The sequence below is a fragment of the Lotus japonicus genome, chromosome 4, assembly GCF_012489685.1.
Source record: "Lotus japonicus ecotype B-129 chromosome 4, LjGifu_v1.2".
In the NCBI taxonomy this organism is placed as follows: Eukaryota; Viridiplantae; Streptophyta; class Magnoliopsida; order Fabales; family Fabaceae; genus Lotus; species Lotus japonicus.
In genome coordinates this window covers 32,714,047-32,783,473 of record NC_080044.1, presented here as the reverse complement: position 1 = coordinate 32,783,473, position 69,427 = coordinate 32,714,047, and the positions used below count along the sequence as shown (strand labels likewise).

Here is a 69,427-nt window from a genome sequence, read left to right as displayed (position 1 = left end):
TAATAAAATATTGATTACAAATATTTCCTTCAATTTGAAAAACATAAGGGTAAACTAATGCTCAACCGCTCCTGAGCCAACACAAAAAGAAGGTCTCTAGGTTAGGTTCGAACCCTACAAGAAAACTCGGCTCAGCCCCCAAGTACTAATCCAAAACCATAATACCATTAAGACACATACATAGTTCTACGCCTGACATCCGCATGTCCCTTGAACACTTCCTCAATCATATAGTACTTTCTCGGTGCGGGCTATCATTCTCTGGCGTTAAGCGCCCATGCAGCACACAGTCAAATAAGCAAGGGTCAACTACCAAACAACACATATAACATGTAACAGGATTTACATAACATCACAGTAATAAGGTCATCAATTCTAATACATCATTTGCAATCTCATGCTCATGTTATATAGGTAAACAACTAGCATATAGAGTAATAAACCCAAAAGCATAAACAAGTCCACCTAGAGTCCAGTTAGACTACATGCTCATACATATGCTAATTTTAACTCCAGCAACGACATCTTTGAAGGCGAGACAAAATACGACTCCACAATTGGGGTTAGTCTACACTAACGCACCGTCGTCGAATCACTCGCACGACTCCACAATTGGGGTTAATCTTAATAACGCACCGTCGCTTTCATTTTGCCACTTCTTCGGATATGTCGTTATGCCATGACAGAATTTTATATCATGGTTCAACCTAACCGGTTCCGAACCACATCAAAACATGCAGAATGCCATGAGGTCAGTCAACACAACATCGGAACCGTCGTCCTCACAGTCCGAACTTATAAAAAAACTCCTTATTGAGTATCCGGTTGCCCACTAGCAAAGGCATCTCTTGCCAACGCTCACATCTCAAATTTGTCATAAATCACAATATTCAATTCACATGCCAAAGCATAATAACATGATTTCAAGTTTAATACATCATATAGCAATACTTGCATCATTAAGTTTTAACCAACAAACATCATATAAACAAGAATCATATAGCACAATCACATGCAGACAAGTCTAGACCGAGTGCCCTTACCTTAGAAAATTAATTGCTTCCGAAAATGCTAAGCTTCAAGATTCTAGCTTCCGCTCCAAAACTCAAGAATCTCATCACACTCAAAATAAACACTCAAGATCTTTTACCAAAACTTAACACATCACAACTAGTGTTATTGTGAGTAATGTATGAGAATGTATTTTTGTGTGTGTTGCATTATACTGCCATTCACATGGCAGCCCATATATATAAAGTCTTCATCCAAAACTTAAGTGTGAAGGAATGGAACAAATGAGGGCCACGTCTAACATGCAACAAGCAGGAGCTGGAAGGATATGAATGAGTCATACGACAAAGCATGAGGTGCAATGTTTAGATAAAGCCTTGCTATCCTTAGTCATAAAGCAGGTGGTGGAAAGCTAAGTTGACGTGTAAATTTAAGAAGAGAAAATTGCATTGTCATGGTTAAAAGGCTTGTGATGAGTCATGCAGCAAGGAGGAGGTGGAATGATAGGAGAAGAAGTTTTCTCCATGGCTGGATACGTGGTGTTGTGTTTTAGCTTCTCTTTTTTTTTTTCTTTTAAAAACAATTCCAACTCCTCGTACGGCCATAAGATACCTTTACTTACATATATCCCCCATCTTCTGTTTTAAAGTGATAATGTTTCCCTTTTAAAGAATGACCATAATATTACCAAGGTGATAGGAATACGATCAGGGAATACAAAATTCAGTATTTACAAAGGGTATAAGTTTATTTAGATAGGGTTGGATTTAACTCATAGATCTATACAAAAATATTAGGAAGATGAATCATTATCCTAAAAATCATGAGCAACTCTATGATACAATTTAAAATCACTTTGAGCAAGTTTAAGTGATCAAGGAAACAAGTGTTAATTTAAATTTTAAATTATAGTCTATATATTATTCCAAATCATATTCATCTCTTAGTGACTATTATTTTCTTTCACATTTCTTTAATTTATTTAAGAAACTAATAATAATGATTATCTTAATAATAATACAATCATTTTATGTAAACATTAAACACGCAAAGTACAATAACCACATCAACTTAAGCTTAACAACCCTTATCGCTCTTAAGCCGATAGATAATTAGTTAGTTAAACGCTTAATTTTTCTGGGTCTTACAGTTGTAACTTTTCATTTAATACATCCTTCCCACTTCCCAAAATCCCACAACTGCAATCATATCATTTCCTGACGTCATGGGGCACGATCCCCCACTTTCCTCCGCATTCCACAACAACCACCCCTAGATTCCCTTCACACGTTTCCTCCCAAACGTCATTTCCCGCTTTCAAAGGTGTTGTCCTACTCATCCCTTTAATCTTTTCACGACTACGATTTTTGCTTCCCGTTCCTTGCGCGAACCTTTTTCCACAGTCCATTGCCTTAGCTCTCGCAACTTCCGTCGCGCCGTCCCTCTTCCGGCGAACCTTCACAACATTAAAGTAACCTTCACTTCCTGTACCCTTCTCGTAATGACGTCGAAACGCCAGACCAGAAACTCCAAGCTTAATGTCACCGTTGCCACCCCTCTGCGGTGCGTTCCTCTTGTTGTCCTGCCCCCTCCGGGGGGTGTTCCACTTGAAGAAAAAGACATCGTTGCCTTTCGGACGAAGACCTGGGAATCCTTGAACACTCCCGCCGTAAGGGCTTTGCCCGCCGGGACGATGCCCAACCAACGGTCTAGTATAGAACAGGAGTCATCCATTTGGGAAATTTCTTCAGAATCCGACGGGTTTTGTCACGAGAAACCTCTTGACAATCTAATGTATTACGGTGTCTGCACAGCCTCCGAACGCCCTTGGCTCCACCCTCAAGACATCTTCGTGGGTGCTCCCCACTTCTTCTACGCGTACGGGTATATGTCACAAGTTTGGGAATCAGATTTCCTTTTTCTCCCTTTATTTGCTCCGTGCTTCATAGTATCAATGTTGCTCCCAGCCAACTTCATCCCAACAGTTGGGCTTTTCTGCGATGCTTCGAGATCCTTTGCGACGCGATTCAGCAAGAGCCTGAACCCTCCCACTTCTTTTATTTCTATCGCGTGTCTTCCCAACCGTCACCACCGCGTAGCTCGGTTTCCCTGGAAGCTAGAGAAGGTCGCCAGCGCTTCAACCCTTTCTGGCCCAACATTACCATTGATTTGGCTCTGAAGTTCTTCAGGGTCGTGGTGTCCCACGAGTATCTCGAGGTTTTCACCCACAGGGACGGCACCGCCCGATTTCCCCTCTACTGGACCCAGGAAGTGCGCCAAGTAATTCACCCGCTCGAGAACTCCCTGACCCCTGAGGACAAAGCTATCATCAGTTTCCTGGCCAGACTCCCGGTTTCAGACTGCGCTCGTGTGATTGGTAAATCCTTCCCCCTTATTTACTTCGTATTCTTCGTTTCCTGCTAGCTCATCCTTGCCCTTCTTTGCCTCAGGACAAATACGCCATGCCAGTGGGGAACTTCTGGCCGTCTTTGAGAAGAAAAGAAATGTCTCCTTTCCCCCTCGAGTGAATTTGAAGGGCGACAAGACGTCCTTGTTGAAAATCCAGGCGAGTGGGAAACGACCTCTTGGCGAGGAGGCCCCTCGCCCTTCCCCAAAGAGACTGCACCCCACGTCTGCTGCATCGCCCTCTGGTAAGGATAATTCTACTCACAAGTCGAACCAACCCGGTGGGCCTTCAAAGGTGATACCGGCCTCATTGCCGAACGTCCAAAGCAATTTTGTTGACAGACCCTTCCCCCATTCAACAGTTGTCCTGTCGTCCCTTGGTCAAAGCTCAGTGCCACCTGCCAGCGTTCCATCGCCGCCGCTGAGTCGTGCCACCGCCCCATCCTCGAGCTCTGCAAGCCAGGGATTGTCGTACTCCTTATCTTTGACGCCCATTCAAGTGGCGAGGATGGATGAGGTAGTTAAGCAGCATGGCTTGGATAAAGTTTTAGAAGGTGCATTGGCGACAGAGCTCCACACCCTTCATTGCTACAACCGGTCTACCCAGGACGCTGATGGGTTGCGATCAGAGGTGGCACGCCTCCGCGCTCTCAACGCCAAATTTACCGAGGAACGTCAAGCACTCCATGCCCAACTGAACGCCAAAGAAGCCTCCTTTTCCAAAGAGCTGGCCGAGCAGTCCAACCGCGCTGCGGTTAGTTTAGAGTTTCGAGATAGGAGAATTTATGACTTGGAAAAGCTCTTGCAGAGCTGCGGCAGGAGGTGCAGCTGGAATCTAACGCGAAGGCGGACATGGTAGCTTCCAGAGATCAAGCCCTTTCTTTGATGGAGGCTGATCTTGAAAACCTTCGTTCTGAACTGGTGCAGAAAAATGAGGCCTTATCTTCAGCGAAGAATCAAGCTCAACTCGACGCGAAGGCCTTAGAGGAAGAAATGAGGTCAGACGCTGCTGCCACTGCTGTTTTCGAGCACGGTCGTGGCTTTTTCCTCGCCAAAGCCCAAGTCAAACATCTCCACCCCCTGATTGTTCTTCGCCAGATGGGGGCGTTCAAAAGGATTACTCCCACGGGGTTGGTTGGGATCGACGATCCCCTAGGCTTCGTCGCCGAGCGTTTCCTGAACGAAGAAGATGTAGAGCAAACCAAAAAATGTTAGCGGGTCTTAGGTCAACTCTGTACCAATGACTTATTTCCCTGTTGTTTTAAATGAGAATTCCAAATTCTTTTTGCGTTCTATGTTTATTTTATTTTTCCCTTGAAGCTCCAATCAAGCTTATGTCCTCCTTCTCCGCCGACGCTGTTCTTGTTACGAGATTTGGGTATAAGCACCCCGCCGAGAAGGCTCCGGGTTGTAAATCATGCGAGTTGTTTTCCCTGGAGAACCCTGACGTTTGCTTAAGTGCTTCTCTCCAAATTCCAACGGTTATCATTGACCACCGACCATGAATACTTAAGCCTTTATTGCGAGTCGCATCCTTTTTCAAGGAAAACTCCTCGAGAAACTGCTTCCACAATAACTTCAAGAGACTGAACTGAGCTTATAAATAGAGATTAAAGCATAACAGTCCTCACATCTCATCTGCTTCTTAAATCAACATTGCAATGACATCCTACATAGCCCTCATCGAAGAACTAAGGACGAAAGCCTTTGATGAAGACCTTTTCACCAATGTTAGGCATCTAGAGGATCCTAGCATCTACGAGCTGATCAATCAGCTACTGGGGATGGATCTGAGTCTAGAGATGGACAACATCCTCAGAGGGTTCCTCAGCTTCGTGGAGGAACTGCATGATCTCTTCCAGCGGGAGCTGGATAATTACGCCGATATTCGAACGGTGGAGGCTTCGCTGGAGCCCATGGCGGAGGGTCCTGAGAAGCAGGAGGTTTGTCGAAGCTTGGCCCGATTGGAATACAGGCAGCACCGCCTGGAGCTTGAGAAAAGAGAGTTTCGTCGTCAATGTAGGCTTATAAGGAGAAATCCTCCGTTTTGATATGTAATGCAATGATATGAATAAAAGTTTTGTTTCCTGAATGATTTAGATATGCGCCATTATGAATGTATAAGTAGACAAGTAACGAGCAGTAAAATGTCAAAGAGTGAACAAATAAATGAATAAATGAATGAGCGAAAAATAGATAAACAGGCGAGGCGGGCGGTCCGCTACTTATCTCGCCTTTCGTTGCTCGCCGTTTAGCATGTGTTTTCAGTGCTTGATTTCAAGTTTTGCGTGAGTAGTTTTTTGAGAGTGTGCTACGTATAACTAGGACTTCCGCTCGGTATTCGACCGAGGCTTTTGTTCACACGCATATTCCCGTAAGAGAAGGTGTGGCCCCGCCAGCCTTATTAGGTGGGGACTTACAGTTGCTCGGGGCCCAATGACCATATGAGTTTACCCGAGACTTTTAGCCTAGTTAAAAATGCTTCCCGCGTTTCAGGAAGACTTGACTCACCCATATTTCGAGGAGGTTCTTTGGATAAAGAGCTTGTTCGCGCACGCCGCCAACGGGTGGCGACGGGAAGCTCATCTGCACACGTCGCCAGCAGGGGCTACGAATAGCGCCGGACTTTCCGGAGCGAGCCCCAGACATCAAGGTCGTGTTGGGATCGCCACTTTCAGGGAATTTTTCCCACCAGGCCGCCGTCTCGGTTTAATAGTTAGGAGTATTGTTGAGAATATCCTTTTGTATTTGATCTGCATAAATTTTTACATCGAGGGATGCCTCGTTAAAAAACTCCCGTGTCGGAGAAAAAGAGTGCATCTTTATTTTTAGTCCTAGCTTTTTGGTTGTTTCCTTGGTCAGAGTATCACACCCAGTATTCCATCCTCGTCGCCCTGCTTGACCTCCTTGTCGTAAAAAGGAATCCATCCCTGTTCATCTTCCCGCTCGGCGTGCCGGGCTGACTTCGTTGGCCTCTTATTCCCATCCACTAGTTGCTCGCATTTCCTCTTGTCCTGACGATTCTGCCACTGGCTATCCTTTCCTTCCGCCCTTCCCCTTCCTTCAGTCTCAGTCCGACGACGAATTTCCCCTTTTTCATCCTTTAATTCCGTCTCTTCTTCCCTCTCTTCAGCCTTCCGAGAGGGCCGGCTAAATGTGGGCAGCCCCCTGGAAGTGGCTCCTTTTTATTCCCAACTAAAGAGGTCAACGTTGTCCTCTACCAGCTCACTTAGGCGTCGTTCCTGCTCAATGGTGAGCCTGGGCTCGATTGCCAGTATGCCTCTACTGGTTGCATTCATGTCCCAGTTCTCGCCATACCACTCACTATCTGTTCGAGTAAAGGATCCGCTCTCCCCTGCCTTTCGGGGTTCCTCGCCTTGACTTCTCCCTTTCTTCGTCCCATTCACCCTTTTGCCGACCCGCCTTTTTCGTTCGCCCGAGTCGCTCTGGCTCTGTGTAGCTAGATGTTCTTGCTCGCCTTCGGCTACCTCAATCTCATGACACCTGTGTCCGTCGCCAGCTCCCCTCCGTACGGTTAAGGCAATGGTTGTAGCATTTCCTCGCCCTCTTTTGGTCTACCGCTATTTTCCCTATCCTTCCGCAGAGCAGTGGATACTTTACCACAAGGTGGGTCGTGGATATCACTGCATGGAGCGATTTAAAGTGTTTCGTACTATGATGACGTTATAAACTGCCACAACCTGTAGGACCAGATATCTTATCCTCAAGAGCTCGGCGTCCTCGCCCACTCCAAAAACTGTGTCCAACTCCACATAGCCGCGTACCTGAACTTGCTTTCCCGAGAAACCTACCAGGTTTCCTGTGTATGGCTTTAAATCCTTGCCCGTCAGCCCCAACTGCCCGAATGCGTCCCCGTAGATTATATCCGCCGAGCTGCCTTGGTCCAAAAGCACCCTCTGCACATTGAAACCTTTAATTCTTACCATTACCACCAACGGGTCATCTGTATGGGCCTTGATTCCCTCAAAATCTGCGGACAATACTACTATGTTTGGGTGTTGGCACCCAAATGGGGCTGGATACACTTGCACCGATGCTGTTACCCCTACTCGCTTTCGTCCTGCGGTCGATACGCAGTCGCCACCCTCGAAACCCCCAACAATCGTGTTAGCTGTTTCAACTGTCCCTTTGCCCTCGCCGCTGTTAGTTTCCTCAGCCTTCTTCCTCCTCGCCGCCCGTGGTTGTCTCGCCTTGATTAGTTGCCTGATTTGACCCTTTAGCGTGAAACAGTCAGTGGTGCTATGACCTTCCAAGTTGTGGTACTCACACTGTTGACCCGGGGATATAAGGGTATTTTTGTGGGTCTTTTATTTTATTTTTAATTTATTTTTTGAGTTTTAATTAGTTTTTATGGAATTTTTAAGTAATTTTTGTATTTTTAATTATTTTAGGATTTTAGGATTTTTTATTATGATTTGGTAGATTTTAGTAGTTTTTATCTTATCATTAATTAGTACTTTTTTTTTTGAGAACTAAAAGATTTTATTGATATATAAAGAAGATCATGAGAACAATCCTCTCATGTGGATTATATAGAGTTCAGAAAAAAGAATATCTCGAAATTATCCAAAGCAGCACAAAGACTTTTGAAACCCCTATGCTGAATTGAAGTTGCTTATGAGAGAGCCTCATTAAAACCCCCATAGGTAAAACCCAGTAGGAAAAAACTTAAGAGGGAAAGAGTACTCAAATACAAGACAACACCAAAACAGCACTAACAATGGTTAGGATTTAAGAACAGAAACTTCAAAGTAAAAGCTAGCAATAGTCAATAGTAAATTGGAGAACGCATAGCCCCCACAACCTCTGAAGCAAACCAGTTACAACTCCTTGCTTAAAAAGAACTCATCATGTGCTGCTATTTCCATGAACTTGCCATGCTGCCACATGCCCAAAGCAAAATCACACAAATTGAGATCAATGACATTGCCAACCCCCACCTCTCCCAAAAGACCCAACGAACCATTGAAGTCACCCCCCAAAAAACATCCAAACCCCAACCTCTGATCTTGAATTACATATGTGACAGAATATAAACAAGGTCCCAGCAAGATAGTGAGCCCCCTACATAGCCTTCCGCCAACACCTCAACGAAAACGAGAATGAAAGATTTGGTAAAAAGAACCCTAGCTCCTCCTTTGCTATCTCCAAGCTTCGTCTCATGAGTCAAGATACCTCAACTTGCCCTTCCACAAGCAACTTTCACAGCTTTACGATTCACAGCACTACCCAACCCCTTAGCATTCCATGAAACCCACCTCCGAGGCCAGCCCAATCAATCTTCTAGTACAGGTTGGTCCTCTTCCAGTTCTTTTGCTAGCCCTTTAATAGCTTCTTCGTCGCTGCCGGGAAAAACTAGTCCAACGGATTTTTCCCAGGAACCAAGCCTTTGTGGCTCTAGTAAAGTGTTTGTCGGAGCCACTCATTGCAGCTGTTGCTTGTAATTCTGCAAAGCCAGGATTAAATGATAGATTTAGTTAGGATTTAAGTTGTTTATTTTTTGATTATTATCTTTTTAGTATTTGATTTTGATTTATCTTGTTATTTTATTTAGGATTTTCATAATAAAAAGAAAAGAGAAAATCAGGAAAAAAGGGAGCTGATCTGGTGCTGATGGTCCACAGGAGCTGCCATGCACCCGCAGGAGGTCAAAAGGCTGCTGCTTTGTTTTCTGACATGTGGCATGATCTGGAGAGAGGTCTACCATAAGACCGTGGGTTGTGTTCCACTGGATTTCACACTTAAATGTTTCACCCAACCACTTGTCGACACGTGGCAGGAGAAAGAGATTTGTGTTTGGCTTTATTTGAGAGAAGGATCACGTGCGAAGCAAAGGAAACAGAATCTAATTTTAGAAAATTAATATTATTATTATTATATTATTTTAGGTTTCCTTTGGGGCTGATGGAGGAAAAAGGGGATATATTAAAGAGAGGATTGGCAGCAGTAGGAGGGGGAGGAGAGGTTGGAGAACGGTGTGAATACGGAAGGAAGAAAGCTTCAATTCACCATTGAATTATTAGTTTCTTCTTTTGCTTTGATTTAATTTTTATGGCCATGATTGGCTAAACCTCTTTTAGGACTTGGATTGTGGATCCTTTTTAGGATTATGTTTTGATTCGAACTTTTGCCTCATATGAATTCTATTTATCAATTTACGTAGTTGTTTCAGTTTATCTTGATTATACTTGAATGCATGCGAGTAATTTACTGATTCTTATGAGAACGGAAGTTGATTAGGAATTAGAGAAACAAGGAAACAATTAGATTAGGCTGCTTGATTCAAGAGTAGAACCTAATTGCGTTGGCTAGTTTAAATATAACTTAATCTTCAATTTCCTGGTCTAGGTGCTCGTAAAACAGACTTAGTAATTGAATTGAAAGTCTAGGGCGTGTGAGTTATCAACATCTTAGAACATAGGCTAAATCGTCGTAGAGAAGTTTATTAAATTCATATGAACATTGTTAGAATGAAGGTATAAGCTGAATAGGTGAAACAAGACCCAAGTACTATTTTTCTAATATGATTTCTTAAACTATTTGATTTTCGCTTTTACTTTTTATGAGTGATTGCTACAATCTTTAAAATCCTTAAAATTGGTTTTTATTTTCATAATCTGAATATTAGAAGTTAAGAGAATTAGTATTGAATCACAATCCTCGAGGGATCGATAATTTATTACTACGGGCAACTTTGTACACTTGCAAAGGAGCTATCAAGTTTTTGGCGCCGTTGCCGGGGATTTTCTTTCCAATACTAGTTTTAATTAATCTCTTTTGTTTAGATTCTTGTCTTTCAATTTTTGTTATTTCATCTTATTGAACGGGTGCTTCTGATTAGTGTGTTCAGTGTATGCGAGTACAGTTGATCCAGAGACATTGCTTTTTGATCCAGAAATCGACCGCACCTTTCATTACCGGTAAGCACAACGAAGAAGAGCCCTTGCATCTGCAATGGCAGCTGAAACAAATGCTAAGTTGGAAGCGCGACTTCGAGCGGAATTCGCAAGGACTCAAGAGGAACAGGTGCAGGAAGCCGTGCGCCGAATCCAGCAAGAAAGAGAACTAGAGGAGGCCAACCGCCCCCTCAGGGATCTGAATGAGCCTGTCATGAGTTATGATTACCCAGGAAGTATAGCCCCTCAGAATGCCGAGACTCAGAACTTTGAACTCAGACCTGCACTCATCAACCTGATCAGTCAACATCAATATGGAGGATCTGCCACTGAAGATGCCCATGGTCACCTAGAGCGGTTCATCAGAAACTGCAGTACTGCACGTCTTCCGAATGCCAATATTGTCCGTTTGCAACTCATTCCTTTTTCGTTAAGGGGCACAGCTGAGAAGTGGCTCAACTCCCAACCTCAAGGCAGCATAACAACTTGGGAAGATTTAGCTAAGAAATTCACTAAAAAGATTTTTCCTCGTACCTTGCTGAGGAAGCTGAAGAACGACATCCTGGTTTTTAAACAGGAAGATACTGAGAATCTCCATGAAGCTCTAGAGTGGTTCAAGAAACTGTTAAGGAAGTGCCCTCAGCACAACCTCACTTTGGGAGTACAGGTGGAGAGGTTTTATGACGGCTTGGCTGATTCTGCCAGATCAAACTTGGAAGCAGCAGCTAGTGGCGAATTTGATGCTCTTTTAGCTCAAGCAGGTTGGGACTTAATCAATAAAATGGCTGAAAGTGCAGTGAACTCTACCAATGACCGCCAAAACAGAAGGGGTGTACTGGAAATAGAAGCATATGATAGGATGGTTGCTTCAAACAAGCAATTATCTCAACAAACTTGGAAGCAGCAGCTAGTGGCGAATTTGATGCTCTTTTAGCTCAAGCAGGTTGGGACTTAATCAATAAAATGGCTGAAAGTGCAGTGAACTCTACCAATGACCGCCAAAACAGAAGGGGTGTACTGGAAATAGAAGCATATGATAGGATGGTTGCTTCAAACAAGCAATTATCTCAACAAATGACAGTTATGCAATGACAGTTCCAGGCAGCCAAGATATCTAATGTGAATAGTATCCATTGTGGAACATGCGGTGGTCCTCATGCCAGTGAAGATTGCGGAGCAGATTTTGACGAGGAAGTCTAGGGCGTATGAGTTATCAACATCCTAGAATAAAGGCTAGATCGCAGAAGAGAAGATTATTGAGTTCATATAAATATTGTTAGAATTAAATCATAAGACAAATAGGTGAAACATACCCGAGTGCTATTTTCCCCAACTGGATTCTCAAATTTGTTTAATTTTCTGTGTTACTTATTGCGTTCAACATCATTACTTCTAAAATCTGAAATTGGTTTTTATTTTTATAAGTTTAAATAAGAGAATTAATAGAAACTATTATTGAATCACAATCCTCGAGGGATCGATAATTTATTACTACGGGAAACTTTGTACACTTGCAAAGGAGCTATCACACACCACTTGGGCTGATCCTTCGCCTCGTACCCAAGATCAATTCCGCACTCGCCTTCCCCGTCCATGTCCTCAATTCCTGCTTCCAGAAGTATTTTTGTCAAATCCTTACTTGAGCGCCCCTTCGGCCTCATTCGCCGGCTCGTTTTAGCTGTTCGCCGAGAGCCCCGGTACTCTACGTTTTTCCTTCCCGAACGGAGTAGCTCTCCCTTGTTTTTCTTAACAAATTGGCCAACTTCCTTAACCCTCTGCTCATGAGTTGCTTCCTCATCCTGTATCCGTTTCCTCGCTAGCGACACCTTCGCTGCCCTCTCGTGCTTCCTCTTGTACGCTTCGTTTTCCTCTTCTAGGATGTAGTCTTGCGCTCGGGCGCGGACTTCTGTCATTGAGCATGCTGGCTCCTTACTCAGTTCGCAGCTAAATTTTCCCCTCGACAAACCGCCTTTGAAAGCGCACACGCACGCGCGTGGCTCCAATTCTTCGAACCTCGCGGACGCGACCCTTTATCGCTTCATATACTGTTTCAAGGTTTCACGCTCCCCCTGCCGAATATCAAACAGATCTTCGATCGTTCTCGCGAAGAAATGGTCAAGGAATTTGGATATGAGGTCGCGGAACCTGGCTATGGATTCCTGAGGCAAAGCCATAAACCAGTCCATTGTCGCACCCTGGAATGTGGACGGAAGCATTCTACACTTTACCGCGTCGGAAACCGCGCTCATCGCCATCTTCGCATTGAAACGAAGCAGATGATCCTTCGGATCGGTTTGTCCGCCGTACGTTTCCAGCACAAGGTTTGTCATGCCGTCCGGTACGATCACCTCTCGTAGTGCCGCCGAGAAAGGTTTGACCTCGGCAGCAGCCTCAGCCTCCTCCTTCTCTTGATTCCACTGCCGAAGGTGATAGTACTTCAATTGCTCCTGCAGACACTCATTTTGCAATCTTAAGTTGCTACTTAGTGCACGGCGTGCCTCTGCACGGCGATGTCTATCTAAGCTCGCGGTGCGCGGGGAAGAAACGTAGCTTTGTTCCGGTTCCTCGCTACGTCGTTGGCGAAACGGCTCCATCAGGCTCCGTTGATGAACCGAGAATTCAACCAAAAGTCTTCGAATCGCGAAAAATATCACAGAAAATCGAACTTCTCAAAACCAAATTGCAATCCACGTAGTCCGGGAATCGAAATCTACCGATCCCCACAGACGACGCCAAATGTTCTATCCAAGAACATAGAGTAGAGGTATAGTACCCAAAGTGTGAGGAACGTGATGTGAATGCTTAGAGAGAATGGAATTATAACCGCTGGAGAGAGAAAAAGTAACTGAATTTCAATCTTGTTATTTCTCAAATGAGCTAAGAGTCCCTTACAATTGGTATCCGTCACCTATTTATATGTGTGGAGTTGGGCTTGGCACCTCTAATTTACCTTAATGGGCCAGTTGGGCCTCGGGGAGGGAGGCCTAAGTCCTTGGTGCGTTCTTCGCCGAAAGCTAGCGCTCCTGGGCGAGGGACCCTGGGGTCTCGCCCAGTCCATGTGTATTTAGCAAATGAGCCAAGATCCCCTACAAATGATAATCGCTCCCTATTTATAGAGTGGGAGCTGGGCCTGGTGTGTGTGTGTAACTACCTCTAATGTGTCGGTTGAGCCTCACTGGAGGAGGCCCAATTCCCAGGCTGGGCGACCGCCGCTTGGTGGGTAACCCCTGGGTGTAGGCCCTCTAGGGGCTCGCCTAGTCCACCAGTCAACAAGACACCGAGCACGAAGCATGAGAGCTAAGTGTGTCTTAAAGATCATAAAAGACTAACACTAGTGTTGTTACATAAAGAACGTAGGTCGCCAATATGGCTTTCAAAAGTACATAGTCAGACTTCTCACGAGTCTGAGTCCACTAGCGGTGATCGTGGTGGGCCTGGTTGCCACATTGAAAGGGCGATTGTGGTGAGTCTGGTCGCCGAGCATGTTGACACGTCAGAGGAAACGGGAGAGTCAGCGTAAGGCTGCTCAATTCCCAGGCTGGGAGACCGCCGCTTGGTGGATAACCCCTGGGTGTAGGCCCTCTAGGGGCTCGCCCAGTCCACAAGACACCGAGAATGAAGCATGAGGGCTAACTGTGTCTTAAAGATCGTAAACGACTAACACTAGTGTTGTTACATAAAGAACGTAGGTCGCCAATTTGGCGTTCAAAAGTACATAGTTAGACTTCTCGCAAGTCTGAGTCCACTAGCGGCGATCGTGGTGGGCCTAGTCGCCACGTTGAAAGGGCAATTGTGGTGAGTCTGGTCGCTGGGCATGTTGACATGATAGAGGAAACAGGAGAGTCAGTGTATCTCCAAGATCTCAACTGCTCCTCTCGAAACGTCACCTCAAATCACAATAAAGAGTCATGAAATTTGAACCAATCATGCGCAATAACTTCCCTCAAAATGCGCTGCCTGCTTTCCACGAGGAACCATTTTTCCCAATGTGACCCCTCTCTCTCATCATCATGGGGCACATTCTCCCATTGACTGCCCGCAGCTTCACTCACGTCCCTTCCTATTTCCCTTCAAGCCTATAAGAACCCCATGACTTCATCATTCATTCTTTTAAAAAACTTTCACTCCCTGGACTGGGCGAACCCCTAGAGGGCATATGTTGGTCAATCTGCAAGTGTACAAAATCTACCCGGTTTTAAATTATCGAACCACAGGGAATTGGTGTGGCAATTCAGTTTAAGCCTCAAGTTCACGGTAGGAAAGCGAGTAAAATTCAGTTTTAAAGGTTGATTGTTTTGGTGATTAATTAACAAGTAATTGAAATATAAGTGTGTGAGGACAATGGTGAGCATGCCTTGGGTTCTTGTTTAACTAATTCAGTTCTAATCAACCTATTCTATCCATAAAACTCTGAGTCTCTCCTTGATGTTCTAGCCTAATCAATCATCTATCGATGCCTCGCATAGACAATCCTCTCAAGCCAAATGATAGGCACAATTCCTTGATAACCTAAACATTTGCTAAAGGCATTAAGCATGCAATTCAGGCCAACAAACCCCAACCCTTCCTCTATTCCTAGTAGCAAGCATAGAAGAGGTAATCCCACAACAAGTCCCTAATCTATAACAAACTTCCGTTCTATTATAGAAAAGTATAAAGCTAGCACATGTTCTAACTTGAAGCCTAAAGCATGGATATGGAATTCAAGGGTTTACTCAGAGGATTCATGAATAGAAATAGGAATTAAGATTAAAACATCATAAGTCTTACAAAGAACCCAAAGCAAAAGGGATTTAGCCAAGCATGGCTATAGAATCCATACAAGAAGATAAAGATGAAACCTGAAACATAGGGCTTAGAGAAAGCTCCTCAAGCTCCATAACTCAAGCCCTCTCTTCTAACTTATGAAAATATGATAAAATGACAAAAGGTTCCAAGAGAAATGTCTAAAAACCAATTTATATGCAAAACAGTCGAGTCTGGGCGCTCAGGCGCCAATTTAGAGCGCCTGAGCGCCAATTCAAGCTGAAAACATGCTCTCTGGAAGGTTCCCAGCGCCTAGGCGCCAATTCCAGAAGGCTCAAAAAATATAACTAGCGCCTAGGCGCCAATTCCCAGCGCCTAGGCGCTCCAAGCTCGCTGGAAAGACTTTTTAGATTCTTTGTAACTCCTCTTAAAGCCTCTTTAACCCCTCCTTCAATTCCATGCTTCTTGGCCTTCCTTCTCCTTCAGTTTCTGATCTGAAAACAAAACCAACAAGCCAAGGAAGATATCCAGAAGCTCAAAGAGCTCATTAGCAAAGAGGACCCTCAAATAACATAAGAAAATCATGCAAGTCCTAAACTTACTTAAAATGCAAGAAAAGTCCCTATAAAAATACAAAATTACCAAAGCTGTAACACCCCGATTTCCGGGTGTCACTTTAGTAACTCAAAAATAAAATAAAGCGGAAAAGCAGGTATATTTTTTTTTTCGATATTTGTTTTAAGTAAATAAAAGACTTGACGAATTAAAGACTCAACCCAATCGCGATTAACAGCGACTAATATACAATATAAGTACAGCCCTCGCTGCAACTAAAAACATCGTCACGATAGTCCTCAAGTGACGGAAAGTAACCTCAAATAACTGAAAGTAGTGCCCGCAGGCAAATAAGTGTGACCCATAGTCAGAGTCATAAGTTGTATAGATAAAGTAATCCAAGAATGTAAGTCAGCCCAGAACGGCTTTCAAAAGACCTCCTATGTCCGACAAACTCCCTGTGATCCTCATGGAAGAGAACCACACAAAAAGCTAATAGTCGGGGACCTACCCTGGCCCAAAATAAGAAATGACAATCAGAGCTATGACAACGACACCCGATGTACTACACCCCTAACATCGACCCTCATCTGATCCTGCATGAAGTCCGGGTCCACGTCGAAGGCTCAGTAGTAGTCATTTCGCTCCGGGTCCTCCCCGAACGACGAACCATCTCGAATCGGCTGTTGAACGTCTGGCAGCAGGCCGACCGCCCAAACACAAACATGAACACAAAGCCAAGGCGCGAGGGTCAACTCACAGAATATAATAGGTAATACAAGCAATATGTGAAGAATAAGGGGGTATATATATATGTTGTATATATACGTATAACTTATGTATTGCCTACCCTAAGGTATATACATAAAATATTTATCAACATCAAATCATCAAGATATATAACGATGTTTATCATCATCAAATCACAAATAACAATTGGATCTCCAACCCATCAACAAATATAGTTAGGTGCATGGCGTGCCAATGCAATGTCATGCTCAAAATATGATCCGGATAAAATGTCACCATCTCGATGGATGGGACGAGCCAAGCATCTCGCTCCGCTAAAGCATCTCGCTTTTATGAAGCATCTCGCTTTTATAAAGCATCTCGCTTTTATGAAGCATCTCGCTCCGATGAAGTCCGATCTGAGATCGTCCTTCGGAAAGCAGCACACTTTCCAAAAAATGTATGCATGAATGCAATATGGTTAGCCAAACAACGAAACGTCCTCACCAAGGTACGCGTGTCTAGCTAGAGTACATTGTCTCTACAATACCCTGAGGTAAACAAAGAAGTGCTAGTCGCACTTGGTAACTTTCCTAGTCACTTTGGCTCACCGTCTCGATGGCCAACCAAACTGCTCCACGAGCAAAAGAATGCATCTCGCACTCAGTGACCTTTCAAGTTACCCTGGCTCACCATCTCGATGGCCAAACAACTCATCAACGATTTAGAGAGAATGCTGCTCGCATTCTGTGACTTCTCGTCACAACAGCTCATCCTCTTGAAGACTGAACCAAATGCTCAAGATGCAAGGAGTGCCATCCGCAATCAGTGACTGTCCCAGTCACAACGCTAGGATCGCCGACACTTCCCGTTTTCCAAACTCATTTCAGATCCTAAGTCTTTTCCAAGAAATTATCATCATTATTTAAAAGTGTTCTATCTTTGATTAGTGTATTATGAATTTCATTTACAAATCAAGTTTTGGTTCCTTTTGTTTCAAAACTCTATAAGTCGAAAGATCCCAATAAACCCAAATAAATCTCGAGAAGAACACCAGATCCACTAGAACAATAAAGGTTCGAACCTTGGTTCGACCTAACAAACCTTCCCAAACCAAACCCGTCATTGTCATGACGAAGATAAGTGTATACTACACTCCAAAAGTGGCATCAAAATGCACGAATATAGTCAGCACAATTTAATCATTAACGCAAATACATCAATCTCTATCGAGCGATGAATCAATAAGGCAGTGCTGTAAACATAACCTTGTCATATCCACTAGAAAGTGATAAGACAGAAGCCAGTAAACGGTCGAAGCTGTAACACCCCGTTTTCGGTGGCGTCACTTTAGTAACCAAAGATGAATTAAAGCGGAAAAGCAGGTATTTTTTTTTCATTAATAAAATTAAAGACTGAAGGAAATAAACTCCCCAACAAAGGATAACCTGACTAATGTACAATATAAGCACAGCCCTCGCTGCAACCAAAAACATCGCCACGAGTGTCCTCAAGTGGCGGAAAGTAACGTCAAGTAATTGAAAGTAGCGCCCGCAGGCAAATAAGTGCAACTCATAGACAGAGTCATAAGTTCTATAATCACAGTCTTCCAAGAAAGTAAGTCAGCCCAAAACGGCCTCCAAAAGACTTCCTACGTCCGACGACTCCCTGTGATCCTCATGGAAGAGAACCACACAAAAGCTAATAGTCGGGGACCAACCCTGCCCCAAAATAAGAAATGAAAAACCAGAGCTATGACAACGACACCCGATATACTACACCCCTAACATCGACCCTCATCCGATCCTGCATGAAGTCCGGGTCCACGTCGAAGGCTCAGTAGTAGTCATTTCGCTCCGGGTCCTCCCGAAACAGCGAAGCATCACGAAACGATCCATCGACGGCATCTGACAAAAAGGGCATACATAGCCCCCCAAACACAGGTAGCACGTGCAAGGGTCAACTTACGGAACATAGTATGGGGAATACAAGACAACAGGTAGAGTATAAGGGGTATATATATATATATATGTTGTCTATATACATATAGGTTCTGCATTGTCTACCCTAAGGTTTAAACATAGCATGTTATCAAATCTCTAGTACAATTCAATCATCAAAGCACGTAACGATATTTATCAACATCTACTCATCAAGACACATAACAATGTTTATCAACATCTACTCATCAAAACACATAACGAATATAATTAGAGTGCATGATATGTCAATGCATCGTCAATCTCGACAGTTCCGGAAGAAGTAGGCTGGGCACGATCGAGTCGGTCCTAACACTCGCATTGTGTCGACCATAATCCCTCGAGTGTCACTTACAACCTTGACATAGCCGGATCAGTCCTAACCCTGCGGGTCGACTTTTCCCTCCGCTATGCCCGACAATCAACATGTCGATCCTAACCTCACGGTCGATCATATCCCCCGTCGATGTCCGAATTACCCGAAGGTATAAACTGTACCCGAAGGTATAAACTGTACCCGAAGGCATAAACTGTACCCGAAGGCATAAACTGTACCCGAAGGCATAAACTGTACCCGAAGGCATAAACTGAACTCATGATGATTTCTCGAATCATCCGACTCATCTCCATCCGATGATCAAAAACTGCTCAGCGAGCAAAGAGTATCGACATACTCGGAAACTATCAATTTCCCGGCTTATCCCTCGGATAGCCCAACGACATAACTGCTCCCACAGCACAAGAGTATCAACATACTCAAAACATCTCAACTTTCTCAACACTTGGATCCGACGACACTTCTCGTTTTCCAAAACTAAGATCTTCATCCTAAGCTTCCTTTCGAGTTTATTATCATTATTTGAAGATTTAGAGGTTGTTTAATGTCTTATGAGTTTTCTTTACAAAATAATATCCTTTTAATCTTATCGCGAATCTTATAAGTTCCCGGGATCTCCAAATCCCAAATGACTCCAGAGAATGTCTCGATCCATGAAAAACCATAACAAGGCCCGAACTCCGTTCGTCCCGTCAAACTTTCTCAAAGACTCTCATAAAAATTCGGCATGACCTGCCCGCTATTTTCACTCCTCAGTACCACAGTATATATGATAAAGCATAGTTAAATCAGCACAATCATCCAACATGTCATATATCAACACATCCTAACATAACCACTTAGCACTTAGCATATGAGCAAGTATCACACATCCTAGATTACCCACATAGCATGTAAGTCAATCTCAAAAACAGTCAGTAGATGAATCATCTACATTGTCAGCCGAAGCCTCAGAAAACATTTTACCAGTCAAACACAAACAAGTGCATAAACAGTAAATCAAGTCGAATGCGTCGACACCTAAAGCATTAACTAGCAAGGTAAGTTTCCCTTACCTCTAGTTATTCCAGCGTTCTCCTCAAACGTTCCTTCACAATGAGCTCCTTGATCTTCAGGAAATTCTTCAAAAGAACCTTTGGAGTAAACCACAGAATTCCATCAAAATCTATCGGAAACTAAGCTATCAATACTCACTAAGGTTACACGAAGTAGTATATACTCCGAGGTACGATAATCTAGCGCGAAAGGACAAGTTTTCGAAAAAGGAATTTTCCTCCTCCTCCCCTAGGGTGCTCGGCCACTATTCACAATTGTGGGATTCGATTTTTCTTCGATCAAACTTGGTTCCTATGCTATCATTGGTCGTAACTAAGGGTATTCTGAACTCGGAAAAATTATCGGATCAAAAACTGTCGCAGGGGTATTTTGGTCACTATTTTTAACTTAGAATTTCAAAACTGAAATCCCAAAAAGCAAATTTGACAGGGACGTCACCAACGACGTTTATGACAACTAATCCTACTAGCACTAAGCTAAGGCGATAGTTTTCAGCCTAAAGGTTGAAGCTTTACTCCAAAAATGGGTATTTAAGGCATAAATTGATTTCGGCGGAATTCCGGCGACATAACGGAAAAACTAATCCGGCAGAAGTGATCTTGGGCACGTAAGGAAGATGTTTAGAATCAAAAATGAAATATTCAGGATAGTTTTGCAAAAACCTCAAAACTATCAGCTCAGAAAAGTCTACAGAAAACATTGGAAAAAGCGATTAGAGGTAAGGATTAGCGACTATACCTCGAAACCTTGAAGTAGCAACTGATTAATCGACGATCAAGAAAGAAATGAAGAAAATCTCTCCTCCTCCTCTCCTATGCAAACTCGCGGCCTCCTTGGGGAAAATGGGTAAGATATTTGTGTTTTTTTCTCATTCTTGGCTATATATAGAGGTTGGAAAAACGCGGTAAAATGAAAGTTTCGCGAATCTGATTTTTCCGGCTTCATTCTCCGTGAATTATAAGATAGGTTTTGGCAAAAGAAATCCAAAACTATAAAAAGGTCTCCTTGTATTTTTGGTGACTAATGCATAATCGGTATTAAACTATTTTACCCGATAAGTTGCTTTTTGCATCGGATGTCGGAATAGAAAACTTCCTTCTGAAGAAAGATTGAAATCATCAAGAGAAATGGGTGTACGCGTGTGGAATCTTCATTTGATGTTCCGAATAGAAAAAATCCTCAAAGTCGGGTGATTCTAGGGTTTTGAAATACCAGGGTTTCGGTTTCGGCAAACTTCCGATGATTGGAATCGGACGTTCGTAGATCCTAGAGTTTCGCCTCGAAACGATTGTGATATATGGAAAAAGAGAAGTTCTAACATTTCTCTGAAGATTTTTGGAATTAACTTCCATCGTGCCTAAAAGTGAAAACTAGTTATATACTAGGGTTTCTGACCTAGGTTTAAGCATATAACGATCGTGCTATAACTTTTATCGACTTTGGTACAATCCTTAGACTTTTCCTGAACTTTCTCCTTCATAGATTTATTTCATTTAGTAAACTCTAGTTCAGGTTTCCCTTCACGATACATCAACCCTAATCGTGAATAGGATTCTATTTACTTGGCATAAGTTTAAAAACTTGGGCCTTACAGAAGCCTCTCAGAAAACGGAGACACACGTCTCATATAAGTTCACTCGGCCGAAGCCTCCAGAAAACATTTTCCAGTTCAAAGCGATAATCAACATTCAATGCAATCTTCAATATCAAGCAATATTCAAGTCGAAGTTATCGACGCCTACAATACAAATAGCTGGTAAGTAAGTTGCCCTCACCTCGAGTTGTTCCAGTCTCGCGGTGCAGGTCTCCCTCACAAGCTTGCTCAGTCAATCCCAAAGTTTCCACAATTGAAACTTTGGGCGAAAACCACAGAATTCAATCTCACTAAGTCAGAAACTCAGCAAACAATACGTACTAGGGTTACACGAAACATTATAAACTCCGAAGTACGACAATCTAACGCGTTAAGACAAGTTTTCGAAAAAACGAAATTTCTTCCCCCTTGATGGAGCTCTCGGCCACTTTCCATAATTAGGTGGGTCGATTTTTCTTCGATCAAACTTGGTTCCTAGGTTATCATTAGCCGTAACTAAGACGGTTCTAAGCTCAAAAAAAATTTCGGATCAAAAACTGTCGCAGGGGTATTTTGGTCATTATTTTCAGCTCAGAATTTCAAAACTAGATTTTCGAAAAACAAATTGGATGGGTACGTCAACAACGACGTTTATGACAACTAATCCTACTAGCACTAAGCTAAGTCGTGAATTTTCAGCTTAAAGAACGGAACTTTACCCAGAAATGGGTTTTTCCAACAGAAATGGATCCCGGCGGCATTTTGGCGACATTCGGCAAAATGTAATCCACTAAACACGCTCAGGAGCATGCAGGGAATAAGTTTAGACACTGAAATCAGCTTATTTGGACAGTTTTACAAAAAGCTCAAAACTTTGAGCACAGAAAGACATAGAAGAAGTCGACAGAAACGACGATCAGAAGTGAGATATGGGATTCCTACCTCGAGGTCTTCGATTAGCAACGAACTGTGCGGCAAACGGGCAAGAAACGACGAAAATCAAATCCTCCCCTTCTCTCCTTGAAGCTCGCGGTTTTGAGAAAGAAAATGGTGGGTTTTTGGAAAAATTTTCATTTTCCCGATATTTATAGGTTTTGGAAAAATGAAAATTTCGCGATTCCGATTTTTCCTGCGTATTCCTTGGAGAATTCTAAGATAGGTTTTGGCGACAGAATTCCAGAACTCAAAACAGGTTTCTTGGAATTTAATCAAACGATCAAAAGTCGGTGTAAATCTGTTTTACCCGAAAACTACTTTTTGCAGTTGACGTCGGATGAGAAAACTTCGTTCTGAAGAAAGATTAGAAATATCGAGAGAAATAGGCATACGCGGGTGGAATCTTCATTTGAAGCTCCGAATAGAAAAAGTCTTCATCGTCCGTAGATTTTAGGGTTTCTGAGCTATCAGGGTTTCGGTTTCGGCAAACTCCCGAGTATTGGAATTTGGCGTTCGTACATTCCCGGGTTTCGCATCGAAACGCTTGTTTGGCGACGAATAAGAGAAGTTCTAACATTTCTCTGAAGATTTTTGGAATTAGTTTCCGTCGTGTCTTAAAATACAAATTAGCTATTTACTGGCGTTCTTGACCTAGGTTTAAGCGAATACTAATCGTGTTATAACTTTTATCGACTTTGATACACTCCTTAGTCTTTTCCTGAACTTTCTCCTTCACAAATTTACTCCATTCAATAAACACTGGTTCAGGTTTTCCTTCACGTTACATCAAATTAATCGTGAAAAGGAAGTTTTTTTCGGTTTATTCCAAACTTTAAAACTTTGGGTCTCACAAAAGCAAAGTAAAAACACAAATAAAGATAAAAATGCATGAGAATGCATGAAACACTACATGAGACTCAAAAAAAGACTCGAAACAAACTAGGAAATGACCCTAAAAACACTACTAAAATAGGGTCATCACACCACTATACTCAACGACAGCTCGCCCTCGAGCGTAAAGAACACTCGCTTGCCCTCAAGTGCAAGAAATGCTCCCAAAACAAGTGCTCAACAAGGAATACTTATCACAAAACCGGGGGATAAAGTAACTACAGCTGGTTCCAAAAGAAAGACACAACAACCTACTTCATGCAACTTTTAGACAAAGAAGAGTGTAGAGTCCATCATGAGAAGCATATAGATCTAAAATCCTAGGATGAGATATATATTTAGTGCACTGAGCACACAAGCAAATTCATAGGTTCTGGGTATCATTCACTCAAGAGCAACAAAGATCAAACATGCACAAATTCGAAGAGACTTCACAAGGGTTGTCATGTTGGCTTGGTGATGTACAAGGTGGTTGGTCCCTAAAGAAAACTAAGGCTTTAAAGCACATTGAGTGTGGTCAAATTGGTAACCCCGGAGCTTCAACATCAAACATCATTAGCACAAGTCTCTTGACCCCTTTTTCAAGTTTCTTTTCTTCTTCTTTTCTCTTTTTTTGACACTCCAACTTTGATCAGAAGTTCTTTTTTCTCTTTCTTTTTCTTTTTCACTTGGGGCAAGAGACAATTTCAACTTTAATTCAGCTCCAAAACATTGCAAGGACCAACACTCCCCAAGATCCAACCTATCATCCATCCCAATCATTTAGCTAACAAAGAAATCTTTAATAGGCATAAAAGGGACAACTAGGGACAAATGTTCAAACCAACAACTCTGAAGCTCAAAAACCTACAAGTCTCAAGAATAGTGCAAGTATCATAGAGCATGCAAAGAGTGAGATCAACACAGAACCAAGAAGTACAAGTGAGTCAGGATCCTCCAGAGAAATTTTATGGTGAAAGGTCAAAGATGGACCCTTATGGACTCACCAATTCTATCCTTAAGAAACACTCGAAAGACCGAAGTCTCCTCCTCTCTTCCCTAAAGCATGCAATCACTCATCCCCAAAAGAAAACCAAGTATTCACAAAAAAATTTTAAAAACTAGCAACATGTTAGTGAGCATAACTACGGGCAAAAACATGTGAGTATAGGGAAGTAACGACCCAAAAATGACTCTAAAAAAACACTGCATGATTAAACTGAAAAATAAATGCTACAAAGGAAAAATATGCAAAAATACATGAGCTTAACTAAGGGAAAGAGTCGACCTCCTTTACAAGTTACCATGGAGGCCTTAGATACACCTCCTTCTCCAGAATTCAGGCTCTCATTCCCTGCAAAATGCAACAAACAAACAAGCAAAATAAAACAAGACTTGTGTTGTCTCCCAAGCAGCCCTAAGTTATAGTCCTAGGTGGACTCTCCTTCCTTTGGTGTTAGGAAAGAAATTCCTTACCATCAATCTTTCTTCCATATGTACAAGGTAGGAACCTTGCACAAAACTTTTGGAACAACTCCTCCCAAGAGAGGGTATCATCTAAACCATTGTACCAAATCCTTGCTCTCCCTTCAAGGAGTGAGAGAAAAGCTTAACCTTGAGCTCATCACTAGTCGCACCTTCCATTTTTACAAGGTGACTAGCTTGAGTGAACCGGGCCATGTGGGCTTGGAAATTCTCATCTTTAGACACCCCATACTTGTTTTCACTAACAAGCTTGATGAGAGCTTAATTAAGCTCAACATCTTTTTCACTTACCTTGGGGGTCTCATTTGAAGACCTGGACAAGCTTTTGATCATATCACAAACAAAACCATCATTAATGTTAGTTTGCAAATTAGGATTGAAAATCGAAAATCTTACCTTGTCCTCACCAACTCTGAGAATGAGCTGACCCTTATCAACATCGATCTTCGCCCTGCCAGTGGCTAAGAAGGGTCGGCCAAGAATGAGAGGAATCTTAGCATCCTCCTCCATGTCTAGCACCACAAAATCAACTGGGAACACGTACTTATCAACCTTAACCATCACATCTTCAATGATCCCATAAGGTGTTTTCAAGGATCTATCCGCCATTTGTAAGGAGAGCATGGTCGGGGTGACCTCACCTAAGTTTAGCCTTCTAAACATGCTAAGCGGCATCAAGTTGATGCTCGCTCCCAAATCACACAAGGCTTCAACAACAGTCAACCCCTCAATCTCCACTGGGATAGTAAAACTCCCAGGATCCCTTCTCGTCTTAGGCATTTTTCTTTGCAAAATGGCACTACACTCCTCGGTCATCATGATAGTTTCATCAACCTCACTCAACTTCCTTCTCTTATTTAAAATGTGCTTCATGAACTTAGCATAGATAGGCATTTGTACTAAAGCATCGGAAAAAGGGATATCAATATGGAGTTTCTTAAAAACATCCATAAATTTTGAAAACTTTTTATCCAAATTCTTTTTAGCCAATGCTTTAGGAAATGGAACTTTGCTAAGCTCAGGAATAGGATCATTCATCAATCTAGTTTTAATAGGAACACTCCTTTCCTTCTCAACTATCTTCTCACTTTTTCCCTCAATTTGCTTTTTTAACTCATGTAACACTCTCCCACTCCTAGTGGTAACAACAGCAGAATTTTCTTGTTCGGGATTGGGGATAGTGTCGGAAGGAAATTTACCTTGAGGCCTTTCGGCAATTTGCTTGGCTAGCTGGCCAAGTTGGTTCTCCAAGTTCTTGATAGCCGCCTCTTGGTTCTTATGGTTGTTGTTCATGCGGTTGATGCAACTCTCCAATAGCTCCTCTAAGCTCTTCTTGCCACCATCATTTTCACCAACTTGCTCTTGGACTTGTTGAGAAAGTCCAGAGCTTTGACCTCGGAAATACTGACTAGTAATGGTGCAAAATTCACTAACATTGGGCCCTCCAATAGCCACACACTCCACTTTGGCTGCTGTAGCACTGACCAAATTGGTCGCCTTTATGTGATTTTGAATCTCAGCAATTCGTTCGGAGAGTTGCTTGTTGGAGGCCAAGAGCTTGTCGTAAGCTTCCACTTCAAGCTTACTCCTTCGGGTTTGGCGATCATTTTCAGAGTTCATGGCTCTCGCTGCCATCTTTTCTATTAAGTCATACCCCGCTTGTGGGGGAAGAACATCGAACTCGCCATTTGAAGCCGCATCTAGGCCAAACCTCCAAGAGTATTGTACACCATCATAAAATGTTGCAACCAATTCAGCTTGGGTGAGATTGTGTTGAGGACATTTTCTCAAGAGCTTCTTGAAGCGCTCCCAAGCTTCATAGAGATTTTCTTCCGTGGGTTGCACAAAATTCATGATGTCTTTTTTCAATCTCCTCAAAAGGGCTCTTGGGAAGAACCTTGTTGTGAACTTTTCCGCTAAGTCTTCCCAAGTAGTGAAGCTCCCTTGAGGTTGAGAATTCAGCCATTCCTCAGTGGTGTCCTTCAAAGAAAATGGAAACAAGCTCAACCGAATTGCATTCGCCGGAACATTGTTCACCCGGTAAGTGTTGCAATTCCGGATGAATCTCTCCGTGTGAGCATGTGGATCTTCCAAAGTACCTCCACCATATTGGTTTTGGCTCACCAAGTTGATGAATGTCGGTCTCAACTTAAAGTTTCCCACTCCCTCGGGAAAGACAATGCTCCCGGGATAGTCATAACTCATGGTAGCCGAAGTGAGTTCCCGAAGAGATCGGTTGGCATTCTCAACTTCTTGTTCACATAATCGGAGGGTGATCCCCTCTTGGATTCTTGCCTCGATATGAGCTTGCATCTCCTCCTCCGTCATATGGCCACCCATGACGGTGTCTCTCTCGAGAGCAACTGAAAGTGTGACACTCAAACAGAGAAAGATTAGTAGCACCAATTCTAGACAAAGATAAAAACAAAAAAATAAAACCACAAACTAAAAGCTTAAACCAAAAACCACAAACAATTCCCCGACAACGGCGCCAAAAACTTGTTAGTCAATCTACAAGTGTACAGAATCTACCCGGTTTTAAATTATCGAACCACAGGGAATTGGTGTGGCAATTCAGTTTAAGCCTCGAGTTCACGGTAGGAAAGCGAGTAAAATTCAGTTTTAAAGGTTGATTGTTTTGGTGATTAATTAACAAGCAATTGAAATATAAGTGTGTGAGGACAATGGTGAGCATGCCTTGGGTTCTTGTTTAACTGATTCAGTTCTAATCAACCTATTCTATCCATAAAACTCTGAGTCTCTCCTTGATGTTCTAGCCTAACCAATCATCTATCGATGCCTCTTATAGACAATCCTCTCAAGCCAAAAGATAGGCACAATTCCTTGATAACCTAAACATTTGCTAAAGGCATTAAGCATGTTATTCAGGCCAACAAACCCCAACCCTTCCTCTATTCCTAGTAGCAAGCATAGAAGAGGTAATCCCACAACAAGTCCCTAATCTATAACAAACTTCCTTTCTATTATAGAAAAGTATAAAGCTAGCACATGTTCTAACTTGAAGCATAAAGCATGGATATGGAATTCAAGGGTTTACTCAGAGGATTCATGAATAGAAATAGGAATTTAGATTAAAACATCATAAGTCTTACAAAGAACCCAAAGCAAAAGGGATTTAGCCAAGGCGCTGGGAACCTTCCAGAGAGCATGATAAAGATGAAACCTGAAACATAGGGCTTAGAGAAAGCTCCTCAAGCTCTAGAACTCAAACCCTCTCTTCTAACTTATGAAAATATGATAAAATGACAAAAGGTTCCAAGAGAAATGTCTAAAAACCAATTTATAGGCAAAACAATCGAGTCTGGGCGCTCAGGCGCCAATTTAGAGCGCCTGAGCGCCAATTCAAGCTGAAAACATGCTCTCTGGAAGGTTCCCAGCGACTAGGCGCCAATTCCCAGCGCCTAGGCGCTAATTCCAGAAGGCTCAAAAAATATAACTGTAAGACCCTGAAATAAATAACTAGATTATTTATTTAATTTCATTATATTAATTAATTGAGTGTTTATAATCTATTATTATTTTTAAAGTTATTTTCCTGACTTGATTTTAATTAAGAATCAAGGAAATCATTTAAATGATAATTAGTTTCAAAATATTTTATTTTCTATAGTTTCATTGAAAATAGAAATAATATCATTAGTCTTCTTATTTTTAATAAGTCATAACTTTTGTTTTATTCGATAAACTCAATTCAACGCTCTGTGAGCTATCTAAAGTTTGTCTGTTCCTCTCAAATGATAATAGTTACTATTGTCATTTTCCTTGTAAATTATTCTAGCTTAGGCACATAATATGACAACGTCATATTTGTTCTAATTATCTCACAATTATTCTTTAGCTCAGTTTCTACTCATTTCTTGATTCACGGATCATTTTATTTTGCTCAAAGTGATTCAAATTTATATTTTATCATTTCATAGAGTTCCCCATAATTTTTGGGATAATAATATATCACTCATATATTTTTCTCTTAACTTTATTAGCTAAATCATTCAGTGTCTAAATCAATTCGTACCGATTTTAAAAAAATATATATCTTCTCAAAGTATCTTTAGAAAATATCTCACCATCCTTATCCCTCCGTCCACCTCATCCTCGGCTCACTCTCATTTCTTTCTTCCTTCACGTTTTTTTTCTTTCTTTTGCTGCATACCCATTTCATTTGTTCTTCTTCATGTTTTCTCCTTTCTTGTTCTCTTCTTCTCCTCATCACCAACACCAAATTCTTATTTTCTCTCTTGTACAGCACCTCACCATCATCACGAGTTGCTTCTTCCTTCATGTTCAAGCCGCCACCAATCCTCTCCATGGCCACAACGAAGCCAGCCATCACCACCATGGTTTTCCTTTCTTCTTCATTCACGTGCAGCACCCACACCATCACCACCGTCCCTCATCCTCACCATGGCAACAGTCCAGCCAAGAGGCCACCATAATCACGTTCTTCTTCTCCTTTCCACCATGAAAACCATCACCACAAACATGTTCTTGTTCTGCCCCTCCTTCTTCACGCAAGAAAGCCACCATGGCAGCCACCATGTTCCTCTTCTTTCTCTCCATGGCCACCACGAGAAGGCCAGCACCACAAACGTACAGCCCCATTCATCATATGGTATTGTTCAAGCTTCATCTTCCATATCATGACAAGGAGACACCATCACCATGCCACTTTACTTCCTCATGTGGTAAAACATTTTCCTTTGCTATCTCTAATTGATAAACTTCATTTACATGCTTCAAAATTCTTAGAACAAGATCTGATCATTTCATGAAATAGGGATTTAAGCTCCTCCACCATCATCTTCTCATTTTCCTTGGTAAAAGCCTTAATTTCTTGATTAGTATGTTTGTATATTTGATTTCTAAATTTATCTGGGGTTTAGATGAATCAAAATGGTTTGAGATAGTGTTTTGGTGCTGAGAACATGTTGGAAATTTCAAAACCACGTTCTGTTATGAAGTCCGTCACAAACATCAGTTTTTCCGTCACAAAGCTCTGTTTTTCCGTCACTAACAGAACCTGCAGGGGACAATTTCCTGTTTCGGTTCTCCAACTTGAAAATTGCATAACTCTCTCATCTTTTATCCGTTTTAGGTGTATGACCACTTTTTAGAAAGCCCCAAGAGTCTACTTTAATATAAAACATATTTGAAACTCTTTCTACTGCTAATTGGCTGAAGAAAATATATATTTCTAATGTAATATGTTTTACTAATCTCTTTACGAAGGTTGAGTGGTAGAGTAGAGTTTTATGTTAATGTATTAAGTTTTCTAAAAAGTTGTTTCCTTTGAGTTAAGTGGTTTTGGGGGTTTTAAGGATTTTGTTTTAAGCCTTAATGTGCTTGAAAAGCTTTTGCGAAAACTCACATAAAACTGTTGTTGTTTTCAAAAGTAGTAGCCGCTGTTCTGTTAAAATCGTATGTTTCGGTTAATATTTTCGAACTGTGTTCTTCATAAAAGTTGTAGCTTTTTCTGTGAGCAAACTTTTGCCACTGGTTTCGTTTCGTTTCGATTTGTCTAGCTCAAGTTATACGCATTTTGGTGAGCACGGGTTAAGCTGTCCCGTTTCTCACGAACTGCTGTAGTATTCGATTTTTCCTGAATTTTGTACTTTGAATTTAGACTTGAAAATTTATGAGGATTTACAAAACCTGTAGATGAAGCCAGGATAAAAATATTAGATTTTTCGGAGTTCATTTGACGTATTTAACAATTAGCTAAAGTTGTTGTACAGTTTATAATCGTTTGACAAAATTAGTTATTTCAAGTGAAAAGAATTGCTTTGGGAAAAAGATGAGAAAACCTTTTATTTTAATCGATATTGCAATGCTTTGGAGTAGGAAGACATATTTTTAAACTTACTTACGTACGTTGTTTATCCGTTTATGAAAATAGAGAACGTTTGAGTTCACACACATTTATTCGTTAAAAAGCGATTGCGAAAAGTTTTGAAAGTCGAACAAGTTGTCGGAGTGTTAGGGAATAAGCGTATTGATACTATCTCGCTAGTCGATGGATGCTTAGGAATAACAAGATTGGATAGAGTTAGAGCAATTAAGTTTGGATTTCCGAGTGAGGAATTAGACTCCGAAAGGTATTAATTAGAATGGATTAAGTTATGATTGCAATCTTGATGTTGGAAGATGACTTAGGATTGAATCTTGAATTCCAAGAAGTCTATGAGCTTTACTATAAATACTTGGTTCTAGAAGGTCTAGATTTGAAACTTTGGAAGTTCAAGGACTTAGAAGTGATTAAGGGATTGATTGAGGACTAGAAGTTATTTCTTAGAGATTGATGACTTATCTATAAGTTGGGATTTTTGTAGAACCAAAGTGGAGTTTCGAAGAGACTAGGGTTGTGTGTCTAATGAGATATCGCGAGTTTAAGTTTAAGAGAAATGATTCGATCGTTTTGAAGGAGCTTATGAGTCATGAATAAGTACATAATCATTAGATAAGAAGAGTTGGTTGCCTTGGAAGTTAACTATGGTTTATGGATTACTTGATAAGAGTTAGTGGTTTTGATAAGAATTGATAATGATACAACGTTGGCTTGAGGAATAGATCGTGAGAGCGAGTTGAGACATTAAGTTGTTGTAGGTGACTTGATAAGTAAGTATTGAGGATAAAGAGGATTATGGAATAGAAAACGGGAAGAGATTACTTAAGGAGGATGATAGGAGAATGCTATTGCAGATGTTGTGTTAATTGCTTTAACGGGAAGTGGTGTGTAGTATTGCGAAAATACCTCAATGAGTATCCTATTAGAGACTGAGATCTCTAAGGAAAATGAGAGGAGTAAGTACTAGTAATGTGTACTTATCTATTTTGACAAGCATATGAGTATTTGGTTTTAAAGTTGATTTACTAAGTCATAAGATTTTGAAGCTTTGTTATTGCTTTGTTGTCATTATGATGACTTATCTTAATTTCTGAGGTTGATCTTGATGGTTTATAACCATTAAGGAGATTGAGTTTAACTTGTGATTTCGTCGAGTCAATTGCTTGAGAGTGTAGCTTTAGACTTGGAAAGTAGGTAGCTCAATTAGTGATTATGTTATGTGTACTTATGAAGGGTATGAATAACGGAAGCGCTTGACGACGAAGCCAAAGAACAGACGGAAGTGAGCCAACACGGGAAAGCAAAGATATGACTGGATTTGATTTGAGTCGCAACTTAGTAAGGAAAGCGCATAAGGTTAGGGCAACTTACATATTAGCTATGACTGCATGATAGGCGTCGATAAATTCGACTTATGCTTTATCTGATGTTGTTTTTGATGATGAGTTGATGTTATGATGCTTTTCCATACTTGTGATGTTGTGCTTTTGTTGGATTGAGCGTTTTGACGCAATTTCGGAGTGGAGATTCATTGATCTGGTGATCTTTGATATTTCGGGTTGGATGAACAACCCTAGGCAAGTCCAAATGTGGGGTTTGAGACTTAGCCATATGTTGGAATTCTTAGACTTTCCCCGGGAAATGTATTTTGGGTGGTTGATCTTTGAAAACTTAGAATGATAGAGCTTTGAAAAACTAAAGACTTGGGAAACTTAGACTTTGAGAAATAAACTCATAACTTGACTAATTCGAATTGAAACAATTTTTATTAACGTTTAAGCATAGGAGAACTGAAGGGGAAAATATTTACGAAAGACGGGGAAAAGTCGACTTTGTTGTGGGTTTGGAGAGTTATTGGAATCGGGAAAGCCACTGAGGTGAGCTATGGTGATGATTGAAAGTCACCGAGTACTCTAGTACTCTTGGGAGTGTTGTTCGAGTCGTGTTGTATTGACCGGCACAGGCTCTGGGCTTTGTTTGTGGGTTTTGTGGTGGGAGTTGTGTTGTATTGACCGACACTAACTCCGAGTCGTGTTGTATTGACCGACACTGACTCTGGCTTTGATTTTGGGTTTTGTTGTTGGGGTTGTGTTGTATTGACCGACACTAATCCCTTGGGTTATCTTGTTGTTGGAGCCGTGTTGTATTGACCGACACTTAGTGCTCTTGTTGTTTGGGCTGTGTTGTATTGACCGACACTAGACCCTTGTGTATTCTTGTTGATGGAGTTGTGTTGTATTGACCGACACTTACTCCGAGTTGTGTTGTATTGACCGACACTAACTCATGGGTTTGTTGAGATTGTTTTGTGAGCTAAACACTTTCGTGGTAAGGGCGATTCGTTGTTTGGCTAACCATATTGCATCAATCGGGTGAATAACGGGAATGGTTCACCTGTGCATATCATGGTGAATAACGGGAATGGTTCACCTTGCATAAATGATGAATAACGGGAATGGTTCATCATATGGTGAATAACGGGAATGGTTCACCAAGGATGAATAACGGGAATGGTTCATCCAGGATGAATAACGGGAATGGTTCATCCATAGTGAAGAACGGGAATGCTTCACTTGTGGCGAACGGGAACGCGTCACAAATCCGGATTCATGATTGCATTTCACGCATACATTCACTCTGACTGGAATTGTGTGCTGTTTGATTTATTTGAAGCATTGTTAGAGCCAATAACATGCTAGGATTGTTTATATATATATATATATATATCAACATATATCTATACCCCATATCACATGTTGAGTGTATATCTACTTATTACTGTGAGTTGACCCTCGCGCCTTGGCTTTGGTTGTATGTTTGTGTTTGGGCGGTCGGCCTGCTGCCAGACGACGAAAGGAGGTGATGTGAGCAGATGCTACTCCACTTGGAAGATCTATAGAAGACTCGAAGAATAGAGTCGGGTGTAGGGCTAGAGCCTTTGGGTAGAAAAGCTTACCGTTATTGGTTTAAGCTTGCAGGATCATTTTATGATTTGTATTTAAGGTTTCGGGTAGGTTCCGGTGCATTGCTTTCCTATGGTTACTCAGTGTGGAAATCATAGGGAGTATATCGGATTTATGGAGTCATTGCATAGTTAGTCCGTTGTTGGATCTTAGTTTATTTGTCATGTACTCTATGCTGTGCCTTGATCGAGGCCAGATGTAAATTATTTACGGTTGGGAGTATGCATTACATATTTTAGAAACACTTCGAAAAGGAAAAAAAAATAAATACTCACATTTATAAATCCCTTTTGGAAAAGATTGCATATTTACTTTAACATGTTACTACCGTGGCACCCGAAAATCGGGGTGTTACATTGTGGTATCATTAAGTTGTTGTAGGTGACTTGATAAGTAAGTATTGAGGATAAAGAGGATTATGGAATAGAAAACGGGAAGAGATTACTTAAGGAGGATGATAGGAGGATTGATTAGATTTGATCGATGATTAGTCGAGCTGGTAAGTAGGTTATGTTAAGCACTTGATTGTAGAGGATTAAGATCTAAATCTCTGGAAGTTGATGATTGTCGTGTAGTCATTAAATGGTTAGTTCGCATGATTACTTTAAGTAGAGATAGTCTAAGTCAATAGATTCAATGTTGGAGATGCCTAAGTATTCTTTCGAATGTTATGAAACCATAAGTTATATGATTGTGTACTAAATACACTGAGAGACTAGACTTGTTGGTTTACTATCACTTAGTTAGACTCTAGAGGAGTAAGTAATGATCAAACAATGATTTTGGATTTCAGAGGAACACGACGAGGTTAGCAACTGAGAGTTTATAAGTTGAACTGGAATCTTATGGTCGAGATTGATTTTGTAAGTTGAGAATCATGGGTGAATAAGAGAGTTAGTGGTTTTAGTTTTGAGGACATCAGTTAGATCTTCGGAGGTTTAAAGACTAAGGATTGTTTGACGTGAGACTAATCAAGCTAGAGATTTTGAGTCTCGAGTTGTGTAGAGTGTTAAGACTTGAGATAAGTTGTGATTTGATTTGTGACTAAGAGGAAGGTTGACTGCTAGCACATGTTCTAACTTGAAGCATAAAGCATGGATATGGAATTCAAGGGTTTACTCAGAGGATTCATGAATAGAAATAGGAATTTAGATTAAAACATCATAAGTCTTACAAAGAACCCAAAGCAAAAAGGATTTAGCCAAGGCGCTGGGAACCTTCCAGAGAGCATGATAAAGATGAAACCTGAAACATAGGGCTTAGAGAAAGCTCCTCAAGCTCTAGAACTCAAACCCTCTCTTCTAACTTATGAAAATATGATAAAATGACAAAAGGTTCCAAGAGAAATGTCTAAAAACCAATTTATAGGCAAAACAATCGAGTCTGGGCGCTCAGGCGCCAATTTAGAGCGCCTGAGCGCCAATTCAAGCTGAAAACATGCTCTCTGGAAGGTTCCCAGCGACTAGGCGCCAATTCCCAGCGCCTAGGCGCTAATTCCAGAAGGCTCAAAAAATATAACTGTAAGACCCTGAAATAAATAACTAGATTATTTATTTAATTTCATTATATTAATTAATTGAGTGTTTATAATCTATTATTATTTTTAAAGTTATTTTCCTGACTTGATTTTAATTAAGAATCAAGGAAATCATTTAAATGATAATTAGTTTCAAAATATTTTATTTTCTATAGTTTCATTGAAAATAGAAATAATATCATTAGTCTTCTTATTTTTAATAAGTCATAACTTTTGTTTTATTCGATAAACTCAATTCAACGCTCTGTGAGCTATCTAAAGTTTGTCTGTTCCTCTCAAATGATAATAGTTACTATTGTCATTTTCCTTGTAAATTATTCTAGCTTAGGCACATAATATGAAAACGTCATATTTGTTCTAATTATCTCACAATTATTCTTTAGCTCAGTTTCTACTCATTTCTTGATTCACGGATCATTTTATTTTGCTCAAAGTGATTCAAATTTATATTTTATCATTTCATAGAGTTCCCCATAATTTTTGGGATAATAATATATCACTCATATATTTTTCTCTTAACTTTATGAGCTAAATCATTCAGTGTCTAAATCAATTCGTACCGATTTTAAAAAAATATATATCTTCTCAAAGTATCTTTAGAAAATATCTCACCATCCTTATCCCTCCGTCCACCTCATCCTCGGCTCACTCTCATTTCTTTCTTCCTTCACGTTTTTTTTCTTTCTTTTGCTGCATACCCATTTCATTTGTTCTTCTTCATGTTTTCTCCTTTCTTGTTCTCTTCTTCTCCTCATCACCAACACCAAATTCTTATTTTCTCTCTTGTACAGCACCTCACCATCATCACGAGTTGCTTCTTCCTTCATGTTCAAGCCGCCACCAATCCTCTCCATGGCCACAACGAAGCCAGCCATCACCACCATGGTTTTCCTTTCTTCTTCATTCACGTGCAGCACCCACACCATCACCACCGTCCCTCATCCTCACCATGGCAACAGTCCAGCCAAGAGGCCACCATAATCACGTTCTTCTTCTCCTTTCCACCATGAAAACCATCACCACAAACATGTTCTTGTTCTGCCCCTCCTTCTTCACGCAAGAAAGCCACCATGGCAGCCACCATGTTCCTCTTCTTTCTCTCCATGGCCACCACGAGAAGGCCAGCACCACAAACGTACAGCCCCATTCATCATATGGTATTGTTCAAGCTTCATCTTCCATATCATGACAAGGAGACACCATCACCATGCCACTTTACTTCCTCATGTGGTAAAACATTTTCCTTTGCTATCTCTAATTGATAAACTTCATTTACATGCTTCAAAATTCTTAGAACAAGATCTGATCATTTCATGAAATAGGGATTTAAGCTCCTCCACCATCATCTTCTCATTTTCCTTGGTAAAAGCCTTAATTTCTTGATTAGTATGTTTGTATATTTGATTTCTAAATTTATCTGGGGTTTAGATGAATCAAAATGGTTTGAGATAGTGTTTTGGTGCTGAGAACATGTTGGAAATTTCAAAACCACGTTCTGTTATGAAGTCCGTCACAAACATCAGTTTTTCCGTCACAAAGCTCTGTTTTTCCGTCACTAACAGAACCTGCAGGGGACAATTTCCTGTTTCGGTTCTCCAACTTGAAAATTGCATAACTCTCTCATCTTTTATCCGTTTTAGGTGTATGACCACTTTTTAGAAAGCCCCAAGAGTCTACTTTAATATAAAACATATTTGAAACTCTTTCTACTGCTAATTGGCTGAAGAAAATATATATTTCTAATGTAATATGTTTTACTAATCTCTTTACGAAGGTTGAGTGGTAGAGTAGAGTTTTATGTTAATGTATTAAGTTTTCTAAAAAGTTGTTTCCTTTGAGTTAAGTGGTTTTGGGGGTTTTAAGGATTTTGTTTTAAGCCTTAATGTGCTTGAAAAGCTTTTGCGAAAACTCACATAAAACTGTTGTTGTTTTCAAAAGTAGTAGCCGCTGTTCTGTTAAAATCGTATGTTTCGGTTAATATTTTCGAACTGTGTTCTTCATAAAAGTTGTAGCTTTTTCTGTGAGCAAACTTTTGCCACTGGTTTCGTTTCGTTTCGATTTGTCTAGCTCAAGTTATACGCATTTTGGTGAGCACGGGTTAAGCTGTCCCGTTTCTCACGAACTGCTGTAGTATTCGATTTTTCCTGAATTTTGTACTTTGAATTTAGACTTGAAAATTTATGAGGATTTACAAAACCTGTAGATGAAGCCAGGATAAAAATATTAGATTTTTCGGAGTTCATTTGACGTATTTAACAATTAGCTAAAGTTGTTGTACAGTTTATAATCGTTTGACAAAATTAGTTATTTCAAGTGAAAAGAATTGCTTTGGGAAAAAGATGAGAAAACCTTTTATTTTAATCGATATTGCAATGCTTTGGAGTAGGAAGACATATTTTTAAACTTACTTACGTACGTTGTTTATCCGTTTATGAAAATAGAGAACGTTTGAGTTCACACACATTTATTCGTTAAAAAGCGATTGCGAAAAGTTTTGAAAGTCGAACAAGTTGTCGGAGTGTTAGGGAATAAGCGTATTGATACTATCTCGCTAGTCGATGGATGCTTAGGAATAACAAGATTGGATAGAGTTAGAGCAATTAAGTTTGGATTTCCGAGTGAGGAATTAGACTCCGAAAGGTATTAATTAGAATGGATTAAGTTATGATTGCAATCTTGATGTTGGAAGATGACTTAGGATTGAATCTTGAATTCCAAGAAGTCTATGAGCTTTACTATAAATACTTGGTTCTAGAAGGTCTAGATTTGAAACTTTGGAAGTTCAAGGACTTAGAAGTGATTAAGGGATTGATTGAGGACTAGAAGTTATTTCTTAGAGATTGATGACTTATCTATAAGTTGGGATTTTTGTAGAACCAAAGTGGAGTTTCGAAGAGACTAGGGTTGTGTGTCTAATGAGATATCGCGAGTTTAAGTTTAAGAGAAATGATTCGATCGTTTTGAAGGAGCTTATGAGTCATGAATAAGTACATAATCATTAGATAAGAAGAGTTGGTTGCCTTGGAAGTTAACTATGGTTTATGGATTACTTGATAAGAGTTAGTGGTTTTGATAAGAATTGATAATGATACAACGTTGGCTTGAGGAATAGATCGTGAGAGCGAGTTGAGACATTAAGTTGTTGTAGGTGACTTGATAAGTAAGTATTGAGGATAAAGAGGATTATGGAATAGAAAACGGGAAGAGATTACTTAAGGAGGATGATAGGAGAATGCTATTGCAGATGTTGTGTTAATTGCTTTAACGGGAAGTGGTGTGTAGTATTGCGAAAATACCTCAATGAGTATCCTATTAGAGACTGAGATCTCTAAGGAAAATGAGAGGAGTAAGTACTAGTAATGTGTACTTATCTATTTTGACAAGCATATGAGTATTTGGTTTTAAAGTTGATTTACTAAGTCATAAGATTTTGAAGCTTTGTTATTGCTTTGTTGTCATTATGATGACTTATCTTAATTTCTGAGGTTGATCTTGATGGTTTATAACCATTAAGGAGATTGAGTTTAACTTGTGATTTCGTCGAGTCAATTGCTTGAGAGTGTAGCTTTAGACTTGGAAAGTAGGTAGCTCAATTAGTGATTATGTTATGTGTACTTATGAAGGGTATGAATAACGGAAGCGCTTGACGACGAAGCCAAAGAACAGACGGAAGTGAGCCAACACGGGAAAGCAAAGATATGACTGGATTTGATTTGAGTCGCAACTTAGTAAGGAAAGCGCATAAGGTTAGGGCAACTTACATATTAGCTATGACTGCATGATAGGCGTCGATAAATTCGACTTATGCTTTATCTGATGTTGTTTTTGATGATGAGTTGATGTTATGATGCTTTTCCATACTTGTGATGTTGTGCTTTTGTTGGATTGAGCGTTTTGACGCAATTTCGGAGTGGAGATTCATTGATCTGGTGATCTTTGATATTTCGGGTTGGATGAACAACCCTAGGCAAGTCCAAATGTGGGGTTTGAGACTTAGCCATATGTTGGAATTCTTAGACTTTCCCCGGGAAATGTATTTTGGGTGGTTGATCTTTGAAAACTTAGAATGATAGAGCTTTGAAAAACTAAAGACTTGGGAAACTTAGACTTTGAGAAATAAACTCATAACTTGACTAATTCGAATTGAAACAATTTTTATTAACGTTTAAGCATAGGAGAACTGAAGGGGAAAATATTTACGAAAGACGGGGAAAAGTCGACTTTGTTGTGGGTTTGGAGAGTTATTGGAATCGGGAAAGCCACTGAGGTGAGCTATGGTGATGATTGAAAGTCACCGAGTACTCTAGTACTCTTGGGAGTGTTGTTCGAGTCGTGTTGTATTGACCGGCACAGGCTCTGGGCTTTGTTTGTGGGTTTTGTGGTGGGAGTTGTGTTGTATTGACCGACACTAACTCCGAGTCGTGTTGTATTGACCGACACTGACTCTGGCTTTGATTTTGGGTTTTGTTGTTGGGGTTGTGTTGTATTGACCGACACTAATCCCTTGGGTTATCTTGTTGTTGGAGCCGTGTTGTATTGACCGACACTTAGTGCTCTTGTTGTTTGGGCTGTGTTGTATTGACCGACACTAGACCCTTGTGTATTCTTGTTGATGGAGTTGTGTTGTATTGACCGACACTTACTCCGAGTTGTGTTGTATTGACCGACACTAACTCATGGGTTTGTTGAGATTGTTTTGTGAGCTAAACACTTTCGTGGTAAGGGCGATTCGTTGTTTGGCTAACCATATTGCATCAATCGGGTGAATAACGGGAATGGTTCACCTGTGCATATCATGGTGAATAACGGGAATGGTTCACCTTGCATAAATGATGAATAACGGGAATGGTTCATCATATGGTGAATAACGGGAATGGTTCACCAAGGATGAATAACGGGAATGGTTCATCCAGGATGAATAACGGGAATGGTTCATCCATAGTGAAGAACGGGAATGCTTCACTTGTGGCGAACGGGAACGCGTCACAAATCCGGATTCATGATTGCATTTCACGCATACATTCACTCTGACTGGAATTGTGTGCTGTTTGATTTATTTGAAGCATTGTTAGAGCCAATAACATGCTAGGATTGTTTATATATATATATATATATATCAACATATATCTATACCCCATATCACATGTTGAGTGTATATCTACTTATTACTGTGAGTTGACCCTCGCGCCTTGGCTTTGGTTGTATGTTTGTGTTTGGGCGGTCGGCCTGCTGCCAGACGACGAAAGGAGGTGATGTGAGCAGATGCTACTCCACTTGGAAGATCTATAGAAGACTCGAAGAATAGAGTCGGGTGTAGGGCTAGAGCCTTTGGGTAGAAAAGCTTACCGTTATTGGTTTAAGCTTGCAGGATCATTTTATGATTTGTATTTAAGGTTTCGGGTAGGTTCCGGTGCATTGCTTTCCTATGGTTACTCAGTGTGGAAATCATAGGGAGTATATCGGATTTATGGAGTCATTGCATAGTTAGTCCGTTGTTGGATCTTAGTTTATTTGTCATGTACTCTATGCTGTGCCTTGATCGAGGCCAGATGTAAATTATTTACGGTTGGGAGTATGCATTACATATTTTAGAAACACTTCGAAAAGGAAAAAAAAATAAATACTCACATTTATAAATCCCTTTTGGAAAAGATTGCATATTTACTTTAACATGTTACTACCGTGGCACCCGAAAATCGGGGTGTTACATTGTGGTATCATTAAGTTGTTGTAGGTGACTTGATAAGTAAGTATTGAGGATAAAGAGGATTATGGAATAGAAAACGGGAAGAGATTACTTAAGGAGGATGATAGGAGGATTGATTAGATTTGATCGATGATTAGTCGAGCTGGTAAGTAGGTTATGTTAAGCACTTGATTGTAGAGGATTAAGATCTAAATCTCTGGAAGTTGATGATTGTCGTGTAGTCATTAAATGGTTAGTTCGCATGATTACTTTAAGTAGAGATAGTCTAAGTCAATAGATTCAATGTTGGAGATGCCTAAGTATTCTTTCGAATGTTATGAAACCATAAGTTATATGATTGTGTACTAAATACACTGAGAGACTAGACTTGTTGGTTTACTATCACTTAGTTAGACTCTAGAGGAGTAAGTAATGATCAAACAATGATTTTGGATTTCAGAGGAACACGACGAGGTTAGCAACTGAGAGTTTATAAGTTGAACTGGAATCTTATGGTCGAGATTGATTTTGTAAGTTGAGAATCATGGGTGAATAAGAGAGTTAGTGGTTTTAGTTTTGAGGACATCAGTTAGATCTTCGGAGGTTTAAAGACTAAGGATTGTTTGACGTGAGACTAATCAAGCTAGAGATTTTGAGTCTCGAGTTGTGTAGAGTGTTAAGACTTGAGATAAGTTGTGATTTGATTTGTGACTAAGAGGAAGGTTGACTGCTAGCACATGTTCTAACTTGAAGCATAAAGCATGGATATGGAATTCAAGGGTTTACTCAGAGGATTCATGAATAGAAATAGGAATTTAGATTAAAACATCATAAGTCTTACAAAGAACCCAAAGCAAAAAGGATTTAGCCAAGGCGCTGGGAACCTTCCAGAGAGCATGATAAAGATGAAACCTGAAACATAGGGCTTAGAGAAAGCTCCTCAAGCTCTAGAACTCAAACCCTCTCTTCTAACTTATGAAAATATGATAAAATGACAAAAGGTTCCAAGAGAAATGTCTAAAAACCAATTTATAGGCAAAACAATCGAGTCTGGGCGCTCAGGCGCCAATTTAGAGCGCCTGAGCGCCAATTCAAGCTGAAAACATGCTCTCTGGAAGGTTCCCAGCGACTAGGCGCCAATTCCCAGCGCCTAGGCGCTAATTCCAGAAGGCTCAAAAAATATAACTGTAAGACCCTGAAATAAATAACTAGATTATTTATTTAATTTCATTATATTAATTAATTGAGTGTTTATAATCTATTATTATTTTTAAAGTTATTTTCCTGACTTGATTTTAATTAAGAATCAAGGAAATCATTTAAATGATAATTAGTTTCAAAATATTTTATTTTCTATAGTTTCATTGAAAATAGAAATAATATCATTAGTCTTCTTATTTTTAATAAGTCATAACTTTTGTTTTATTCGATAAACTCAATTCAACGCTCTGTGAGCTATCTAAAGTTTGTCTGTTCCTCTCAAATGATAATAGTTACTATTGTCATTTTCCTTGTAAATTATTCTAGCTTAGGCACATAATATGAAAACGTCATATTTGTTCTAATTATCTCACAATTATTCTTTAGCTCAGTTTCTACTCATTTCTTGATTCACGGATCATTTTATTTTGCTCAAAGTGATTCAAATTTATATTTTATCATTTCATAGAGTTCCCCATAATTTTTGGGATAATAATATATCACTCATATATTTTTCTCTTAACTTTATGAGCTAAATCATTCAGTGTCTAAATCAATTCGTACCGATTTTAAAAAAATATATATCTTCTCAAAGTATCTTTAGAAAATATCTCACCATCCTTATCCCTCCGTCCACCTCATCCTCGGCTCACTCTCATTTCTTTCTTCCTTCACGTTTTTTTTCTTTCTTTTGCTGCATACCCATTTCATTTGTTCTTCTTCATGTTTTCTCCTTTCTTGTTCTCTTCTTCTCCTCATCACCAACACCAAATTCTTATTTTCTCTCTTGTACAGCACCTCACCATCATCACGAGTTGCTTCTTCCTTCATGTTCAAGCCGCCACCAATCCTCTCCATGGCCACAACGAAGCCAGCCATCACCACCATGGTTTTCCTTTCTTCTTCATTCACGTGCAGCACCCACACCATCACCACCGTCCCTCATCCTCACCATGGCAACAGTCCAGCCAAGAGGCCACCATAATCACGTTCTTCTTCTCCTTTCCACCATGAAAACCATCACCACAAACATGTTCTTGTTCTGCCCCTCCTTCTTCACGCAAGAAAGCCACCATGGCAGCCACCATGTTCCTCTTCTTTCTCTCCATGGCCACCACGAGAAGGCCAGCACCACAAACGTACAGCCCCATTCATCATATGGTATTGTTCAAGCTTCATCTTCCATATCATGACAAGGAGACACCATCACCATGCCACTTTACTTCCTCATGTGGTAAAACATTTTCCTTTGCTATCTCTAATTGATAAACTTCATTTACATGCTTCAAAATTCTTAGAACAAGATCTGATCATTTCATGAAATAGGGATTTAAGCTCCTCCACCATCATCTTCTCATTTTCCTTGGTAAAAGCCTTAATTTCTTGATTAGTATGTTTGTATATTTGATTTCTAAATTTATCTGGGGTTTAGATGAATCAAAATGGTTTGAGATAGTGTTTTGGTGCTGAGAACATGTTGGAAATTTCAAAACCACGTTCTGTTATGAAGTCCGTCACAAACATCAGTTTTTCCGTCACAAAGCTCTGTTTTTCCGTCACTAACAGAACCTGCAGGGGACAATTTCCTGTTTCGGTTCTCCAACTTGAAAATTGCATAACTCTCTCATCTTTTATCCGTTTTAGGTGTATGACCACTTTTTAGAAAGCCCCAAGAGTCTACTTTAATATAAAACATATTTGAAACTCTTTCTACTGCTAATTGGCTGAAGAAAATATATATTTCTAATGTAATATGTTTTACTAATCTCTTTACGAAGGTTGAGTGGTAGAGTAGAGTTTTATGTTAATGTATTAAGTTTTCTAAAAAGTTGTTTCCTTTGAGTTAAGTGGTTTTGGGGGTTTTAAGGATTTTGTTTTAAGCCTTAATGTGCTTGAAAAGCTTTTGCGAAAACTCACATAAAACTGTTGTTGTTTTCAAAAGTAGTAGCCGCTGTTCTGTTAAAATCGTATGTTTCGGTTAATATTTTGTGTTCTTCATAAAAGTTGTAGCTTTTTCTGTGAGCAAACTTTTGCCACTGGTTTCGTTTCGTTTCGATTTGTCTAGCTCAAGTTATACGCATTTTGGTGAGCACGGGTTAAGCTGTCCCGTTTCTCACGAACTGCTGTAGTATTCGATTTTTCCTGAATTTTGTACTTTGAATTTAGACTTGAAAATTTATGAGGATTTACAAAACCTGTAGATGAAGCCAGGATAAAAATATTAGATTTTTCGGAGTTCATTTGACGTATTTAACAATTAGCTAAAGTTGTTGTACAGTTTATAATCGTTTGACAAAATTAGTTATTTCAAGTGAAAAGAATTGCTTTGGGAAAAAGATGAGAAAACCTTTTATTTTAATCGATATTGCAATGCTTTGGAGTAGGAAGACATATTTTTAAACTTACTTACGTACGTTGTTTATCCGTTTATGAAAATAGAGAACGTTTGAGTTCACACACATTTATTCGTTAAAAAGCGATTGCGAAAAGTTTTGAAAGTCGAACAAGTTGTCGGAGTGTTAGGGAATAAGCGTATTGATACTATCTCGCTAGTCGATGGATGCTTAGGAATAACAAGATTGGATAGAGTTAGAGCAATTAAGTTTGGATTTCCGAGTGAGGAATTAGACTCCGAAAGGTATTAATTAGAATGGATTAAGTTATGATTGCAATCTTGATGTTGGAAGATGACTTAGGATTGAATCTTGAATTCCAAGAAGTCTATGAGCTTTACTATAAATACTTGGTTCTAGAAGGTCTAGATTTGAAACTTTGGAAGTTCAAGGACTTAGAAGTGATTAAGGGATTGATTGAGGACTAGAAGTTATTTCTTAGAGATTGATGACTTATCTATAAGTTGGGATTTTTGTAGAACCAAAGTGGAGTTTCGAAGAGACTAGGGTTGTGTGTCTAATGAGATATCGCGAGTTTAAGTTTAAGAGAAATGATTCGATCGTTTTGAAGGAGCTTATGAGTCATGAATAAGTACATAATCATTAGATAAGAAGAGTTGGTTGCCTTGGAAGTTAACTATGGTTTATGGATTATTTGATAAGAGTTAGTGGTTTTGATAAGAATTGATAATGATACAACGTTGGCTTGAGGAATAGATCGTGAGAGCGAGTTGAGACATTAAGTTGTTGTAGGTGACTTGATAAGTAAGTATTGAGGATAAAGAGGATTATGGAATAGAAAACGGGAAGAGATTACTTAAGGAGGATGATAGGAGAATGCTATTGCAGATGTTGTGTTAATTGCTTTAACGGGAAGTGGTGTGTAGTATTGCGAAAATACCTCAATGAGTATCCTATTAGAGACTGAGATCTCTAAGGAAAATGAGAGGAGTAAGTACTAGTAATGTGTACTTATCTATTTTGACAAGCATATGAGTATTTGGTTTTAAAGTTGATTTACTAAGTCATAAGATTTTGAAGCTTTGTTATTGCTTTGTTGTCATTATGATGACTTATCTTAATTTCTGAGGTTGATCTTGATGGTTTATAACCATTAAGGAGATTGAGTTTAACTTGTGATTTCGTCGAGTCAATTGCTTGAGAGTGTAGCTTTAGACTTGGAAAGTAGGTAGCTCAATTAGTGATTATGTTATGTGTACTTATGAAGGGTATGAATAACGGAAGCGCTTGACGACGAAGCCAAAGAACAGACGGAAGTGAGCCAACACGGGAAAGCAAAGATATGACTGGATTTGATTTGAGTCGCAACTTAGTAAGGAAAGCGCCTAAGGTTAGGGCAACTTACATATTAGCTATGACTGCATGATAGGCGTCGATAAATTCGACTTATGCTTTATCTGATGTTGTTTTTGATGATGAGTTGATGTTATGATGCTTTTCCATACTTGTGATGTTGTGCTTTTGTTGGATTGAGCGTTTTGACGCAATTTCGTAGTGGAGATTCATTGATCTGGTGATCTTTGATATTTCGGGTTGGATGAACAACCCTAGGCAAGTCCAAATGTGGGGTTTGAGATCAAGATTTGGTCATGTGGTACAACTCTATGTTTTGATGATAACAAGTATTTATTTGTGGATGAACAACTATGATACTCTAATGTTTGTCTTGAGTGTTTTGACAAACAGGTTCTGATTCTGACACCAGAAGATATATTCGTCAGAAGTTCTGAAGATCAGAAGATCTAAAGATCAGAGGATCTGAGGATCAGAGGATCTGAAGATCAGAAGATCTGAAGATCAGAGGATCTGAGGATCAGAGGATCAGAAGATCAGAGGATCAGAAGATCTGAGGATCAGAAGATCTGAAGACCAGAAGCTCTGAGGGACCAGAGGCTCTGAAGGTCCAGAAGCTCTGAAGGTCCAGAAGCAGAAGTTACGAAGGTTAGAGGATCCAAGCATCCCTCTGACTCTGATCACCAAGCTTCACAAGTTCCAACACGAAGCATAGCTCTGATCAGATGTCATTGGTTAAAGGCAAATGTCTCTATCAAGAAGTACAAGAGCAGTGTACTATTCTGACAAGCCTACCTACCAAGGTTCAGCCACAGCAGGTTCTGGAAGTTCCAGAAATGCCCTCCAACGGTCATATTCTCTCAACAGAAATATCCTTTGCACCTTGGACTATAAAAGGCTGAAGAAAAGAAGAAAGCTAAGTGAGAGAAACCAAGAGCTGCAATACAAGAAAAGATTCAAGCCTCTACTTTCTTCATCTGTTCTTATTTGGTTTACACTCAGCTTATTTAGAAGCAAACCTTTGTAAACACCAACCTCAAACAGTTGTTTGATTTTCCTTAAGGGACCGGGTAGGTCAGTATCCTTAAGAAGACTAAGAGAGTGAATCTTAGTGGTGATTCCTTTAGGAGATCAAGCTTGATCGGATCCTAGAGAAGACTAAGAGAGTGAATCTTAGTGTGAGCTAAGTCAGTGTATTGTTAGTCACTTGTAGGTTTCAAGTGCAGTTGTAACAATTATCTGATTAGTGGATTGCCTTCATTCTAAGAAGGAAGAAATCACCTTAACGGGTGGACTGGATTAGCTTGAGGGATTTATCAAGTGAACCAGGATAAAATACTTGTGTGCTTTTCTCTTCTCTCTATCTTTATCCGCTGCACCATCTATCTCAGAGAAACCGAAAAGATTTACTTTAAATCTTAAGGGGAAAGTTTTTATAGTGAAAACGCTATTCAACCCCCCCTTCTAGTCGTTTTTCACACCTTCAGTTAGTCTACACTAACGCACCGTCGTCGAATCCCTCGCACGACTCCACAATTGGGGTTAATCTTAATAACACACTGTCGCTTTCATTTTGCCACTTCTTCGGATATGTCGTTATGCCCTGACAGAATTTCATATCATGGTTCAACCTAACCGGTTCCGAACCACAACAAAACATGCATAATGCCATGCGGTTAGTCAACACAACATCGGAACTGTTTCCTCACAGTCCGATCTTAAAAATAACTCCTTATTAAGTATTTGATTGCCATCTGGCAAAGGCATCTCTTGCCAACGCTCGCATCTCAAACTTTACAAGTATCAATTCCCCAAAGCATAATACATAATTTCAAGTTTAATACTCATATTTCAATACTTGCATCATGAAGTTTAAACCAACAAAAAAACATATAAACAAGCATCATATAGCACAATCACATGTAGACAAGTCTAGACCGAGTGCCCTTACCTTAAAAAATTAATGGCTTTCATAAATGCTAAGCTTCAAGATCCTAGCTTCCGCTCCACAAAACTCAAGAATCTCCTCACACTCAAGACATATACTCAAGATTTTTTACCAAAAACTAATGACACAACGAGTAGTACATGAGAACAAAAGCTTTGTATGTATTCTTTTTTTGGAAACCTTCACATTGCTGCCTTTATATAGGCATGAAATCTCAATGCTTTGGAGTAAAAAATCAGCCAGCAAGTGCCACGTCCAACATATCTAAGGAGGAGGTGGAAAGTGAATTTGTGATGACAGCTTGAAATTGGACACGTTTTTTCTTTAAATCCTTGTCATGCTATTTATTTACACCTCATGCTGCATAATTCACGTTCAAAAGACACATCCCACTTCAATTTATTATTTTTTTTTCCTTTCTTACTGATATCAATTAGAGAAGTATACATTAAGTATAGAATGGTTTAAGTAGTGTAGGATTTAACTCATAGAGTTGTAGAAAAAATATTAGAAAGATAAACTTTTATTCTAAAAAATATGATGAGCTCTATGAAATAATAAAATATGAATTTGGATCACTTTGAGCAAGTTTAAGTGATTAAGGAACAAGTGTTAATAAAATATTATATATATATATATATATATATCTATAACTACTACAAAGGGATAACTTTTGGCCACTATTCACATTAGGGTTTTTCAGAAATGCTTCGCAGGTGCACCATAAGGATCCTCTTTGTCATTTACCTTTTTGTTGGTGTTAACCAAAAGGTTGAAAAGTGATCAGTGATTTTTTGCTGAACCTTTTAGAGGAAATCTTTGTCATTTACCTTTTTGTTGGTGTTAACTTTTTGGAAAACTTTTTTAATGTTTTGTAAGAAAAAAACTTTTATGGGGTTCATTTGCTTTTGATCATGGGTATAAAAGGGACTGGTGTTGAATGGATATCAGGCATAAACGTTCAACATTATTCTGAGAACAAAAATTTGTGTCTTTAAATTGGTAATTCGTTTTTGGTTTTTGATGGCATCGTCTGTTGCAATTGATCCCGTTGTGACCCTGTGCCCTCCAAATCACAATTGGAGGATCAAAGTGAGAGTTGTTCGACTATGGATTGCTGATGGGTTTGCTGGGGAAAACAAACCTGCTTCAATGGAGTTGATTTTACTGGATCAACATGTATGTGTGATGTTCTTTTACGCTTTGTTTTTTTTTTTATTGTTAGTATTGTGATATTGTGATTTTTTTGCTGAATATGTATGTTAATTTTTCTTCATCTCCCTTAGATTGATTTTGTTATTTGATTGTACTTCAGATAATAATGTAATATTATGTGTCATTTTAGGGTGGAAAAATCCAAGCAACTGTGAGGAAGCTCATGTTTAGGAAGTGGGGTGAACAGTTCGTGGAAGGAAATGTTTATATCATTACATTTTTTCACTTGATCCCCAATTTGGGTGCCTATCGACCTACTGATCATGCTTTTAGGATTCTTTTTAATCCTAAAACTAAGATCATTCCAGCTGAGAGTAGCATTATCCCAAGGTGGGGATTTTCTCTGAAGGATTCTGCTCAACTTAATGATGATGGCTTCCAGACGGAATACTTAGTTGGTGGGTGTTTTTTAACAATGAGCCTAGGCTATAGATTTTCTTTGAAATTTTCTCATCCAAATATTTCGATGTAGATATGATTGGTTTGTTGACAGCTACCTCTGAGGAAAGGACTTATGTCAAGGATGACATTGTTACAAAGATGATGTTGCTTGAAATTAGTGATGACAAGTATGGCCTATCTTTATTTAAGAAGGATTTGAATATTTGCTTCAGCCTTCTATTGTAAGTTATTTCCTGTTACTATTTTGTATTTATATATGTGTATATTTTATTTTTTAACAGAGGAAAACTGGAGTGTGCCCTTTTTGGAGAGTATGTCCAGATTGTATTGGACTACCTTAGTTCTAATCCTTTGGAAAAGCCTGTTGTGGTTCTGCAGCTTGCAAAGCTTAAGTCATTTAGAGGTACTTTTTTATTTATACAAGGAATGATAATCATATTGGATTTCCACTTAATTTCGGTTGTTTTTATTATAGGTAAGAATGTTCTTCAGAATGTAATGAAAGCATCGAGGATTATCTTTAATCCTGAGGTTGCTGAAGCTGAATCTTTGATGGACCGGTTAGTTTTGAGATGTTTGTTATTTGTAATTTTTAGGTTGACTTGTTTCTGAATTTTCTGATTTGTCTTTTGTTTTATTGTAGCATATCTGGCCTTAATATGCAGCCCAATCAACCTGTGGGGCATATTATTTCTCCTAATCCTTCTGTTCCAATTTTTGAAGATTTTATGAACAACTATCCTAAGAAAACTATATGTGCTTTGAATGAAACTACTGAGGTATTTTGCTATTTTTGTTTTCCAGATTTAAGGTTATTGGTTGTGCAAAGTTAATAGGGTTATTTCTCTGGTTTGTTTGCAGGATGGATTGTTTATTGTTTATGGAACTGTGGTTGGTTTGTTGCAAGATGGTCCATGGTGGTATTTTGCATGCAAGTGTCACAAAGCTGTGACTTTTGATGATGGATTATATTTCTGCCCCGGTTGCTGTAAGCATGTTATGGATGTTTCTGCAAGGTGCTGTTCTTGTGACCTGAAATATGAATAGTGTTAACTTTAATTGAATTTTTGATATTTTTAGTAACCAATTTTTTGCTTTGTAGATACAAGATTAAGCTTGGGGTGTTTGATGGCACTGATTCTGGAAATTTTCTGTTGTTTGACTCTGATGCTCATCATCTCATTAAGAAGTCTTGCAAGGATATGTTGGGAAATTTGAAGGTATCCATTTTATTTTTGTCAGATTAGATAACCCGCAAGTAAATAATAACATGGAACACAATTTGTGGCAGATGTGAATGCTTATTTTAATATATTTTGTTCTTGTGTATAATGAATGAATTTCATTTTCTTATTGTAGGATCCTAAATCTGCTGAGATTACTCCCTTGATGGAAGAACAATTGGTAGGGAAAGAATTGCTGTTTAAGGTGGAGAAGAAATCTAATAATTTTTTCCAGTTTGATGACTCTTATTGTACGAAGCGTATTTGTGATGATCCTTCTATTATAGAAGCCTTTAAGGCACTTTCTGCTGCCCAGACTTCAAATTTGGTAAACCATTGAATAGATTAATTTTGTTTTCAATGGGTTTTCTTGTGTTTATTTGGAATTTGGAATTGATTTCTGACTGATGATATATTTTGATGATGTTTAGGCTAGATGCCCCACTCCTTTGACTGTTGTTAATTCTGCTGGAGATAAGGTAGCAGTTGAGGACCCCTCTGAGTCCTGTGTGGTTTTATCCCCTGAGGTTCTAACCCCTTCTCTTGGTAGTGATCCTTCATATGTGGGAAGCTCTGCTAACATTTTCAAGAGGAAGGCTGATGAAGATTGTAAGAAACCTCCAACTGTTCCTAAACTGAAGATGAAGAATGTCAAAGTGGAGAAGAAGTAGTTATATTAGTATGAAATAATAACCAGTGTAGTGTGCTTCTTTTAATCTATGGGTCACCTAGCAGTTTGGTGGTTCCTGTTTTGTGGTATGTGTGATGATAATGGCATGGGCATCTTTTATGGTTATGTAGCTTGCACTGGTTTGCAACTATGTTGCAGTTGTTAATTAATGAAATATGTTGTTGTGTATTCTTTGTGACTTTTTATATTTTCTATATTTGGTTAGTGTACAATAGAAGAACATTATAATTAGAAATAATGTTTAATGTTTAATTGGTTAAAATACAATATATTTATGTTGTTAGGAGTCTGGTGTTGTTAGAACAAATCCTGCCTGGGCCTTCTATTGGTGAAATTCGAAGAAGAAAATAAAGTTGTAGCTTAGAGGAATTTATGTTACCTACTGGTATAATGCTTTAGTTAATTGGAGATGATCCATTGAAAGGAAGTTTAAGCTATCTGCTATCTGATGTGGACATGGTAGGTTTCTGGTTTGATTTGAAGTATGTAGTGGAGAAGTAAGGGTCCTTCGTAACTCTGTTTCTGCTATCAGAGTCCCCCTTAGAGAAGGTCTAAGTTTGAAGAAAAAATAAAATGATGCAAGAATCAGAGTTAGGCGAAATAAATAGAAGAGTTAATGCAAAAGAAGAACGTTTACCACCGGCCAAGGAAGTAATGAAAGGGGTCAGTTACCAAGAACTTAACCTCGAGAAACTGTAGAAGCATTAACTTTCAGAGAGAAAGTGAAGCCTATATAAAGCGATGGAGAAAGAGGGTAAGCTTCACAACTCGAACAATTAAAAAAAATGGCATCATACATGGAAGCACTTGAAGAGCTCAGAAGGAAGGCCTGTGAGGAGGACTTGTTCCTGAACATAAGGCATCCAGAGGGTACAACGACCATATCAGAGCTAACGAGGACACTGCTTGAGGAGGACCTTCGTCTAGAGCTGAAGAACGACTTGAAGGAATTTCTTGCCTTCGTGGAAGAAGTTCAAGAACTCAGCCAGCTTGAGCTGAGACTACTGGAAGAAAGGAAGACCATAGAGGAGAAGCTCAAGACAACAGAAGAGGTTCTGGAGAGGGAAGAGCTGAACGTCAGTCTCAACAACATCCAGTATTCACTGGATCGTCTGGAGAGGGAGAGGTCAGAGCAGCGTCAAGAGTGTAGAAGAATGAGGAAGGATCCTCCATTCTAGACTTTAGGAAAAATAAAATGTATGATGTAAACAAAATGATTATGAATAAAAAAATTTTTGCAAACACAAGGTGACAAATATATATATATATATGCAAAGAGAAATATATGCAAAGAGAAACAGTAACGAACAAAGCAGAATAGCTAAAGTAACTTAAAGAAGATAATAAAAGGAAGTTAAAATAAACTAAGTTAAGAGGGAAAACGGAGAGATCCTAAAACTAGGGTTTATCAGTGCGACGCAGAAGTTCCATCATCATTTGCTTCATGTCCTGTAGCATAGATTCATGAGTATCAAGACGTTGTTCCATGAGGTCGAGTCTGGACGAGCTTGACGGTGTGGAGCTGGAAGGAACATTCTGAGCTGCTTGATGAGCTGTAGTGGAAGCAGAAGAAGCAGGAGTAAAAACCACTGGTGCAAGTCTAAGGGCTTCAGCTTCAGCTTCACGTCTCTCTGCCTCTAGTCTTTCTTGTTCAGCTTGAGCTGCGGCTTGACGTGCATCTTCTTCACCTTGTTCTTGCTTTCTTCTGGCCTCTTCAGCAGCTTCAAGGAGCTTATGTCGTTGTTGTTGTTCATGAAGAGCCACCCTTCTAGCAAACCTCTGCTTTGCAGCCTTGATCCTCTGATCCTTTCTGCAGTCAGATGTTGCATCATAACTGGAACCTGAGCTACTAGCCAAGTGCTCAGACTATTCCACTTTTCAGCCACAGACTCAGCATTCTCACTCAGATCAGTCTGACCTTGCACATTTCGTAGCATCAAAGAGGCTTCACGATTGAAAACATTGATGCACTCAGAGAGAGAGGTGGGTCTGAGGGAAGTGTAGGGAACAATTGAGAGGTTGGTTTCTGGAGAGGTTGGGTGATAGCTGCTATGAGCTTCAGAGGTACCTTGGGGAGAGCCAATGTCACAGGTTTGGACATGAGGTTCAGAGGCTCCAAGGTGTGGTTCAGAAGTGTCAACCAGAGGATTGGGTGATCTAACCGAAGAGTGGTTAGACACAGATTGTTCTGGGTCTGGTTGAACTGGCTCTTGTTGGACAGGGTCAGGTTGAGCTTGTTGAGCCAAAGGGTCTGCCTCATGTAAAGGATTGACCAAGATAGGTTCATCTGGGTCAACTAGACGTTCAGGTCTAGGGCCAGGATATCTCCTAGGGCTTGGACAGGTGAGGTAATACTCTTCTAAGGTAGACACCTTTTCTTTTCTGACCTCCATGAATTTACGAATGGATTCAGAGTTGTTGGAAGGGGAGGAGTCAGCCACATTGGTTGGGAATGATACAGGTGTATAGACACTGGAAGAATCTGTATCAGTGGTTCTGACAACGGGACGTGCTGATGCTCTGGGAACAGAGTGATCAGACGTTCTGGGTTCAGGTTCTGGTTAAACAGGAATTGTGAGTTCAGGTTCAAGAGTAAGGGGTTCAGATTCTGGATTGTATTGAATGGTGATAGGTGAGGTTGGATCAGAGGGTCCGGTAGGTTGGTTCTGAAGCATATTCCAGAGAGGTGCTTCGTTTGGAGAAGGTTGGAAAAATGAAGACCGGGGTGAATTGGGTTGAGAGGTGGTTTGTGCAGCTGGTTGGGATTCAGGAATGGGAGTGAGTGGGTTTGTGGATCGTTTGAGCATAGCAGAGATGGGGAGTGCATCAAATGAATTCAAATCTGCATCAGAATCAACAACATACTTACTTGATGATTGTGCTGATGACCTAGTCACTCTGGAAGGAGTTTCAATCCTTCTGACCACTTGAGCAGCTGGTTCCACCCTTGTAGGCTTCACCACAAGTCTGACTTGTTTCTTCTTCTTCTTGGGAGGAGAAGGACCACCATCATTATCACCATCATTACGATCATCTGGCTTGCTGGTTTCATCATGTTTCCTCTTTGGCTGGTCAGCCTTCTTCTTCTTTGTCAGAGGGACATCAGATTCCTCAGAAGATTCTTCTAAGACCATCTTCCTCTGGGCTTTCCTCTTGGGAGGAGAGTCAAACTCTGGAGCAGGCGGCAGTGAATTTATCTAAATCAATCTCAAAGCCTTGAGCCCTTAGGTCTTCAACATAGCACCTAATAGCTTCAGGGTTGTCTGCCTGTGTCCACAGAGGATAGTCATTCAGAGGGACTCGTCTTTTTCTGATTTCAGAAGATGTGTCTTCATGAGCTGGGGCAATTTTCTTCTGGACTAAACCCATCTTCTTCAGAGAATTGGCAGTGAAGACATCACTGACAATGGTGGTAAAATCCTCTACACATCCAGCATTGACCAGATCTCACTACTAGAAAAAGGATTTTTCACATCAGGGTTTTCACATCAGTTGATTAAATACCTGATGTGAAAGGTAATGCGGTGGCAATTTCGAAATTACAGTGAACTTTCATAAGACTTTTCACATCAGTTCAGAATATGTCCGATGTAAAAAATAATTAGTAAATATGTTTTACATCGGTTGCTATAAAACCTGATGTGAAAGGTTAAAGCGGTGGCATTTTTGAAATTTTAATGAATTACTTTTCACATCAGGTATAATACAACCGATGTGAAAAGTCCCTCATGAAGTACTTTTCACATCAGATATAATACAACCGATGTGAAAAGTCCTTCATGAAAATTAAACCCAAACACATCACAAACCTAGCATTCTCACACAGAAACCCAAAACAAACCCAAAACCCGATCGTAGCCTCACCGCTCTCGCTGCATTCGCATCGTCGCCTCACCGCCACTACTCACCGCTCTCGCTGTCACCGGTCCTCGCTGCCGCCGCTCTCGCTGTCGCCGGTCCTCGCTGCCGCCGCTCTCGCTGCCTTCGCTCTCGCTGCCTTCGCTCTCACTGCCTTCAAGGACCTTGTTGTTAGCTTCGTTCAGCGGCGAGTTGTTAGCTTCGTTCAGGACCTTGTTGTTAGCTTCCTTCAAGGACCTTGTGAATTCGACACAACCCTTTCTTCCTCTCATTACGAAAACAAATATCTCGCGCTCTAAGCTTGAAACCTCACCAGATCGAACTCTATCTCTGGCGCGGTGTCTTCGGTTTCGGTTTCTGGAGCTCTGTTTGACACTCCAGGCCTCGACCTCTCTCTCCCTCCCTTCAAAGCCTTCGTCAAGCAGATCGTGCAAGCTTTTCTCGAAGAGAAGCAGCAACAGCTAGATGAAGAACAACAAGGAGTTACCCAGGACAAGGAGTTCGATGACGATGGCGATCTCATCATCTGCAAGGTCTGTTTCATCTTCACACTCTGGTTATTTTTTGAAGCAATGGTTGCTTAGGTTGAAGAAATTTGATTGTTTTCCTGTTTGTTTTGGTGGGTTGTTTCAGCTTTCGGAGAAGAGGAAGGTGACGATTCAGGATTTCAGAGGGAAAACACTGGTCTCCATTAGGGAGTATTACAGAAAGGACGGCAAGGACCTACCTACTTCAAAAGGTGCTTGTATTTTCAATTCTGCTCTTTGCATACCTAGAGGAAAAACAATTTTGGATTGTGGGTTGAAATAAGGATATTTTGGGAGTTTATGTTATGTTTTAAACATGTTCTAATCCATGACTTACTATAAACCCTCGCTGTTGGCATTGCAAACTCCCAGTTGAGAACTTCCTTTGTAGCTTGGCATGAAAATGTTTGTGCACATTTGAGAGTATCTACTATGTATCTAGGGTTGTATTCTTGTGTAACGTGAAGCATTTCCCCTATACTAGTGTGATCAATAATTTCTGCAATCTGCATTTGTATTGTCAAGTTCATGCTCACTGGCTGTCTTGCTCATATGTGATTCAATAGCAGGTCTTTTCACTAAGAAATACAGAAGCTTCTCTTTTTATACAGATCACGCCTCGAATGATTTTGCCACTAAGAAGGTCAAGGTAATATATTTGAAAGTTCCTGAATGTTTAAACGGTCACTCAATTTAGTCACTACAATCAACTTAAACTTCTGTAACTTGACTGATGTTTTATACGTTCAGGGACTTGCAACTTTGCAAGTATTTTCTTCTTCCAAAGACATACTTACTAGCGGCAAAATCTTTTAGGGAACAGATTGACCATTAACACAGTTTTCAATTTTTTGAGCTGTACTTCCTATACCTATAGTTTCTAGTTATCAAAATTCAATTATCCTCATTGTGTTATTCATCCTGCAGTTATACACTGGTTCCGTCCTCTTTGTTTCTTGGGTTTTTTGCTTCTATAATGTTGGTTGGACAGGTACATACATGGAAACATGTCTAAGTTCTATATTTTCTTCAAATTGTCATTAGCCTCTTGTATCTTTACTAATCTAAGTTTGGGCTTTCAGGGAATATATCTCACTTCCACTGCACGCAGTCATGCTAAAGATAACAACTTGCATGAAGGTGCACTAATTGGCGACTTCAATGGGGAATTCTGGAGTGTGCACTACTAGAAAAATGAATTTTGGCATCAAGATCCATAGCTTTCTACTTTTCGTTCACCCTAAACCCTATGTTCAACTCCTTTGATGATTTTCGTTAAGATTGGTATATGGGTCAGATAACAATGTTCATTTTCAGTCATCTTAGTTTCTCATTTGCTTGTTTGTTTAACTGGTTAAGTGCTGACCATTTTTTATTTTTTATTAACTTTGAACTGTGCATTTGTGTCAATAATGTGCTTTTTTTCAAGTAATTTAATTTTGCATTCGTTTGTTCGTTTAGTTGGGTAATTCAAGTCTGATTTTTCTTGTTGATTAATTGAACTATGGATTTTGTCATTGTGTGATTAGGTGAGGAAAGTGGATATGCTTGATGGAGTTTCCATTGTGCGATCTGAGAAGGTGAAGGATGAGTTGGTTTTCGATGGAAATGACATTGAGCTTGTTTCTAGGTCATGTGCCCTTATCAATCAGGTACAGTTTTTTTTCATTCTATGGATACATGCTAATGCCTGACTTTGTTGTTGTCTAATTTTTGTCTTGCTTGGATTTTAATTTTGGTTATTTTGTTGTTTTTGTTACATAAATTCCATGTTAAGAACAAGGATATCAGGAAGTTTCTTGATGGTATTTATGTTAGTGAGAAGGGGACCGCATTAATAAAGAAGGTACTTTTTTATCACCCTTTAAGTTCATTGATGATTTCCGTAAAGATTGTAATATATGATAGATAGTAATATTCATTTTCAGTGATCTTAATTTCTAATTTGCTTGTTTGTTTAACTGCTCATTTTGAATTCCTTACTTTTTTCCTAGCTAGAGAATGATTTTTTGAAGAGAGATAAAAGTGGTGGTTATTTGAAAAGAGTTTAGCTATATTGATATTGATTCCTCTTCCACATCGGTGACTGTCTCTGGCCAGATTATTTTATGAGGTCTCACATTTACCCAAATCTTTTCTCTTTTTTTTTTATTTGCAAAAATAAGCACTCCTTCATGCTGCTAATTCTGATTACCAAAGTTTCATAATCATCGTTTGCTCATAAAATTCACAGAGCCTCATCCATGTCCATAAAAGCATGATCTGAGTTTTTTTATTGTTGCAGGCCTCAATTGTCATTTTAGAAATTCACATCCCTCACTCCTTAACTGTTTACCTGCATCATTTTGTATTTGGCTTTTCATTTTTCTGTCATTTAACAATTTCAGTGTTAGCTGCTTCTTGCTTTTCAATTTTTTATTCTCTTTTAGACATCCTGATTTAACTCCTGTTTTTAATTTTCAATTGTTTAACCTGCATCTATGTAGAAAAGTTAAGTTTGCAATGGATCAATTGTAAATAAATGAGAAAGCTGAAGTTTGTTGATTTAGTTCTCTATTTCTCCCTCATCTTTATTCTTATATTCTTCCATATGTAGGTGGTGAAAAAGATCGTTATGGGGAAAAAGATTGGAGCATGTATTTAGTAGAAAGTCTAAATTAAGGGTATGTGTTTATCTATACTTGCAGTTTTTGTTCATCAGATTCATTATGTAATGAATGAGCTAGTTATACTGGTTGAGAGATAGTTAGTGCAATGTACTAATGAAAATAATATTCATCCACTTTCTCTCATTTCCTTCTATGTTAGGTTAACAGTGTGTGCTACTTCACTTTCTGTAACTGGAACTTTGGAAAGTTAAATTAGTTATGAGCTAATTATATGAGCTATTTCTGAATGGAAAATGTGCTAGGTATGACTTTTTAATTGATTCCAAACATAACTGGTTTTGTTTTTTTTTTTTAAAAAAAAAGACTTTTCACATCGGTTTTGGCATAAACCGATGTGAAATGTGTAGTTTTCACATCGGGGATTTGATTCCACCGATGTGAAATACATGTGGAGATTTGAAAAAGAAATGACTAAACAGACTTTTCACATCGGTTGCGGCATAAACCGATGTGAAATGTGTAGTTTTCACATCGGGTATTTGATTCCACCGATGTGAAATACACGTGCAGATTTGAAAAAGAAATTACTAAACATACTTTTAACATCGGTTGCGGCATTAACCGATGTGAAATGTGTAGTTTTCACATCGGCTGTGTACCCGATGTGAAAAGGTGGGGACATACCACATCACCTTTGTTTACATCGGTTGTATACCCGATGTGAAAAGTACTTTTCGCCCGATGTGAAAAGTACTTTTTGTAGTAGTGTCTTGCACAAGGTTGCTCTCAATGAAGAGATCTGATAGCAACCTCCCAAAAGGGATATACTTGATTGCTGACTTGATGGAGGCAGTAGTTCTGGACTTCTTAATACACTCCTTCAAGTAAGAGAACAGGAAGTAGGGAAGGCAGATCTTCTGCTTGTCTTGGATGAAAAACAGCATCGCCTTCTGGCTGAAGTTGATGTAATCTGGGGAACTGCCCTTTGGCCTCTGGTTGATACAGTGCAGCAGAATTTTGTGCCATATTCTGAGCTTGGGATGAAGATCCACCACCTTGTAATCAGTCTTGCCCGGTTTGTATGTGGTGTACAGGGCCTTGTTGGTCTCATCCTTTGTTTTGGGTTTCAGCTTCGATTCAGTGAGTTGGAATCGATACCCACGTGCAGTCTCTGCACCCAGCAGATTCACGAATGATTTCTCAGTAATTATGATCCTCTTACCAGCAATGTGGGAGACCACCTGAGTGTCATCGCAGTCAGCATGTTTCCAGAATTCCTTAACCAATTTGTCGTACACCGGTCCTCGAAGCCTGTTGAAGTAATTTTCCCAGCCTTGAACACGGACTTCAGGACGGAGATCATACCCATTTGCAGCAAGATTGTCGAGGTCGAATCTCCACTCTGCCAGTACTTGAAGTTCTTCATGAGCGTACACACAATGAACGGCACAACCCCGTTCTTCAATCGGAACTACTTGCTCTAGACCTTGACCTTGAGCAGGAGCTTCAGGACCCAATTGGCCTGTAGCTTGACCTACTACCATGTGAGGGAACCTGGTTGTTCGGCAGCTTCGTTTCTGGTTTGTCTCACCATTGTTGGAGCGGTTGAAGGTTTTGGGGTAGAAGATGAAGATGATGAATAGAGAGAGAGAGAGAGAGATCGTGGGTGAGAGGTTTTGAAAAACTGAATAGAGAGAGAATAAAACCGAGAGTGTAGGAGATCGTGTGTGTATAGTGGGTTTTGACAAATAACCGTTGTTGATTCAAAAAGCAAATTAAAATCAACGGTTAAAAATTAAAGACATCATAGTAACAGTAAATACACATATCACACACAGGAGAGAAGCACATCTACACACGTTATGACAGACTGTCACACGGGCACAAGGAACTATGCATCAGAGATACTGACACACGTGTTACTGTCTCAGCTTCAGAGTCAGTACCAATGGGTACGTACACTCTGACGGAGTTACCTTCTGGACTAGACATCTTCTGATCAAGAAGTATCATAGTCAGAGGTTCTGATCCATCTTCACTCTGGACAAAAGTCCATATTCAGATTTTTCAGAATAAAATTAAATCTATCCTCTGCTAAGGGCTTTGTAAAGATATCTGCCCATTGATGGTCAGTATCAACAAACTTCAGAAGAAGTACGCCCTTCTGTACATAATCTCTAATAAAGTGATACTTTACCTCAATGTGCTTTGCTCTTGAATGTAAGATAGGATTCTTACTCAATGATATTGCAGCAGTGTTATCACAATAGATTGGGATACTGCTCTCAAGGATCTGATAATCCTCCAGCTGATGTTTCATCCAGAGCATCTGGGTGCTGCATATTGCTGCTGAGATATATTCTGCCTCTGCAGTAAACACAATGAAATTCAGGATGAAAGAAAGCTTAGAAGGATTTGAATATTTCTTGCGCGTGTGTGAATGCTTCTAGCCGCTTCTTTCAATCTTCAGTCACTATTTATACTCCAAGGATTAGGGTTGAACGTTGCATGGAAATGCTACTGTTGGAGGGCAGTTCTGGAAATTCCAGCTTCTGCTGTGGCTGAGGATGTTAGGTAGGTCGTCAGGATAGTACACTATGCTTTTGTACTTTGGATAGTGACTTGACCTTAACCTTGTAGACTTCTGATCAGGGGAGCGCTTCGTATAGGAAGTTGTGAAGCTGATTGATCAGAGTCAGAGGGAAAGCACAGATCCTCTGACCGTTGTATCTTCTGATTCTGAGCTCAGAGGGAAGTACATGGTCTTCAGAGTTTCTTGCTTCTGGACATCAGAGTCTTCACTCTTCAGAGTTTGGATTGTCAGAGTCTTCTACACCATCAGAGCTTCTGAGTCTTCAGAGTCTTTTGGTTGTCAGATCTTCTGGATCTTCAGAACTTCTGGTGATTGAGTCCATATCAGAGTTTGTAAGACTTCAGATCTTCTGAAGCTTTTCCACTGTTCAGAGTGAACATGGAGAATGCGAAAGCGTTGCTTGGGTCACTCTTTATGCACAGTGCTTCTGATTTGTGTGAGACAGAATCAAGGTCAGAGCCTGTAAATAGCACACTCAGAAAAACACGTTAGAGTACCATAATTGTTCACATCATATTGTACTTAACTGTGACATTTCTGCCATGGGTTACCTTTTTCTTGTATGGAAAACTGTTTTATAGGTTGGTACTGCTAAAGGTGAGTAGTCAAGTGACACTCAGTGCAAAATTTATTTTTGGTCTTTCTATATTGGATCATTTGAAATTGTGTATCTCCTTTTAGTCAGAAAAAGTTGTTTTTCTATTTAAAATTACTTTTTCTAGCAATTTAACTTTAATGGAAAGAGTTTAAGAAAGTCGTTTATAAGCTGGTGTCAATGGCAGACAAGTGAGATCCTCATTTTTATCATATCACCATTTGAAATCCTATTTTGTCTAATTTTCTGGGAATTATGAATGCATTTGATAGAGTGGTTGACCTCTGCCCACCGAGCTCCAAATGGAAAATAAAAGTGAGAGTTATTCGTAGGTGGTTTTTACCTGCTGTTCTTATAAATGAAGCACCATCTACTTTGGAGATGGTTTTTATGGACCAAAATGTATGTATAATTTAGCTTTTTCATATTTTACTATTCAGCTATTAGAGTTGAATAATATTGCCTAACCTCTATTTTAATTAGGGAGATAAAATACAAGCATCTTTAGGGAAGGCCATGTTCCGTAAGTGGGCTCACCAATTTGTTGAATTGTTTACCCTAATTGAGGCATGCTAATTGTTATTATGATCTTTTATATTTTTTGCGATACATGCAACCCTAGGATGTTATCCCTAAACTCTAAGCCTGAGAGGCTAATAATTATTATCCCATATATATATATATATATATCTGGCTTTAATATTTATATAATTCTTTGGAGTTGACCCTCGCGTCTTCTGTTTGTGTTTGGGCGGACTACGCCTTTGTCAGATGTCCATGGCGGACCGGTTCACGATGGTTCACCCTTCAGGGGAAACTAGGTTGAAGAAGCTTGATCAGGAGGACTACGGTTCAGGGGTGGTCGACCCCGCTGGCCACCGAGCGACTTACTCGAGATGGGATTAGTGTAGGAGTAGAGTCTTAGCTCTGATCGTCATTGTTTCTTTGGGGACAGGGTAGTTTCCCGCCTATAGCTTTTTGTGTGGTTCCTTTACGGGGATCACAGAGAGTTGGTTGGGCTAAGAGGTCTTGTTTTAGGCCATCTGGGCTAACTCATTCTCATTTAGAGGGATAGTGTTGCGGACACTTGACTTTTCTTTTGGTTTGTACTTTTGCCTACGGGCGTTACTCTCTTTTACTTTCCGTCACTGGAGGTTTACTCGTGACGTGGTTCACAACTTACAGTGGGGGCTGTAATCATATTGTATATTAGTTCTGTTATCTTCGTTTTAGAGTTTCATCTCTTTCTGTCTTTACTTACATTATCGAAAAAAATAATTCACGTTTTTCCGCTTAAGTATTTCTTTTTGGTTACTAAAGTGACGCCACCGAAATCGGGGTGTTACACTGTGGTATCAGAGCTTGTCGAGTCTTTCGGGAGTCTTTGGGGAATAGGTCTTCTGTGCTAGGTTGTGTGACTCTGCAATGAGTAAAAATTGATTGTCTGCCAAGCGATTTGTCGCTTAGAATTGATTGAAGTTATTGCTTAATCATATTGTATAGTATGTTAGATGCTATCCGATGATGAGTACTAACTGTTTGTTGACTAAGCATAGGATGGTGAGCCCTGACCGTATGGCGAAGGCAATAGCTACCATGATTGAGGCAATGATGAATCAGGCTACTGAGGATGCTTACAGACGCGCTGAGGAGGCGGCACGTGAGCAACCTCAACCGCTAATCGAGGCGTCCCAGTACCAGCAAAGTAGGTTGGACCGAGCTGGAACTGGAGGACCAGTGAGGTCAGGTTCTCAGGAGTACCGTCAGTTTGGGCCGTATCAGCATCCGAAGGGGAGGGGTTTTACCCCAAGATCTTTTAAGTCTTCGACTACTGCCACTCCAGGGGCAAGAAGCCAATCAGCACACCCAGAGGTGACATGTTTCAGGTGTGGAAAGAACGGGCACTATGCTAATGCATGTCTGGGCCAAGGGCCTCGATGTTTCTATTGCAACCAGATAGGGCATTTGGCCGTGAACTGTAAGACGTTTCAGGCGGGACCGTCTGACAACAGGATGAAGGGTAAGTTTCCTGCCATAGCTAGAGGGGCAGAGAAACAAGTGTCATGTTACAGATGTGGGGAAATTGGGCATTTTGCTAGCAGGTGCTCAGCGACTGGACCAATGTGTTTTAATTGCCACCGAGTGGGACACCTAGCCGTGATTTGCAAGAAACCCAAGGTTGAACCATCTGTTAACACTGCAAGGGGAAAGCACCCTGCTGCTAGAGGAAAAGTATACACCATGGATGGTGAAGAGGCTGAGGGAGCTGACGAATTAGTCAAAGGAGAGCGCAAGAACGATGGTAACCTTCTAACTATTCTTTCTCATTCTAGTATAATACGCTCCATTACTCTCGTAGCACATGTAACACACCTATTTTACTTATATTGTTTAAGCTTGACCTTATAGTTATTACGCCTAATAATACTTTATTTGACCATTGCTCGTGTTTAAACTATAGAAGTTACACGAGGTTCAGAATAACACGTTAAGCCTAGAAAGTAGTCTTGCACCGATGCGTTTAACAAGAAGCTAGAAGCTGAAGGATGAATCTCAGGGAGATTCCGTATGGATAGAATATGTATGATGTCGAGAGTGTGTAGTTCCGTAGCGGCATCATTGAGGATTTAATATCAAGATCTCTGTGACTACTGGATGTTAGGAACTCATCGACTGTTCCAGTGGGTTTTTCTAAATCTTCACCTTCGATGTATTAGGCCTGATCAACTTAATATTGAGGGGGTGATATTCGGAATCAGAACTGGCAATGGACTTTGATAGATGGATTGGTAAGATTAATTTGATTGGATCGAGGATTAGTGGAGTCGGGAAGTAAAGTTTTTGTTAAGTAATTGATTTCCTTTGGGGAGGAGTTATAGTTTAAGAAATGGATATTCATTTAAGAAGTATTGAAGAATTAAAGGACATTTGAGGTCCAAACTTGGTGAAAGTTTAGGTTTTAAGTCTATGAATTCTTGTCTCAAGTGCGTAGGACTCAAGGTTTGTTAGGTTTTGATCGAGAGACTAAGTATCGGATTGATTGGAGGACGATCTAGTTACGGAAATAAAGAGTTAGTATTAAGATGAATACTTGAGGTTGTTATATGTGGACAAATTTCTTAGAGTCTAAGAGTGAATGAAACTTGGTTATGGATTCCGATATTGCATGCTGGGGTTAGCAAGTGAATTTCACTAAGTTAAGTAAGGATTTAAGGGTTAAGATTGACCTTGGAAGGTGAAAATCATGTTCGAATCAGAGATTTAGTGGTGTTGGCATTAATGATTGTAGTTAAACCTCCGAATGTTGAGGGATCGGATGATAAAATGACTAGTTAAGTTTCCTGAGGTACAGCTATGGTTTGATCTTCTAGGGAGTAAGTTCGGATTTGGGGGAAGTGTTAAGGATTTTAGGTAATTGTAAAGTGGGTTGTGAATAAGTGAAGGTTGGTTTTATGGTTCGAGTAAGGGAAGTCTCAAAAAAGGGGAGATGACAATGATGGATTGTAAGATATTAAGATGATGATTAGCTTATAAGTTGCTGATGAATGGATGTTAAAAGGAATTGGGTCTAGCGATGCACAAGGTATTAAGACTCAAGTCGAGTTTTAATTTGAACGATGAATAAGTAGAAGATTGATTTCGTGGTGCGAATGAGGATAGTTACGAAGTTGGGAGTGACGTTAAGGGACTAGTAGATTCCAAGGGAATAGTTCGTCTATGAGATATAGAGCGATCGAGTTAAGTTTTGAATCATGAGTAAAGATCACGAGGACAGGTTGAACATCCACTCTGGAATGGCGGAGGTGTACTGAGTTTAAGCAGAATTTTTGGACGAACAAAAGTAAAGGATCAAGTGGTTAAGGTTGTGCAATTGCACATAGCGTCAACCAATGTTATTTCCAACATAGAACCGACACGAGTGGTCGAGCAGGACGACATAGAGCTTAAAGTACTTGTTTGACCAGAAGGAGTTGAACATGGGACAACGACGCTGGATGGAATTTCTCAAGGATTACGATTTTACCTTACAATACCATCCTGGAAAGGCTAATGTCGTTGCTGATGCATTGAGCAGGAAGATGCATATCTCATCAATGATGGTTAAGGAGCTGCAACTGCTGGAACAATTTTGAGATTTGAGCTTAGATGTGAGAGCATCTGAGGGAGAACTGAAGTTTGGGATGATCAAGATCACCAATGGATTGATGGAAGAAATCCGAGACCAACAGTTACAAGATGAATTTTTACTCGGAAAATAAGAATTTAGTAATTCAGGGTAAGGACCCGGAATTCAAGGTAGGGAGTGACAATATCCTGCGATGCAAGGATAGAGTGTGCGTACCTAACAACCCTGACTTAAGGAGGTTGATTATGGACGAAGGTCACAAAAGCAAGTTGAGCATTCACCCTAGAATGAAAAAGATGTATCAGGACTTGAAGGTGAATTTTTGGTGGCCAGGAATGAAGAGACAAGTGGCAGAGTATGTAGCTGCATGTTTAACCTGTCAGAAGGTGAAGGTGGAACATCAGAAATCTTCAGGTATGCTACAGAGCTTGGATGTACCTCAATGGAAATGGGATAGCATATCGATGGATTTTGTCGTGGCGTTGCCAAGAACTCAAAAAGGATATGATTCGATTTGGGAAATCGTGGACCGATTGACTAAGTCGGCTCATTTCATACCTGTGAGAACTACGTACAACGTGGAGAAGCTATCAGAGATATATAAAGCTGAGATTGTGCGACTTCATGGTGTGCCAACAAGCATTGTTTCCGATCGAGACCCGAAGCTTACTTCACATATGTGGAAAGCTCTTCATGAGGCTTTGGGGACGAGGCTGAGATTAAGTTCTGCTTATCACCCACAGACTGATGGACAGACTAAGAGAACTATCCAATCATTGGAGGATTTGCTACGAGCTTGCGTGTTAGACAACAAGGGCAGTTGGGATACCCTATTGCCACTTATTGAGTTCACATACAACAACAGTTTTCATACGACCATAGGCATGGCACCGTATGAGGCTTTGTATGGCCGCAAGTGTAGAACGCCTTTATGTTGGTATCAAGATGGAGAGAATTTGTTAGTAGGACCGGAACTTCTGCAACAGACAACTGAGAAGATCCAACAGATCAGAGAGAAGATGAAGGCTTCTCAGAGTAGACAGAAGAGTTATGCAGATCAAAGGCGCAGAACCTTAGAATTTGAAGAAGGAGATCATGTGTTTCTGCGAGTTACTCAGACTACAGGAGTTGGTCGAGCAATCAAGTCAAGAAAGCTTACGCCAAAATTCATTGGACCTTATCAGATTACTCGTCGTGTAGGACCGGTAGCTTATCAGATCGCACTACCGCCTTTTCTATCAAACATTCACGATGTATTCCATGTGTCACAACTGCGGAAGTATATTACTAATCCGACGCACGTCATCGAGCTGGATGACATTGAGTTGAAGGATAACTTGTCTTTCGAGACACCGCCAATCAGCATTGGTGACACAAGGATAAAGCAGTTGAGGGGAAAAGAGATCGAGTTAGTGAAGGTTATTTGGAACAAGGACACCGGCGATGCGACGTGGGAGCTGAAGGAAAAGATCAAGGAACAGTATCCAGAACTTTTTACTGAACCATAAGTTTCGAGGTCGAAACTTTCTTTTTGGAGGGTAGTAATGTAAGGCCCAAGTTTTAACGCTTTGGATAAGTGAATTAAATAAAAGAGTTTATTTGATTAAGATAAATTTGTGAAGGAAAAAGGTTCAGGAAAAGTCCAAGAATTTATCGGAAAACCGATGAGAGTTATAGCACGACTAACATACGCTTAATCCTAGGTCAAAGGTATTAGTGAATAGTTGATTTACGCTTTAGGACACGATGGAAACTAATTCCAAAAATCCTCAGAGAAATGTTAGAACTTCTCTTTTCCGTCCTTAAACAATCATTTCGATGCGAAATCCTGGAAAGTACGAACGTCAAATTCCAATTCTCGGAAGTTTGCCGAAACGGAATCCCTGATAGTTCGAGAAAACCTAAGATCGACAGACGATGAAGACTTTTTCTATTCGGAGCTGCAAAAGAAGATTCCACCCGCGTTCTCCTATTTCTCTCATCATTCCTAATCTTTCTTCAGAAGGAAGTTTTCTCATCCGACGATCACTGCAAAAAGTAGTTTTTCGGGATAATCCGACTTACACCGACTTATGCCGATTTTGGATCTTTTGGTTTAATTCCAAGAATCCTGTTTTGAGTTCTGGAATTCTGTCGCCAGAACCTATCTTAGAATGCGCAGAGGAACGCGCAGGAAAAATCGGAATCGCAAAAAAATCTTTTTTCCGCTTTTTCCAAAACCTATAAATAGCTTGAAAATTAGATTTTATGCAAAAAAATACCCATTTCCCCTCCCCAAACCCGCGAGCACCTAGAGAGAGAGAGAGATCCGGATCTTCGTTGTTTCTTGCCCGTTTGCTTCACCGATCGTCACTAATCGAAGACCTCGAGGTAGGTAAACTATACTCTCCTTCGAATCGTCGTTTCTGTCCACTTCTCCTACGACTTTCTGAGTTCAAAATTTTGAGGTTTTTGAAAAACTGTTCAAATACGCTGATTTCAGTGTCTAAACTTCTTCCCTGCATGCTCCTGAGCGTGTTCTGCGGATTAGATTTTGTCAAATGTCGACGAAATGCCGCCGGGATCAATTTCTACCTTAAATACCCATTTTTCGGCAAAGTCGCAACCTTTGGGCTGAAATCTATCGACCTGGCTTAGTGCTAGTAGGATTTTTCGTCATAAACGTCGTTGTGGACGTCCTCATCCAATTTGTTTTTCAAAAATCCAATTTTGAAATTTTGAGCTAAAAATAATGACCAAACTACCCCTATATCAGTTTTCGATCCGAAAATTTTTCCGAGCTTAGAACCGTCTTAGTTACGGCTTATGTTAACCTAGGAACCAAGTTTGATCGAAGAAAAATCGACCCTCCCAATTAAGGAATGTGGTCGAGAGCTATACCAAGGGGGGAGGAAATCCGACTTTTTCGAAAACTTGTCTTAACGCGTTAGATTGTCGTACCACAGAGTTTGTAATGTACCGTGTAACCCTAGGACTTATTGCTTGCTGAGTTTCTGACTCAATGTGTTGATTTATGTGATTTTGGCTTAAGGTTCTTTTGAGGAGTTTCCTGGAGATCAAGGCGAGGAACGTGAAGGAGGTTGTGAGGAAAACGCTGGAGGAGTTACAGGTGAGGGCTACTCTCTGAATTACTAGATAATGCTTTAGGTGTCGATGAAATTCGACTTGATTTATGTGTTATGCACCTAATTGCTAAATGTCTGAAATGATTTCTGAGGCTTCGGCCGAACTTGTTGAGTACTTGATGCCATGATATTGTGTGCTAAATGACTCACATGCTATGTGCTACATGGTTAACTTAGGATGTGTTGGAATATGCTGTTTATGCCTATTGGTTGAGCTGTTTCATTGATGCTATTCCACTCGTGCCTATGTTTCTGGAAAGTGAGGATTACGGGCAAGTCATGCCGAATTTTTATGAGATTTTGAGAGAGTTTGAAAGGACGAACGAAGTTCGGACCTTGTTATATTTTAATGGATCGAGACCTTCTCAGAAATTAATTGGGATTATGGGATCCCTGAAACTCATAGGAAGTATCATAAGACTAAACGAAATATATTTTCTCAAAGAAAATTCATAAGACATTAATCAATCTCTAAACCCCTTGAACAATGATAACAACTTTAGATAAGAGCTTAGAGCCTGAATATTAGTCTTGAAGATATGAGAAGTGTCGTCGAGTCCAAGTTTTGAGGAACTTACAAGTTTTCGAGTATGTTGATACTCTTTTGCTCGATGAGCAGGTTAATGTTTGGCTATCTAAAGTTTAGCCGGAAACTATGAGTTTCCAAGTACAATCGTACTCTTTCGCTCGATGAGCAGTTTATTGATTGGCTATCTAAAGTTTAGCCGGGAACCATGAGTTCCAAAGTACATTCTTCTTCTTTTGATTAATTCATTTTGTCGCAGAATCGACATTTGCCTTAGGGTATTCTTTTTAGAGACTTTAAGTTATTTAGAACACGTGGCGACGTGTCGGGTGAGGTCGGAGACGTTGTTTGGCTAATCACTTGCATTCATGCACTCATTTTGAGGTTAATACACGGCGTGATACCGGACCTCGGTGGATTCCAAAATGGT

The 69,427-nt window shown here is 40.0% G+C and overlaps 3 protein-coding genes, 2 long non-coding RNA genes and 2 other non-coding genes across 7 annotated transcripts; 6 read left to right on the top strand and 1 right to left on the bottom strand.

Moving 5' to 3' along the window:
* Positions 1–10,878: 10,878 nt before the first annotated feature.
* On the bottom strand, positions 10,879–10,985 carry LOC130716356 (small nucleolar RNA R71). The gene has a single exon (XR_009011973.1). It is a non-coding gene; the product is annotated as a small nucleolar RNA R71 (small nucleolar RNA).
* Positions 10,986–26,365: 15,380 nt separating this feature from the next.
* LOC130716462 (small nucleolar RNA R71) lies at positions 26,366–26,472 on the top strand. The gene has a single exon (XR_009012073.1). It is a non-coding gene; the product is annotated as a small nucleolar RNA R71 (small nucleolar RNA).
* Positions 26,473–28,620: 2,148 nt separating this feature from the next.
* Positions 28,621–33,727, top strand: LOC130715732 (uncharacterized). The gene is made up of 2 exons (XR_009011753.1): positions 28,621–29,306; positions 31,700–33,727. It is a non-coding gene; the product is annotated as an uncharacterized LOC130715732 (long non-coding RNA).
* Positions 33,728–35,393: 1,666 nt separating this feature from the next.
* Positions 35,394–40,617, top strand: LOC130715729 (uncharacterized). Its single transcript, XR_009011751.1, has 2 exons — positions 35,394–36,196; positions 38,590–40,617. It is a non-coding gene; the product is annotated as an uncharacterized LOC130715729 (long non-coding RNA).
* Positions 40,618–48,488: 7,871 nt separating this feature from the next.
* Positions 48,489–49,972, top strand: LOC130713879 (replication protein A 70 kDa DNA-binding subunit C-like). The gene is made up of 6 exons (XM_057563698.1): positions 48,489–48,686; positions 48,853–49,120; positions 49,195–49,291; positions 49,406–49,527; positions 49,600–49,684; positions 49,768–49,972. Exons 1-6 carry the CDS (start codon positions 48,531–48,533, stop codon positions 49,955–49,957), a joined length of 918 nt encoding a protein of 305 aa, XP_057419681.1. The 5' UTR covers positions 48,489–48,530; the 3' UTR covers positions 49,958–49,972.
* Positions 49,973–49,989: 17 nt separating this feature from the next.
* On the top strand, positions 49,990–51,092 carry LOC130713880 (uncharacterized). The gene is made up of 4 exons (XM_057563699.1): positions 49,990–50,140; positions 50,227–50,344; positions 50,484–50,675; positions 50,779–51,092. Exons 1-4 carry the CDS (start codon positions 50,124–50,126, stop codon positions 51,016–51,018), a joined length of 567 nt encoding a protein of 188 aa, XP_057419682.1. The 5' UTR covers positions 49,990–50,123; the 3' UTR covers positions 51,019–51,092.
* Positions 51,093–55,204: 4,112 nt separating this feature from the next.
* On the top strand, positions 55,205–58,348 carry LOC130712634 (RNA polymerase II transcriptional coactivator KELP-like; the record flags this gene model as incomplete). Its single annotated transcript, XM_057562456.1, has 8 exons — positions 55,205–55,429; positions 55,530–55,635; positions 55,990–56,072; positions 56,351–56,414; positions 56,506–56,715; positions 56,953–57,075; positions 57,201–57,269; positions 58,020–58,348. Coding segments are annotated over 5 exons (516 nt in total), but the record flags the coding sequence as incomplete, so codon positions are not given.
* Between the last annotated feature and the right edge of the window lie 11,079 nt (positions 58,349–69,427).

What these genes read in the sequence shown, in the direction of transcription:
- LOC130713879 (XM_057563698.1), top strand. Translation starts at nt 48,531, where the DNA reads ATGGCATCGTCTGTTGCAATTGATCCCGTTGTGACCCTGTGCCCTCCA. An exon ending in CCAGACGGAATACTTAGTTG is followed by an intron (nt 49,121 to 49,194) that starts GTGGGTGTTTTT and finishes ATTTCGATGTAG; the next exon opens with ATATGATTGGTTTGTTGACA. An exon ending in GCTGAATCTTTGATGGACCG is followed by an intron (nt 49,685 to 49,767) that starts GTTAGTTTTGAG and finishes GTTTTATTGTAG; the next exon opens with CATATCTGGCCTTAATATGC.
- LOC130713880 (XM_057563699.1), top strand. An exon ending in ATATGTTGGGAAATTTGAAG is followed by an intron (nt 50,345 to 50,483) that starts GTATCCATTTTA and finishes TTCTTATTGTAG; the next exon opens with GATCCTAAATCTGCTGAGAT. An exon ending in CTGCCCAGACTTCAAATTTG is followed by an intron (nt 50,676 to 50,778) that starts GTAAACCATTGA and finishes GATGATGTTTAG; the next exon opens with GCTAGATGCCCCACTCCTTT.